This window comes from Dendrobates tinctorius, unplaced genomic scaffold, assembly GCF_039654945.1.
Source record: "Dendrobates tinctorius isolate UK_male_01 unplaced genomic scaffold, ASM3965494v1 ptg000060l, whole genome shotgun sequence".
Classification (NCBI taxonomy): Eukaryota; Metazoa; Chordata; class Amphibia; order Anura; family Dendrobatidae; genus Dendrobates; species Dendrobates tinctorius.
Genome location: NW_027361728.1, coordinates 15069351 through 15141439, shown reverse-complemented (window position 1 = coordinate 15141439; position 72089 = coordinate 15069351). Strand labels below are relative to the sequence as shown.

The following is a 72089-nucleotide window of genomic DNA, read 5'->3' as shown; positions in this document are numbered from 1 at the left end:
CTGCTGTGTGCTGGGAAAGCCTCAAACAAACAGTTTACCAGAGTTGCTTGTTTGTTTGCCAATATTATCTCTAGGTTCTCCTGTGGCATGATGTTGTGTAATTTGCCTTTTTAGCATGGATCGAGAATGCTGGCCAGCCAGTAGTCGTCATCCTTCATCATCTTGGCAATGTGGGGGTCCCTTTTTAGGATCCGCAAGGCATAATCGCACATGTTGGCCAATGTTCCAAGTGTCAATAATGCACTGTCACTGCTGAGTGGAGGAGCACTTTCTGGCAAATCCACATCCCTACAGTCACGCACAAACCCTGTACCTGACTTTGGAATGCCAACATATTCTCTTGCCCCCTGAGAAGCATCTGTAATGAATGGAAGCGAAGGCAGAGATGGTGAAGTTCACATTCATTTTTATTTTTTAAGTGGAACCTCGGGACCACGGTCCGGGGGGCTCCGAAGGGGGCGTGACTAGTGAGCCTCGGGTACCCGTAGTATAGCCCCTCAGGCAGGGCCAGAATGGAATACACGGAGGACACAGGTGCTACCTCCAGTTAGACCCTGAACACGTGCCAGTTGTCCCAGCGGGACCAAAAGGGATAACAAAAGTTACAGCAGAGTCCGTAATGCGCTGGGTCCTGGACCCGGTTAGTTGGTAAGGAGTCGGTTCCAGTGACCTTCACACAGTCCTTGGACTCGGAAGACTGTAGGCGGAACGGGATGGCTTAGGCCAAGATGGTTGCTGATATAACCAGGTAGCACAGGATACTGATATGCTGTGGAAACAGAGAGCATTAGACAATGAGAACCGGATGTAGCAATGATAGATACTCGTTGCTCCGGCGTTCTCCCTATGGAGGAGAGGCCAGAAATAACAGCCAGTGCGCTGTCATTGGTTGATTGCATTTTTTGAATAATGCATGCCGCCCCTTTAAGAAGGCAAGAGAGCGGGCGGGGGCGTGCCCTAATAGTCTTAGATACAGATCTCCTCACAGGAAGCCAGGAGGAGGAGGCAGGAGGGAGGACAGAACGCTGAGCAGCAGCATGAGAGGCTCGAGGTGAGTGCCCAGCACGAAGAGCAGCAGCAGGCCTGGATGTAGCACTAGGACAGGGGCCAGGTGTAACAGCGGCAGACCTGGGCGCAGCGCCAGGACGGGGACCGGGTGTAACAGTATCCCCCTCTTTATACCCCCTCTTCTTCAAGCCTCCGTAGAACCGTTTAAGGAGAAGAGCCTGGATGTTCTCCCTAGGCTCCCAAGATCTCTCCTCAGGACCAAAACCCTTCCAGTCCACCAGGTAGTAGGTCTTACCCCTTACTTTTTTTACGGCCAGGTTTTTTTTTTCCTCAAAAACATCATCCTCCGAGACAGGCTCAGGAGTGGTACCTGGATCCTTAAAGAAGGGACTCAAAACTACTGGTTTGAAGAGAGAAACATGAAAGGAGTTAGGCACATGAAGAGAATTGAGCAACTTCAGTTTGTACGAGACTGGATTGATTTGTCTCAAGATCTCAAACGGTCCGATGAATCGGGGACCCAATTTGTAGGATGGCATCTTTAGCCAGATGTACTTAGAAGAGAGCCATACCTTGTCTTCGTTGCGAAAGATAGGTGCATCCAAATGTCTCTTGTCCGCATGCCTTTTCATATGCTGGGAGGCTTTCTCCAGAGCAGTTTTGGTATCCCTCCAGACCTTAGAGAAATCTTCAGAGAAGAAACGCTGAAACGCCAGATGATCCAGAGATGGGAAGAGGTACTCCGGGTTGCAATCCGAAGACAATCTGAAAGGGAGACTTTTCAGAAGATTGTACAAAAAAAGAAAAGAGAAGCCAGCGTTGCCAAGGTCAGAACGCATAACATAAAGTGCATTTGCACATAACATCTAACTGTATTCAAAATGAGATATTTAGCAAAAAAATTGATCAATTCAATTGAGCCACCCCGCCGCGCCAAGGCAATCTCATATGGGGGGTCCTACTCTACGTTTTTAATAAACACTGTGCCATTACGGCCTCCTAGATACATTAAAAGCAAGACCACTTTAAATGCAATCTGTACCTGAGCATTTCTGGATCGCTGATCAATTTTTTTGCTAAATATCTCATTTTGAATACAATTAGATGTTATGTGCAAATGCACTTTATGTTATGCGTTCTGACCTTGGCAACGCTGGCTTCTCTTTTCTTTTTTTTGTACATTGGTATGTGGCTGACCACCACTGTTGCCGTGTGCGCTGGGTTGTGTTCGCCATTTTTTCTGTGTTCACTGTGATGGATCTAGGCTGCTGTGCACACATACACAGCAGCCCCACCCTGCCCCAAGCTTTATTTAATTGTGCACCTGTATCTGAACCTGCATTGCCCTTCATCTATGCTTGCTGGTCAGGCAAAGTGTGGAGGCTAAACCTGACACGTCTGCATTCAGACCTGGTTGGCCTTCATCCGCACTTGCCTTTTCTGGCATCATGGGAGCGATCCAGAAATGCTCAGGTACGGATTGCATTTAAAGTGGTCTTGCTTTTAATGTATCTAGGAGGCCGTAATGGCACAGTGTTTATTAAAAACGTAGAGTAGGACACCCCACATGAGATTGCCTTGGCGCGGCGGGGTGGCTCAATTGAATTGATCAATTTTTTTGCTAAATATCTCATTTTGAATACAGTTAGATGTTATGTGCAAATGCACTTTATGTTATGCGTTCTGACCTTGGCAACGCTGGCTTCTCTTTTGTTTTTTTTGTACATTGGTATGTGGCTGACCACCACTGTTGCCGTGCGCGCTGGGTTGTGTTCGCCATTTTTTCTGTGTTCACTGTGATGGATCTAGGCTGCTGTGCACACATACACAGCAGCCCCACCCTGCCCCAAGCTTTATTTAATTGTGCACCTGTATCTGAACCTGCATTGCCCTTCATCTATGCTTGCTGGTCAGGCAAAGTGTGGAGGCTAAACCTGACACGTCTGCATTCAGACCTGGTTGGCTTTCATCCGCACTTGCCTTTTCTGGCATCATGGGAGCGATCCAGAAATGCTCAGGTACGGATTGCATTTAAAGTGGTCTTGCTTTTAATGTATCTAGGAGGCTGTAATGGCACAGTGTTTATTAAAAACGTAGAGTAGGACCCCCCACTTGAGATTGCCTTGGCGCGGCGGGGTGGCTCAATTGAATTGATCAATTTTTTTGCTAAATATCTCATTTTGAATACAGTTAGATGTTATGTGCAAATGCACTTTATGTTATGCGTTCTGACCTTGGCAACGCTGGCTTCTCTTTTGTTTTTTTTGTACATTGGTATGTGGCTGACCACCACTGTTGCCGTGCGCGCTGGGTTGTGTTCGCCATTTTTTCTGTGTTCACTGTGATGGATCTAGGCTGCTGTGCACACATACACAGCAGCCCCACCCTGCCCCAAGCTTTATTTAATTGTGCACCTGTATCTGAACCTGCATTGCCCTTCATCTATGCTTGCTGGTCAGGCAAAGTGTGGAGGCTAAACCTGACACGTCTGCATTCAGACCTGGTTGGCCTTCATCCGCACTTGCCTTTTCTGGCATCATGGGAGCAATCCAGAAATGCTCAGGTACGGATTGCATTTAAAGTGGTCTTGCTTTTAATGTATCTAGGAGGCCGTAATGGCACAGTGTTTATTAAAAACGTAGAGTAGGACCCCCCACACGAGATTGCCTTGGCGCGGCGGGGTGGCTCAATTGAATTGATCAATTTTTTTGCTAAATATCTCATTTTGAATACAGTTAGATGTTATGTGCAAATGCACTTTATGTTATGCGTTCTGACCTTGGCAACGCTGGCTTCTCTTTTCTTTTTTTTGTACATTGGTATGTGACTGACCACCACTGTTGCCGTGCGCGCTGGGTTGTGTTCGCCATTTTTTCTGTGTTCACTGTGATGGATCTAGGCTGCTGTGCACACATACACAGCAGCCCCACCCTGCCCCAAGCTTTATTTAATTGTGCACCTGTATCTGAACCTGCATTGCCCTTCATCTATGCTTGCTGGTCAGGCAAAGTGTGGAGGCTAAACCTGACACGTCTGCATTCAGACCTGGTTGGCCTTCATCCGCACTTGCCTTTTCTGGCATCATGGGAGCGATCCAGAAATGCTCAGGTACGGATTGCATTTAAAGTGGTCTTGCTTTTAATGTATCTAGGAGGCCTTAATGGCACAGTGTTTATTAAAAACGTAGAGTAGGACCCCCCACATGAGATTGCCTTGGCGCGGCGGGGTGGCTCAATTGAATTGATCAATTTTTTTGCTAAATATCTCATTTTGAATACAGTTAGATGTTATGTGCAAATGCACTTTATGTTATGCGTTCTGACCTTGGCAACGCTGGCTTCTCTTTTCCTTTTTTGTACATTGGTATGTGGCTGACCACCACTGTTGCCGTGCGCGCTGGGTTGTGTTCGCCATTTTTTCTGTGTTCACTGTGATGGATCTAGGCTGCTGTGCACACATACACAGCAGCCCCACCCTGCCCCAAGATTTATTTAATTGTGCACCTGTATCTGAACCTGCATTGCCCTTCATCTATGCTTGCTGGTCAGGCAAAGTGTGGAGGCTAAACCTGACACGTCTGCATTCAGACCTGGTTGGCCTTCATCTGCACTTGCCTTTTCTGGCATCATGGGAGCGATCCAGAAATGCTCAGGTACGGATTGCATTTAAAGTGGTCTTGCTTTTAATGTATCTAGGAGGCCGTAATGGCACAGTGTTTATTAAAAACGTAGAGTAGGACCCCCCACATGAGATTGCCTTGGCGCGGCGGGGTGGCTCAATTGAATTGATCAATTTTTTTGCTAAATATCTCATTTTGAATACAGTTAGATGTTATGTGCAAATGCACTTTATGTTATGCGTTCTGACCTTGGCAACGCTGGCTTCTCTTTTGTTTTTTTTGTACATTGGTATGTGGCTGACCACCACTGTTGCCGTGCGCGCTGGGTTGTGTTCGCCATTTTTTCTGTGTTCACTGTGATGGATCTAGGCTGCTGTGCACACATACACAGCAGCCCCACCCTGCCCCAAGCTTTATTTAATTGTGCACCTGTATCTGAACCTGCATTGCCCTTCATCTATGCTTGCTGGTCAGGCAAAGTGTGGAGGCTAAACCTGACACGTCTGCATTCAGACCTGGTTGGCTTTCATCCGCACTTGCCTTTTCTGGCATCATGGGAGCGATCCAGAAATGCTCAGGTACGGATTGCATTTAAAGTGGTCTTGCTTTTAATGTATCTAGGAGGCTGTAATGGCACAGTGTTTATTAAAAACGTAGAGTAGGACCCCCCACTTGAGATTGCCTTGGCGCGGCGGGGTGGCTCAATTGAATTGATCAATTTTTTTGCTAAATATCTCATTTTGAATACAGTTAGATGTTATGTGCAAATGCACTTTATGTTATGCGTTCTGACCTTGGCAACGCTGGCTTCTCTTTTGTTTTTTTTGTACATTGGTATGTGGCTGACCACCACTGTTGCCGTGCGCGCTGGGTTGTGTTCGCCATTTTTTCTGTGTTCACTGTGATGGATCTAGGCTGCTGTGCACACATACACAGCAGCCCCACCCTGCCCCAAGCTTTATTTAATTGTGCACCTGTATCTGAACCTGCATTGCCCTTCATCTATGCTTGCTGGTCAGGCAAAGTGTGGAGGCTAAACCTGACACGTCTGCATTCAGACCTGGTTGGCCTTCATCCGCACTTGCCTTTTCTGGCATCATGGGAGCAATCCAGAAATGCTCAGGTACGGATTGCATTTAAAGTGGTCTTGCTTTTAATGTATCTAGGAGGCCGTAATGGCACAGTGTTTATTAAAAACGTAGAGTAGGACCCCCCACACGAGATTGCCTTGGCGCGGCGGGGTGGCTCAATTGAATTGATCAATTTTTTTGCTAAATATCTCATTTTGAATACAGTTAGATGTTATGTGCAAATGCACTTTATGTTATGCGTTCTGACCTTGGCAACGCTGGCTTCTCTTTTCTTTTTTTTGTACATTGGTATGTGACTGACCACCACTGTTGCCGTGCGCGCTGGGTTGTGTTCGCCATTTTTTCTGTGTTCACTGTGATGGATCTAGGCTGCTGTGCACACATACACAGCAGCCCCACCCTGCCCCAAGCTTTATTTAATTGTGCACCTGTATCTGAACCTGCATTGCCCTTCATCTATGCTTGCTGGTCAGGCAAAGTGTGGAGGCTAAACCTGACACGTCTGCATTCAGACCTGGTTGGCCTTCATCCGCACTTGCCTTTTCTGGCATCATGGGAGCGATCCAGAAATGCTCAGGTACGGATTGCATTTAAAGTGGTCTTGCTTTTAATGTATCTAGGAGGCCGTAATGGCACAGTGTTTATTAAAAACGTAGAGTAGGACCCCCCACATGAGATTGCCTTGGCGCGGCGGGGTGGCTCAATTGAATTGATCAATTTTTTTGCTAAATATCTCATTTTGAATACAGTTAGATGTTATGTGCAAATGCACTTTATGTTATGCGTTCTGACCTTGGCAACGCTGGCTTCTCTTTTTCTTTTTTTCAGAAGATTCACTTACTTGATTGTTGTAAGAAAATTCGGCCCAGGACAGTAAGTCTACCCAGTCGTCATGATGGGTGTTAACAAAGTGACGCAGGAATCCAGCCAGGATTTGATTTGTCCTCTCCACTTGTCCATTGGACTGGGGATGGTACGCTGAGGAAAAATCCAGTTCAATTCTTACCAGTTTACAAACTGCTCTCCAGAATCTTGAGGTGAACTGGACTCCTCTGTCGGACACGATGTGGAGAGGGAAACCATGGAGACGGAAGATGTGCCGAATGAACAGGTCCGCCAACTCAGGAGCAGTTGGAAGACCGGGTAGTGGAACGAAGTGAGCCATTTTAGAGAAGCGATCCACCAAAACCCACACCACAGAACAGCCAGATGAGATCGGGAGATCTGTGATGAAGTCCATCGCGATATGTTGCCAGGGAGCAGATGGAATTGGAAGAGGCTGAAGCCTACCTGCAGGTAGATGCTTGGCTGTCTTGTTACGAGCACAGGACGGACAGGCTGTGACGTACTCCAGAATGTCCTTAGCCATGGCAGGCCACCAGTAGTACCGGGAGATGAGTTGCAGAGTCGTTCTCTGGCCGGCGTGCCCAGCCAACTTGGATGAGTGACCCCACCGAAGAACACGAGTACGCTCAGAATCTGAAACAAAAGTCTTCCCGGGAGGCAGCCGGGCAAGATCAGTAGAAGCGACCGTGACTAACCTTGAGGGTTCAATGATGTGCTGCAGTTCTTCTTCTTGATCAGGAGGTAGAAAGGCTCTGGAAAGTGCGACTGCTTTGACATTTTTGTCAGCTGGGTGAAAATGAAGAACAAAGTTAAAACGAGCAAAAAACAAAGCCCAGCGGGCTTGACGAGGATTCAGCCTTTGTGCAGTTTGGAGGTAAGCAAGGTTCTTGTGATCGGTGTATACGACTACCTGATGAAGAGCTCCTTCTAGACGATGCCTCCACTCCTGCAGTGCCAATTTGATAGCCAACAATTCCCGATCCCCAACAGAATAATTCCTCTCTGCGGAAGAAAAAACCTTGGAAAAAAACCACAGGAATGCATTCGCCCAGAGGACGATTTCTGGGTTAGTACAGCTCCCGCACCTACTGAAGAGGCATCGACCTCAAGAAAAAAATGTTCATTGGAGTTAGGACGATGAAGAACAGGTGCGAATGCAAAGGCCTTTTTGAGAGAAACAAAGGCCTCCTCGGCCTTAGGAGGCCAATCCTTCGGATTTGTACCTTTCCGGGTTAGAGCTGAGATGCGCGCCACTCGGGTGGAGAAGATAGGAATGAATTGCCTGTAGTAGTTGGTGAAGCCCAGGAATCGCTGTATGGCCTTCAACCCAGACGGACGAGGCCACTTGAGTACAGCCGATAACTTCTCTGGATCCATTTTTAATCCTGTGGAGGAAACAATGTAACCGAGGAAAGGCAAAGAGGATTCTTCAAAGAGGCACTTTTAAAACTTGGCACAGTCTGTTCTCCCTGAGCCTCTGTAAGACCAGACGCACTTGTCTGCGATGCGAGACCAAGTCAGTCGAAAAAATCAGAATGTCGTCTAGGTAGACAACAACACAGGTGTAAAGCAGGTCCCTGAAAATGTCATTGACGAACTCTTGGAAAACAGCGGGTGCATTGCTTTGACCAAACAGCATTACCAGGTACTCGTAGTGGCCATCACGGGTGTTGAAGGCTGTTTTCCATTCGTCTCCATCTCTGATTCGGATCAAATTGTAAGCACCTCTGAGATCCAGCTTGGTGAAGATCCTGGCCCCTTGGAGACGGTCAGACAGTTCTGAAATTAGAGGCAAAGGGTACCTGTTTTTTACCGTGATCTGGTTCAGCCCTCGGTAGTCGATACAGGGCAGCAGGGATCCGCCCTTTTTCTTCACGAAGAAGAAGCCTGCTCCTGCCGGTGACGATGATTTTCAGATAAACCCTCTGGCCAAGTTCTCCTGGATATAGTCCGACATAGCCTGAGTCTCTGCCTGGGAAAGAGGGTAAACTCTCCCACGGGGAGGAGATGTTCCAGGAAGAAGGTCTATTGGACAGTCATACGACCTGTGGGGTAGTTTTTCAGCCTCCTTTTTCCCGAAGACATCCGAGAAGGACCAGTAAGCGGATGGTAATCCAGGCAGGGTAGCAGGTTGGACCGGAGGTGAGGCTGGTTCAATCCGGGTTAAACAACGGTCCGAGCAGGAATCTCCCCAACATAGAATTTCGCCTGTTCTCCATTAAGGACTGGTTCATGCTTCTGAAACCAAGGCAAACCTAGAAGCAAGGGGTGAGATAAACCAGGGTACACATAAAAATGGATTCTTTCAGAATGCATAAGACCTACCCGGAGTTCCACTGGCTCAGTCTCCAACTGGACGGGTTCGGTCAGAGGCTGGCCATCGACAGTGGTTACTCGCAACGGGTTGGGAAGAGCCTGAACTGGTAATTGGTAGCTATCCACATGCGTCTGCTGGATAAAGCTTCCAGCAGCTCTGGAGTCCAACAGACAGAGTCCAGAAAATTTTATTGCTCCACAGGTCACGGAGACTGAGTTCTGCAATGAAGGAGAGGAACGTTCTCTACCTAGGGTGGCCTCTCCTACCGAGCCTAGGCACAGGAGTTTTCCAACTTCTTTAGACAGGAGGGGATCAGGTGTTCGGAACTACCACAGTACAGACAGCTTCCGTCTTTGCAACGCGCCTCCTGGCGGCGGCTGGCCAGACTTACTTGATCTACCTCCATAGCCTCGGGAGAAGAGGATGAGGTAGACGTCCAGGTGGTAGTACCTCCTGTCACGCTTAATCTACATGGAACGCTCCTGAAAACGCAGGTCAATCCGGGTCGCCAAGTAAATCAGGTAATCCAAGAAGGTAGGCCTGTCCCGTCCCACCAGCTCATCCTTAATTTTTCCAGATTGGCCCTCCCAGAAGGTAGCCAGCAGGGCCTCATTGTTCCAGGATAGTTCAGACAAGAGGGTGTGGAACTGAACAGCATACTGAGCCACCGTGAGGGTTCCTTGGCGTAAGCGAAGCAGGGCAGAAGCGGTCGACGTGACCCGGCCGGGTTCATCAAAGGTCCTGCGAAAAGTCTCTAGGAAAGATTGAAGATCATTAACCAGCGGGTCTCCTCTTTCCCATAACGGATTCAACCAGGCGAGAGCCTCTCCTGCTAGAGGTGACATAATGAAGCCCACTTTGGCACGGTCAGAAGTAAACATATGCCCCAAGATTTCGAAGTGCAGGGTACACTGATTGAGAAAACCCCGACACTGAGTGGGATCACCATTGAAGCGGGTAGGAGCCGCCAGGCGGGGGCCCTTGCTTGTCATGACAGCAGATACCTGGGTGTTGCTAGATGAATCAGGAGCAGCCGGGTTCTGCAGGGAATCCATGCGGGTGGACAGGTTACGTAGATACATTGTGATCTTATCCTGTTGATCTCTTAAACGGGTCACCTCTTGGCACAACTCCAACGTCGGAGGCCTCTGGGGTCCAGCGAATTCCATGGCTGGAGCAAACTGTAACGAATGGAAGCGGAGGCAGAGATGGTGAAATTCACATTCGTTTTTATTTTTTAAGTGGAACCTCGGGACCACTGTCCGGGGGGCTCCGAAGGGGGCGTGACTAGTGAGCCCCCGGGTACCTGTTATGAATGAGTCACCAAGGAGAAAAAACAAAAAGCAAGCTAAGCCCTGAAAACTGGAGGGGTTGGTAACTAGCGGATTGCAGACCCCTGATCATATCCACAACAACTAGCAGTAGCCGTGGAGCGTGCCTACGATGGTCCTAGATGCCTCGTCATGGCCGGAAAACTAAATAAGCCTAAAGAAAGAAAGGGAAAATCTAAACTGCCCCAGAGCAGACCCCAAAGCAATAGACAGCCCCCAACATGTATTGTCGGTGAAACAAGATGAAAACACAGACACAGGTAGAAAGATAGGCTAAGCAAACGATGGGGCCCTCGCTAATTAGAAAGGACAGGAAAGAAAAGCTGCTGTCTGCAATCACGCAAAAAACCCTGCCAAAAAGAATGTCCAACACGTCTGATAGAAAAAGGCCCTGAAGTCGCTAGACTTCAATTCACTATATCAGCACTCAGGTATATTCTGAAGACAGAGCAAAAGAGATCAACTGATCAGAGACAAAAATGGGGATTCAGCCCAGTCCCAGCCAGGGCTGGCTGAACACATAAACTAAGTAAACCAGACAAAAACTCATATGAACAGTAGCAGAGAAAACTTAGCTTTAGGAAGGCAGGAACCAAACTGGAAACCAGGAGCCACAGTCAGGAAAAATCACCAGCAAGAAACTAGGGAGTCGGCTGCCTTAAATCCAATCAGAAACTCCTGATGTCCAATCGCAGTCCTCTTCCTCAGGTGGCCGGTCTCTGCCATTTAGATCAGCTTCATTACCTCCCTTCACCAACAGAGGGAGTCCAGATAGAGAACTCACTACTCCTCTGTCAGCACAGCCAGCTCCATAACCCTCACCAGAAGCCAGAGGCAAACCCGAAAATGAGCTCACAACAGTACCCCCCCTTGAGGAAGGGTCACCGAACCCTCATCCACGCCACCGGGCCGATCAGGATGGGTCCGATGAAAAGCACGAACCAATCTATCGGCATGAATTTCAGAGGCAGAGACCCAAGAATTGTCCTCCTGGCCATAACCCTTCCACTTGACCAAATACTGGAGTCTCCGTCTAGCCAGACGAGAATCCAGTATTTTCTCTACCTCATACTCCACTAGGGATGGGCGAATCTACTCGTTAGGACTCGTTTCTCTGCGAGTAGTAGGGGACTCGCAGGAGTCGGTACTCTGCGAGTTTCCAAGCGATTACTCGCACAGTAACGAGTCCAATACAAATCAATGGCAATCCTAGTTTTTTCAGAGTTTAATACAAGCAATCCTAGTTTCTTAGCGATTTTGTGTCCCCCTGCTGACACAAAATCGCTAAGAAACTAGAATTGCTTGTATTAAACTCTGAAAAAAAAAAAAATAGGAGTCTTAGCGATTTTGTGTCCCCCTGCTGACACAAAATCGCTAAGAAACTAGAATTGCTTGTATTAAACTCTGGAAAAAAAAAAAAGGTCTCTCTCTCTCTCTCTCTCTCTCTTTCTCCCTCTCTCCCCCTCTCCCCAGCACAGGAATCGCTGCAATACTCGCATCCCCATTCATTAACATTGGACTCGCTAGACTTGCAACGAATAGCGAGTTTCCGACTCGGACTCGTTACAGTCTAGCGATTCCGAGTATTTCAGGATTCGCCCATCCCTATACTCCACATTACATTACCTTCAACCAACACAGGGTCAGGAGGTGCAGCCATAGGAACTACTGGCTCAACATATCTCTTCAACAGCGACTTATGAAACATGTTATGGATCTTAAACGTAACAGGAAGAGCCAATCGAAAAGAAACCGGATTAAGAATCTCCAAAATCTTGTAAGGTCCAATAAATCTTGGCTTGAACCTTGGAGATGCCAACTTCATAGAGATATTCTTTGATGACAACCAAACCATATCACCCACTTTAAACTGGGGACCAATGGTCCTATGCCGGTTAGAAAACCGCTGGGCCTTTTCCTGGGAGAGAGACAACTTATCCACTACTTGGTCCCAAATCTGCTGCATTCTCTCTACCACATGTCAACACCTGGGCAGGCTGAAGATTCCACTTGCCCTGAAGAAAATCGATGATGAAACCCAAAGTTACAGAAAAAGGGCGACATCAAGGTGGCAGAACTAGCTCTATTATTTAAAGCGAATTCGGCCAAGGGCAAAAATAAAACCCAATCATCCTGATCAGCAGATATAAAACATCTCAAATAGGACTCCAAAGTCTGGTTTGTTCTCTCCGTCTGCCCATTGGTCTGAGGGTGAGACGCAGAGGAGAAGGACAACTGAATTCCCAGCTTGGAACAAAAGGCTTTCCAGAATCTGGAAACAAACTGAACTCCTCTGTCCGATACAATGTTCTCAGGAATCCCATGCAACCGAACCACCTGTTGTAAAAACAAGGGTACCAACTCTGAGGAAGATGGCAACTTTGGGAGTGGTACAAGATGGACCATCTTAGAGAATCTATCACAAATCACCCAGATAACAGTCATTCTCTGAGAGACAGGAAGATCAGAAATAAAATCCATTGAAATATGGGTCCATGGCCTCTTAGGCACCGGCAAGGGCATCAACAACCCACTAGAGCGAGAACAGGGTTTTGACTGGGAACAAGTCCCACAGGACTGCACAAAATTCCTGACATCACGAGATAAGGCGGGCCACCAAAAAGACCGACTCACCAAATCTCTGGTACCAAAAATACCTGGATGACCAGCCAATGCGGAGCAATGAACTTCAGACATCACTGTCTTCCTCCACTGGTCAGGAACATACAATTTTCCCATAGGACAACGCTCAGGTTTGTCCTCCTGGAATTATTCCAGAGCACGTCTCAAGTCGGGCGAGATGGCAGAAAGAACTACCCCCTCACCTAGGATGGTAGTAGGCTTGGTCACAATAGGAGAATCAGCAAAGAAACTCCTAGAAAGGGCGTCTGCCTTAACATTCTTAGTGCCTGGAAGAAAGGAGACCACAAAATCAAAACGTGTAAAAAACAAGGCTCACCTAGCCTGTATAGGATTCAAGCGTTTGGCCGACTCAAGGTAAATCAAATTCTTGTGGTCAGTGAGAACCACAACTTGATGTCTAGCTCCCTCCAACCAATGTCTCCACTCCTCAAATGCCCATTTCATGGCTAACAATTCCCAATTCCCCACATCATAGTTGCGTTCAGATGGGGAGAACTTTCGGGAAAAGAAGGCACAGGGATTAATTTTAGACGTCACCGGATCTTTTTGGGACAAAACAGCTCCTGCACCAATCTCTGAAGCGTCTACCTCCACCTGAAAAGGAAGTGAGACATCAGGTTGCCGCAAAACCGGAGCAGAAGTGAACCTCCGCTTCAGCTCCTGAAAGGCTGAAACAGCCTCTGAAGACCAATTCAGCACATCAGCACCCTTCTTAGTTAAATCAGTCAGTGGTTTAGCAATACCAGAAAAATTAGCTATAAATTTCCGATAAAAATTAGCAAAACCCAAAAACTTCTGGAGAGCCTTCAAAGAAGTGGGTTGAACCCAATCATAAATGGCCTGTACCTTGGCTGGGTCCATTTCAATAGTTGACGGAGACAAAATAAATCCCAAAAATGAAATCCTCTGTACACCAAAAAGGCACTTCGATCCCTTAACATACAAGGAATTCTCCCTCAAAATCCGGAACACAGTTCGAACATGTTCCACATGAGAATCCCAGTCCCTGGAAAAGATCAAAATATCATCCAGATAGATGATCAAAAACTTATCCACAAAGTCCCGGAAAATATCATTCATGAAGGATTGGAAGACAGAAGGGGCATTAGTGAGCCCAAAAGGCATCACCAGGTACTCAAAATGTCCCTCCGGAGTATTAAACGCTGTCTTCCATTCATCTCCATGCTTGATGCGAATAAGATTATACGCCCCCCTGAGGTCAAGCTTAGTAAACCAGCAAGCACCTTTAACTCTGGAGAATAAATCAGAAATGAGGGGTAACGGATACTGAAATTTAACTGTAATTTTGTTGAGGGAACGATAGTCAATACAAGGCCTTAATGAACCATCCTTCTTGGCCACGAAAAAAAAACCAGCACCTAAGGGCGAAAAGGATGGTCTAATATGACCCTTCTCCAACGACTCCTTAATATAAGATCGCATAGCCTCTTGTTCGGGTACAGATAAATTGAAAAGTCGACCCTTGGGAAATTTACACCCAGGTCTCAACTCAATTGCACAGTCATAACTCCTATGAGGAGGTAAAGACGCAGACTTGCTCTCACTAAATACATCATAAAAATCAGCCAAATAGGAACATCATGCGACTTGGGAGAGGTGGAGAAAACAGGAGTGTCACCAAGAGCACACCGACAACTCCAACTCACCACAGACACAGATTTCCAATCCAAAATCGGATTATGGATTTGCAACCAGGGAAAACCCAGAACAATGGTATCATGTAAATTATGCAACACCAAAAATCAGCAATTTTCTTGGTGGTCTGGGGCGACCCGCATTATCACCTGGGTCCAAAACTGAGGTTTATTCTTCGCCAAAGGAGTAGCATCAATACCCCTCAAAGGAATAGGCGTCCGCAGAGGTGTCATAGGAAAACCACAATGTTTAGCAAAATCCAAGTCCATTAGATTCAAGGCCACTCCTGAATCCACAAAAGCCTTCACGGAAAATGTGGATAAGGAGCAGATCAGAGTAATTGCCAAAAGTAACTTAGGTTGTACACCACCCACAGCAAATGTGTGTGCAAAACGTTTCTCTCGTTTAGGGCAGACAGAAATAACATGAGAGGCATCGCCACAGAAAAAACACAGCTTATTACGTCTTCTAAACTCCTGACGTTGCGCCCTAGACAAAACTCCATCACATTGCATAGGTTCAGACATTTGTTCAAAATGTGGCAGCGCCTTCCGTGTAGTCTTGCGTTCACGTAAACGCCGATCAGCTTGAATGGCTAATGACATAGAATCGTCAAGACCAGAGGGAACAGGAAATCCCACCATAGTATCTTTTAAAGTCTCAGACAAATCCTTCCGAAAGAGAGCTGCCAATGCACTATCATTCCATGTAGTAAGGACCGCCCACTTTCGGAATTTCTGACAGTATAACTCTGCAGGATCCTGACCCTGGTTCAATGCCAATAGGGCTCTCTCAGCTTGATCAATAGCATTAGGTTCATCATATAACAACCCCAAGGCTTGAAAAAATGCATCCACATTAGTCAAAACAGGATCTTCAGGTGACAAAGAAAACGCCCAATCTTGGGGATCGCCGTGCAGCAAGGAGATGACAATTTTAACCTGCTGCGCAGGACTCCCCGATGAGGTAGGCTTCAAGGCAAGAAATAATTTACAATTATTCTTAAAATTCAAAAATTTAGACCGATCCCCAGAAAACACATCAGGAGGTAGGATCCTTGGTTCAACAGCATGTGAATGAGTGAGATAGGCAGAAATTCCCCACACTTCAGCAGCGAGCTGCTCCACACTATTAGACAATTGCTTAATCTCCATCAAGGAAAAAAGAAAAAAAAAAAATCCTCCTACGGCCCCAGAGAAAAAGAGGAGAAAATATACATATAAAATAAATTCTGACACTTTTTTTTACAATTCTCTCCTGCTTTTGACTACCCTAGAATCTGCGGTATGGCTGGTGATTCTGTTATGAATGAGTCACCGAGGAGGAAAAAAACAAAAAGCAAGCTAAGCCCAGAAAACCGGAGAGGTTGGTAACTAGCGGATTGCAGACCCCTGATCCTATCCACAACAACTAGCAGTAGCCGTGGAGCATGCCTACGGTGGTCCTAGATGCCTCGTCATGGTCGGAGAACTAAATAAGCCTAAAGAAAGAAATGGAAAATCTAAACTGCCCCAGAGCAGACCCCAAAGCAATAGACTGCCCCAACACGTATTGTCGGTGAAACAAGATGAAAACACAGACACAGGTAGAAAGATAGGCTGAGCAAACGATGGGGCCCTCGCTAACTAGAAAGGACAGGAAAGAAAAGCTGCTGTCTGCAATCACGCAAAAAACCCTGCCAAAAAAGAATGTCCAACACGTCTGATAGAAAAAGGCCCTGAAGTCGCTAGACTTCAAATCACTATATCAGCACTCAGGTATATTCTGAAGACAGACCAAAAGAGATCAACTGATCACAGACAAAGATGGGGATTCAGCCCAGTCCCAGCCAGGGCTGGCTGAACACAAAAACTAAGTAAACCTGACAAAAACTCATATGAACAATAGCAGAGAAAAGCTTTAGGAAGGCAGGAACCAAACTGGAAACCAGGAGCCACAGTCAGGAAAAATTACCAGCAAGAAACTAGGGAGTCGACTGCCTTAAATCCAATCAGAAACTCCTGATGTCCAATCGCAGTCCTCTTCTTCAGGTGGCCGGTCTCTGCCATTTAGATCAGCTTGAATACCTCCCTTCACCAACAGAGGGAGTCCAGATAGAGAACTCACTGCTCCTCTGTCAGCACAGCCAGCTTCATAACCCTCACCAGAAGCCAGAGGCAAACCCGAAAATGAGCAAACAGGTACCCGTAGTAAAGCCCCTCAGGCAGTGCCAGAATGGAATACCCGGAGAAAACAGGTGCTACATCCAGTTAGACCCCGAACACGTGGCAGCTGTCCCAGCGGGACCAAAAGGGATAACAAAAGTTACAGCAGAGTCCGTAATGCGCTGGGTCCTGGATCCGGTTAGTTGGTAAGGAGTCGGTTCCATTGACCTTCACACAGTCCTTGGACTCGGATGGCTGTAGGCGGAACGGGATGGCTTAGGCCCAGATGGTTGCTGATATAACCAGGTAACACAGGATACTGATATGCTGTGGAAACAGAGAGCATTAGACAATACACAGAAACTGCAGATGAAGCGCAGACAGGTTAGCATGAGAACCGGATGTAGCAATGATAGATACTCGTTGCTCCGGCACTCTCCCTATGGAGGAGAGGCCAGAAAAAGCAGCCAGTGCGCTGCCATTGGTTGATTGCATTTTTTGAATAATGCACGCCACCCCTTTAAGAAGGCGAGAGCGGGCGGGCGTGCCCTAATAGTCTTAGCTACAGATCTCCTCACAGGACGCCAGGAGGAGGAGGCAGGAGGGAGGACAGAACGCTAAGCAGCAGCATGAGAGGCTCGAGGTGAGTGCCCAGCACGGAGAGCAGCGGCAGGCCTGGACGTAGTGCCAGGACAGGGGCCAGGTGTAACAGCGGCAGACCTGGGCACAGCGCCAGGACGGGGACCGGGTGTAACAGCATCCTCCTGCCCAAAATAATCATCCCCCTCATCCTCCACCTCTTCCTCTTCTTCCTCCACCTCGTCCAGGACAGTTCCCTGACCAGACAATGGCTGACTGTCAGCAAGGCTTTCCTCCTCCGCTGTAGATGCCAGATCCTTAATGTGCATCAAACTTTGCATGAGCAGACGCATAAGTGGGATGCTCATGCTTATGATGGCGCCGTCTGCGCTTACCAGCCATGTGCATTCCTGAAAACACCAAAGGACTTTACAGAGGTCTTTCAGCTTTGACCACTGCACACCCGACAATTCCATGCCTTCCCTCAAACTAGCTGCCCATGTATCCTCCCACAAATGCATTACAGCCTGCCTCTGTTCACACAGCCTCTCAACCATGTGCAGGGTGGAGTTCCACCTTGTTGCAATGTCTATGATTAGGCGGTGCTTGGGGAGGTAGAGCAACCACTGCAGCTTCTGCATACGACTGGAGTGTACGGGCGATCGACGGATGTGCGAGCACAGTCTTCGCACCTTATGGAGAAGGGATGTTAACTCCGAATAATTATTAAGGAAGCACTGCACCACCAGGTTTAAAGTGTGAGCCAGGCAAGGTATGTGTGTGAGTTTTGCAAGGGCTATGACTGCCACAAAATTACCACCGTTATCACTGACTACCTTGCCTGGCTCAAGATGTAGACTGCCCAGCCATGACTCAGTTTGTCGCTGCAAGTAGTCGGCCAGTGCCTCCAAGGTGTGTCTGTTGTCGCCCAAAGACATCATCTTTAACACAGCCTGCTAACGCTTACCACTAGCTGTTTGATAGTGGGACACCTCGTGTGCAACACTGCCAGCTGCGGATGGAGTGCTCATGCGACTGCGCTCTGTGGACGAGCTTTCGCTTATGGAGGAGGAGGAGGAGGGTCGAAAGCCTACAGCCAACTGTTTCCAATACCGTGGGCTAGGCAGCACTGTCCATCCGCCGCTGTCCGCTGTGGAGCCTGCATCCACCACATTAACCCAGTGCGCAGTGATGGACACGTAACAACCCTGGCCATGCCTACTGGACCATGCATCTGTTGTGAGGTGCACCTTTCCACTCACTGATTGCTTGAGTGCATGGACAATGCGGTCTTTCACATGCAGGTGGAGGGCTGGGATGGCTTTTCGAGAAAAGAAGTGCCGACTGGGTAGGTCATAGCGTGGGACTGCGTAGGCCATTAGCTCGTGGAAAGCTTTGCTTTCAACCAAATGGTAGGGCATCATCTCTAATGAGATTAGTTTGGCAATGTAGGCATTCAAACACAGTGTACGCGGATGAGAGGATGAGTACTTTCTTGTCTTACTCAGAGTGTCGGGTAGGGTGAGCTGGACTGGAGAGCTGCATATGGGGGAAGTAGCGGTGGACTGGACGGAGTGAGAGGGGGTTGGTGATGGTATTGGTGGTGATGGCCTAGATTCAGTGTTGTGTTGCAAAACCATGTGATTCCCTGAGTGCTTTGGCCTTGCGACGACATCTCAACATTTAATGCTGGTGGTGTGCTTAATGGTGGCGGTGGTCTTACAGTGGGGGAAGCAATGGAGCATTGCTGGCTACCTTCAGTCAGAGCAGGTGCACATGTGCTACCTGAGGTTTTGTAGTCCGTCCACACTTGCAAGTGCATGTTGATTAAATGTCTAAGCATGCAACTGGTATTCAACTTTCTGAGTTGTTTACCTCGGCTAAAGGTCCTTCCGCACTTCTTACAGGTAACCTTTGCCTCATCAGTAGGATTTTGGACAAAGAAGTGGCACACTGCACTCTTCCTACTATGGTATACATTTTCTGGCCTTGCACGCTGTGCTAAGTTGACCGTCTGGCCAAGCTGTCCTGCAACTCTTTTAGTTTTTGGTCCACATTTTTGGACAGCTACGGGTCTGCCAGATAACCACTGCTGCGATGTCAATGCCTGCTGCGGATCCTTCTGCTTATCTGAACTATTGCCAGCGCCACCCTCCTCCCCCAATGGATGCCAATCTGGGTCAAGAACTGGGTCATCCATCACCTCCTCTTCAAAGTCATCTGCACCTTCCTCTTTACCTTCCTCTGTGTCACCGTGTAAGGTGGTATAGTATGCGGGAAGGGGCACCAGAGTTTCATCAGGGTCAGATTCTGGCTCAGTAGACTGCAAGGGCAATGTAGTGCTCTGGGTCAATGTACCAGCAGAATCATCTACCAGTGGCTGTGCATCAGTGCACTCCATGTCAGATTCATCTTGGATTGGGGAATTCAGGATTTGACTGGATAACCCAGGCATGGTATGTGAAAAGAGCTCCATAGAGTAATCTGAAGTGTGGGCTGCCGAATCCTTAACTTTTAGTGGGGGTGAAGGACACAAGGAAAGGTGTTTTTCCTGACCAGAACCCTGCACCGACGACTCCGTGCTTGCAGGGTTCGAACGTTCAGAAGAGGAGGCAATAGAGCTGGTGGCTGTTTTGGCAATATACGCCAAAACCTGTTCCTGATGCTCCAGCTTTAAAAGCGGTTTTCCTACTCCAAGAAAAGGTAACCTTACAGGCCTTTTTGGGCCAGGTGATGACGTAGGCTCAACACCTCCTGCCTTAGCTGCTTTTGTGCTTTTGCCAGAACCAGCCGATGCACCACCACTATCAGTACCAGCCGCACCCCCCTGCCCACGTACGCATTTTGGGAAAATGTACCAAAAATACCAGCAGAGAGATGGTACTGTATGAGGAGCATCCAGCTGTGTAAGGTGTATTAAAAAAAATTAAATCTACGTATATATTTTGTTAGTCACAGACGCTCTCACAGTATGTATTTGACCGTAATCCAACAAACAGATATACAGTACTGTATCAGAAGTGTACAGCTGTATACGTTTTTTGTGTAACTAACAATCTCCGTATATGTATTTACGGAGTGTCACACACACACGCTGACTCTGTATAGATGTGACTGTAATGCGAACAGCAGATATACAATACTGTTTGAGAATCGGACAGCTCTATACGATGTCTGTATGGGAAATTGTAAATCTCTGTCTATTTTTATACGGAGTGACACACACCTACTCTGTATAGTTTTGACCATTATCAAACAGCAGATATACGAAACTGTTTGAAAAGCGGACAGTTCTATACAGTGTAGGTCTGGAAAAATGGAAAATCTCCTCGGTTTGTTTTTCCAGATTCACACAAAGATATCTTGAATTTGTCCGTGATACAAGTCGGTACACGGTAGTGTGTGAGGAGCGTACACCACTATACGGTGTGTGAAAAAAAGTACGCTTGGTAACTGACCAGAACAAAATAATAAAAGTTGGAGTGCTTTGAAAAAAGCAATTTGAACAGCAGTGTGCACACAGCAATGCAGCTATCAGGTAGCCTTAAAAGGCAGCCTAATCACCACCAGCGCTGCTGGACACAACAAAAATCCTCCCCTTTCACTGCACACTAACTGTACAGTGAAAAGCGCTATCAGCAGAAGCTATTTTTTTTTCTTCTTCCATGCCTAACGCTCTCCCTATTCAGAATCAGCAGCAGCACCTCTCCCTATTCTAAGATCGGCAGAAGTAAGATGGCAGTCGGCGGTCACGGCCTTTTATAGCCACTGAGACGCCACACAAAGCCAGCCAATCACTTCAATGCCCTTCTCTAAGATGGTGGTGGCCGCTGCTCATGTCATTGCGTTGCCCACAGTGTGCATCCTCCATCATTGGCTGAGAAAAGGCGCTGGAAGTATTATTTGAAATGCGACTTTGGCGCTCTGATCGGCGACCTAATGGCCAACCTCACGCTATGGTCGGGTTTCGATCGGCGAAACCCGACTTTAGCTAAAGTCGGCGACTTTTGAATTTTACCGACCTGTTTCGCTCAACTCTACTCATGCATCACATTGCTTGATAAGGGATCAAAGTGAAAAAAGTGAAAGTCCAATATTACCAATAAACAATAAGTGGAATACAATGTGATAAAAAAATGAATATAAATAAAAATAGTACCTCTGAAAATGTCATCTTGTCATGCAAAAAACAAGCCGCCTTACAGTTCCATCAGCGGAAAAATAAAAAAGTTATAGCTCTCAGAATAAAGCAATGCAAAAATAATTATATTTTCTATAAAATAGTTTTTGTGTAAAACCGCAAAAATTTTTTAAAAATGCTGTAATTGTGGTATCGCTGTAATCGTACTGACCCGAAGAATAATGCTGCCTTATCAATTTTAACACATGTGGAATGACATACATAAAACACACCAAAAAACAATTCATTATGCATCCCAAAAATGAGAATAGAAAGAGATAAAAAAATTATTTGCCCGAAAATAGTACAAATAAAAACATCAACTAGTCCTGCAAAAAACAAGAATTCACATGTCAGACCAAATATGGAAAAATTATAGCTATCAAAATATGAGGATGCAAAATCTTGTTTTACAATAAAAAGTGTCTTTTAGTGTGTGACAGCAGCCAAACATTAAAAAACTATATAAATCTGGTATCGCTATAATTGCACCGACCAGAAGAATAAAGCCATCTAATCACTTATGCCGCACAAGGAATGGCAGTAAAAACTAAATAAAACCAATTCTTCACCTGTTGTTGATTTGTTCATTCTACCTCCCAAAGATCACAGTAGACTCGGCTCACATTTATCCTGTGCTCCACGCTGAGCGCTTACACTGGGGTTTCCATGTAAATCTCTGAAATACGTCATTCACACTGAACCCTCTTTAATAGCGGGCACAGTAGTTGCAGCTGCCAGCTTCCTGCAGCTGTTAAGCGATCATGTGTGCCCGGCGCCCACTACTTAAGGGAATGAATATTCACTTCCCTCCACTGCCATGGGCATGAAAAACAGTGAATATTCATTCCCTTTAGTAGCAGGCACAAGTGAAAGCCTGGCCACTGCAGGAAGCCGATGACTGCTGCTACCGTGCCCGCCACTAAAGAGCAATGAATACTCACTGCTCTCCACTCACATAATCCCGGCGTGGACTATGTGCATGAGTATTTCGGCAGTTGGCCTCTGTTTGTAGGCAGCGCATAACGTCACTGCCATGTCTTTCCATGTTCTGGTCATTTCAGGAGTTAAATTTTCTCAGCCTCAGTCTGGTTTCAGGTTTGCTATTTAGCTCTGCTGCATCCTGCAGGCGGTGTCAGCTATAGTTCTGCCTTCGGCGTGTGTATCTGACTCTGGTATATCCTGATTTGTCTTGCTGTGCTCCCTGACTTGCCCCATGTTTGTTTATTCCCTCTCTCTGTCCTGACTCAGTGTTTCCCTGTATGTTTGTTGACTCCCTGGTTTTAACTTGGCTTGCGTTCGGACCTGCTTCTGTCTTTTGTCTTTGTCTTATCCGCTTCTGACTGTTGCTGATCCCCTGGCTTGTTTCTGACCACTTGTACTGCTGTGTCCTCTGGTACTTCTGCTCCTGACTGTTTCTGACTCGGCTCATCTGACCACTCTTTCACCATCTGACAGTGCTTGTGCTGCTGCTCAGTGTTGCTACAGTAGTCTGTGTGTGCAACCTCTCTTCCCTCACCAGCACCCCCTAGTAAAGGTTGCGCTATACTGCACTGCAGTAGCATGACATTATAGCTGACCTATACATTTAAAGGGGATTTTGGTTTTTTTTGTCTGATCATGGATATGCTTTGTAACTTGGTGGATCAGGTGTCCAATCTGAGCCAGATCATGCAGGATTTGTCAGTGGAACATAGGGCTCTTGCTTCCTTTCATAACCAACTCCAGCGGGAGCTTACTCAGAATGTTAAATTTTTTCAGGGATCCATGAGTAAATCAGCTGTTAGGCAATCTAACTCCACTGATGTGTCCTTACACTCTTTTGAACCTAAGGTTAGGCTCCCTGATACTTTCTTTGGAGAGAAGAGAAAGTTGTAAGCTATTTTTTTCCCTTAGACCCAGATCCTCTGGAGATGAGAGTGAACAGGTGGGGATAATCATTTCATTACTCCAGGAGGGGCCTCTAACCTGGGCTTTTTCTTTACTTGCTTCTGCTCCTGAACGTACGACTGTGGACAGGTTTTTTGAGGCTTTAGGACTGATTTATGATGAACCAGACCAGGTCAGAGTAGCAGAGGACATGATCATGGGTCTCTCCCAGAGTAAACTCATTGCTGAACGGTATTGTTCTGAGTTTAGACAGTGGTCTACTGAGGTGTCTTGGGATGACTCTGCTTTGGGATGCCAGTTCAGGAGAGGACTTTCTGATCATCACAGGGATGAGCTGGCCCTCCATCCGCCACCCAGTTCCCTGGAGGAGGCCATGACCTAGGCCATTCGTATGGACCGGAGGTTACGGGAGAGAGGAATAATCCAGCGTGAAATTCCTGTATTGCCTGCCAAGTCTAAGGTGATGCCATTCACGGAGACTATGGAGGTTGGTGCCACCAACTTCAAGGAGAAAGAGACGAAGCAACGACGTGATGGGAACTTATCTTTCTATTGTGGCGATCAGGGACATTGGAAGAATGACTGCCCCTCTTGTCCATTGAGTAACAAGCTGCCAAGTCTGGGTAATTGTCAAGGAGGTCACTCAGACTCTCAGGTACCATTTTCTTCATTTCAAAAAGATTTTTTCACAGGTGGAACTGTGTTATGGAGGTGGTTTTGCATCCACTTCAGTTTTTGTGGACTGTGGATCTTCGATGATCCTCATTGACTCTAGTCTGGTGTCCAAGTTAAAGTTAGGGACAGTTAGGCTAGAGACTCCCATCCATATCATTGCCATTAATAAGACCCTGTTGGCTCAAAATGAGTCCAGAGGGTATTCCAGATTACCTGAAGGACTTTGGGGATGTGTTCTCTGAAAAAGAGGCTAAGGTGTTGCCACCACATCATCCTTATGATTGTACCATTAATCTTATTCCTGGTTCTAAATTGCCCAAAGCCCATTGGTACAATCTTTATGGCCCGAAATGTACCGCTATAAAAAAGTATATCTCTGATAGTCTACGTAAAGGTCACATCCATCCCTCTGTCTCACCTGTAGCCGCTGGATTCTTTTTCGTCAAGAAAAAAGATGGTGGTTTACGCCCGTGCTCGATTTTCCGGGAACTAAATAAAAATACCTACCCTCTCACACTCAATCCTGATCTCTATAACCAATTGTCAGGGGCTAAGTGGTTTTCCAAATTTGATCTCAGAGGAGCATATAACCTTATCCACACTTGGGAAGGGGATGAGTGGAAAATGGCATTTCTCACCTCCGAGGGACTGTTTGAAAATTTGGTCATACCCTTCAGTCTCACGAATGCGCCTGCAGTGTTTGAGAACTTAATGAATCATGCTTTTTTCTGATTTTATTGGGTGCTTTATGGTTGTATACCCGGATGATATCCTTGTTTTCTCTCCTGACAAGGAATCCTACATTGGTCATTTACGTGCTGTTCTTCATAGGTTACGGGGAAATTCTCTGTTCGCTAAACCCAAGAAATGTTTGTTTTGTGTCCAGGAGCTTTCCAATGGGTTTCGGATGGATCCCGGAAAGGTACAGGCCATTGTTGATTGGGTGCAACCCAGAGACCTCAAGAGTCTGCAGCATTTTCTTGGTTTCGCCAATTATAATCGAAAATTCCTCAAGGGGTTTTCTCAAGTGGTCAAGCCACTCAACGATCTCATTTGCAAGGGGACTGATCTCAAAGTCTGGTCACTAGTGTTGAGCATTCCGATACCGCAAGTATCGGGTATCGGCCGATACTTGCTGTATCGGAATTCCGATACCGACTTCCGATATTTTTTCAATATCGGAATTCGGCATCGGAATCGGAAGTTCAAAGTTGATTGACAGCCTGACGTCATCATGATGCGCGGTGTGTGCGCATCATGATGCGCCGTCATTTCGGGCCTTCCGGGGGTCTCTGCCGGCCTGCCGGGGGCTGTGTGGACTGCCCGGGGTCTGTACCGGCCTGCCGGGGGGCTGTGCCGGCCTGCCGGTGGTCTGTGCACCCTGTGGGGGTCTGTACCGGCCTGCCGGGGGGCTGTGCCGGCCTGCCGGTGGTCTGTGCACCCTGTGGGGGTCTGTACCGGCCTGCCGGGGGGCTGTGCCGGCCTGCCGGGGGGCTGTGCTGATGTCCGGGGGTCTGTGCAAGCATCGTCCGATGGGACTACAAGTCCCATCTGGCGATGCCTGCTACCATGACAGTGATTGACACATTAGCCAATGATGGGACAGTAGTAGTCCCATCATCCGGCTAATGTGTTAAATGTTAAAAAAAAATACTACATACATACTACATACATACTACATGCATGCTACATACATACTACATGCTACATACATACTACATATATACTACATGCATGCTACATACATACTACATGCTACATACATACTACATATATACTACATGCATGCTACATACATACTACATGCTACATACATACTACATGCTACATACATACTACATGCTACATACATACTACATATATACTACATACATACTACATACATGCTACATACATGCTACATACTGCATGCTACATACATACTACATACATACTACATACATACTACATGCATGCTACATGCATGCTACATACATACTACATACATGCTACATACATACTACATGCTACATACATACTACATATATACTACATACATGCTACATGCTACATACATACTACATACAGTGGGGCAAAAAAGTATTTAGTCAGTCAGCAATAGTGCAAGTTCCACCACTTAAAAAGATGAGAGGCGTCTGTAATTTACATCATAGGTAGACCTCAACTATGGGAGACAAACTGAGAAAAAAAAATCCAGAAAATCACATTGTCTGTTTTTTTTTCATTTTATTTGCATATTATGGTGGAAAATAAGTATTTGGTCAGAAACAAGCAATCAAGATTTCTGGCTCTCACAGACCTGTAACTTCTTCTTTAAGAGTCTCCTCTTTCCTCCACTCATTACCTGTAGTAATGGCACCTGTTTAAACTTGTTATCAGTATAAAAAGACACCTGTGCACACCCTCAAACAGTCTGACTCCAAACTCCACTATGGTGAAGACCAAAGAGCTGTCAAAGGACACCAGAAACAAAATTGTAGCCCTGCACCAGGCTGGGAAGACTGAATCTGCAATAGCCAACCAGCTTGGAGTGAAGAAATCAACTGTGGGAGCAATAATTAGAAAATGGAAGACATACAAGACCACTGATAATCTCCCTCGATCTGGTGCTCCACGCAAAATCCCACCCCGTGGGGTCAGAATGATCACAAGAACGGTGAGCAAAAATCCCAGAACCACGCGGGGGGACCTAGTGAATGAACTGCAGAGAGCTGGGACCAATGTAACAAGGCCTACCATAAGTAACACACTACGCCACCATGGACTCAGATCCTGCAGTGCCAGACGTGTCCCACTGCTTAAGCCTGTACATGTCCGGGCCCGTCTGAAGTTTGCTAGAGAGCATTTGGATGATCCAGAGGAGTTTTGGGAGAATGTCCTATGGTCTGATGAAACCAAACTGGAACTGTTTGGTAGAAACACAACTTGTCGTGTTTGGAGGAAAAAGAATACTGAGTTGCATCCATCAAACACCATACCTACTGTAAAGCATGGTGGTGGAAACATCATGCTTTGGAGCTGTTTCTCTGCAAAGGGGCCAGGACGACTGATCCGGGTACATGAAAGAATGAATGGGGCCATGTATCGTGAGATTTTGAGTGCAAACCTCCTTCCATCAGCAAGGGCATTGAAGATGAAACGTGGCTGGGTCTTTCAACATGACAATGATCCAAAGCACACCGCCAGGGCAACGAAGGAGTGGCTTCGTAAGAAGCATTTCAAGGTCCTGGAGTGGCCTAGCCAGTCTCCAGATCTCAACCCTATAGAAAACCTTTGGAGGGAGTTGAAAGTCCGTGTTGCCAAGCGAAAAGCCAAAAACATCACTGCTCTAGAGGAGATCTGCATGGAGGAATGGGCCAACATACCAACAACAGTGTGTGGCAACCTTGTGAAGACTTACAGAAAACGTTTGACCTCTGTCATTGCCAACAAAGGATATATCACAAAGTATTGAGATGAAATTTTGTTTCTGACCAAATACTTATTTTCCACCATAATATGCAAATAAAATGAAAAAAAAACAGACAATGTGATTTTCTGGATTTTTTTTTCTCAGTTTGTCTCCCATAGTTGAGGTCTACCTATGATGTAAATTACAGACGCCTCTCATCTTTTTAAGTGGTGGAACTTGCACTATTGCTGACTGACTAAATACTTTTTTGCCCCACTGTATATACTACATGCATGCTACATACATACTACATATATACTACATGCATGCTACATACATACTGCATGCTACATGCATACTACATACATACTACATACATACTACATGCTACATACATACCACATATATACTACATACATGCTACATGCTACATACATACTACATACATACTACATACATGCTACATACATACTACATATATACTACATGCATGCTACATACATACTACATATATACTACATGCATGCTACATACATACTGCATGCTACATGCATGCTACATACATACTACATACATACTACATGCTACATACATACCACATATATACTACATACATACAATACATTCATACAATACATTCATACAATACATACATAGACATACAGTACATATAACATAGAGTAAATTCCCACACAGCAATGGCATAAAGTGAGACTAGGGACTTTTTTTTTTTTAAGTGGCGGAGGAATACAGTGCGGAAGGATACCTACCTTCCGTCATTGGATTCCTACAGCCCGTAGAGAACGGCAGCATCAGCTGATGCTGCAGTTCTCTACCCAAGATCGTCGTGGGACACACTCGTGGACTGCTTCGGATCATGGGTGAGTATTTTTGTGGTTTGTTATGTTAATATTTATTCCGGAAAAGACAATGGCTTCGGGGAACAATGTGACAAGTATTGGTAAGTATGTTACTCTATGTTATATGTACTGTATGTCTATGTATGTATTGTATGAATGTATTGTATGTATGTAGTATATATGTGGTATGTATGTATGTAGCATGTAGTATGTATGTAGTATGTATGTAGCATGCATGTAGCATGCAGTATGTATGTAGCATGCATGTAGTATATATGTAGTATGTATGTGGTATGTATGTAGCATGTAGTATGTATGTAGCATGCATGTAGTATGTATGTAGTATGTATGTAGCATGCATGTAGTATATATGTAGTATGTATGTAGCATGTAGTATGTAGCATGCATGTAGTATATATGTAGTATGTATGTAGCATGTAGTATGTATGTAGCATGCATGTAGTATATATGTAGTATGTATGTAGCATGTAGTATGTATGTAGCATGCATGTAGTATATATGTGGTATGTATGTAGCATGTAGTATGTATGTAGCATGCATGTAGTATGTATGTAGTATATATGTGGTATGTATGTAGCATGTAGTATGTATGTAGCATGCAGTATGTATGTAGCATGCATGTAGTATGTATGTAGTATATATGTAGTATGTATGTTGCATGTAGTATTTATGTAGTATGAATGTAGCATGTATGTAGTATGAATGTAGCATGTATGTAGTATGCATGTTGTATGTATGTAGCATGTATGTAGCATGTAATTTTTTTTTTTTTTTTTTTACATTCAACACATTAGCCGGATGATGGGACTACTACTGTCCCATCATTGGCTAATGTGTCAATCACTGTCATGGTAGCAGGCATCGCCCGATGGGACTTGTAGTCCCATCGGACGATGCCTGCACAGACCCCCGAAGCCTGCACAGACCACCGGCAGGCCGGCACAGCCCCCCGGCAGGCCGGCACAGCCCCCCGGAGCCTGCACAGACCACCGGCAGGCCGGCACAGCCCCCCGGCAGGCCGGCACAGCCCCCCGGAGCCTGCACAGCCCCCCGGCAGGCCGGCACAGCCCCCCGGCAGGCCGGCACAGCCCACCGGAGCCTGCACAGCCCCCCGGCAGGCCGGCACAGCCCCCCGGCAGGCCGGCACAGCCCACCGGAGCCTGCACAGACCACCGGCAGGCCGGCACAGCCCCCCGGCAGGCCGGCACAGACCACCGGAGCCTGCACAGACCCCCTGGCAGGCCGGCACAGCCCCCCGAAAGGCCCGTACAGACCCCAGAGAGGCTGTACAAGGCAAAAACAGGGTTTTTCTTATTCCGATACCGGAAGTCCCATAGACTTGAATGGGACTTCCGGTATCGGAATCGGCGATACCGATACTTTTTTTAAAGATCGGCCGATCCATTCCGATCCGATACTTTGAAGTATCGGACGGTATCGCTCAACTCTACTGGTCACCCTTGGTGGTTGAAGCATTTACTACATTACATTACTATTACTATTACATTACTATTTACATTAAAGAAGTGTTTTATGGCTGCTCCTGTATTGGTTCATCCTGATCCTTCAGAACCGTTCATCGTAGAGGTGGACGCAATGGAGGTGGGAGTTGGGGAGGTGTTATCTCAGGGACCCGTTTCTTTGACCAATTTAAGACCATGTGCCTTTTTCTCCAGGAAGTTTTCTGCTGCAGAGAGGAACTATGATGTTCGTAACCGGGAGTTATTGGCCATAAAATTGGCTTTTGAAGAATGGAGGCATTTTTTGGAGGGAGCGGTTCATTGGATCACGGTGATTACGGATCACAAGAACTTGCCTTACATTGAATCTGGCAAGCAGTTAACTCCTAGACAGGCTAGGTTATCACTTTTTTTTCTCATTTTCATTTTTCTATCACTTTTCGGCCTGGTTCCAAGAATATCAAGGCGGATGCCTTATCTCGCAGTTTTGATCCGATATCACCCCCAGAACCTCCTTCCTTCATTCTTCAGCATGGGGTGTGAAATTCGGGAGGCTCAGTCTCTTGCTCCTCCATCTTTGCATGATAATAACCTCTTTGTCCCAGTTCAGTACCTGATGAGGGTTCTCCAGGAGTTGCACGATTTTGCTCTCAGTGGGCACCTGGGGATTTCGGCCACGCGGAAAGCCATTGCTAGGCTGTTTGGGTGGTCCTCCATGACCTCTGATGTCACTAGGTTTGTGTCTGTTTGTGATACCTGTGCCAATGCTAAGAGCTCCCATAACTAGCCGACAGGGGAATTGGTGCCATTGCCAATTCCAGATAGACCTTGGACTTATTTGTCCATGGATCTTATCACTGATCTCCCTCCTTCCAATGGCAAAACTGTTATCTGGGTAGTGGTTGACAGATTCAGTAAACAGGCGCATTTTGTACCTTTGACAGGATTGCCTAATGCAGAAACACTATCAAAGTTGTTTGTTGAGCACGTTGTATGGCTGCATGGTGTGCCTTTGAGTGTGGTTTCTGATAGAGGGGTACAATTTGTGTCCAAATTTTGGAGGGTATTTTGTAAAAGATTGGGTATTTGCTTGACCTTCTCCTCTGTCTACCATCCCGAGACCAACGGTCAGATGGAGAGGACCAATCAGTCACTTGAACAGATTTTGCGGTGTCTTGCTACGTCTCAGCAGGATGATTGGTGTTCTTTGCTGCCCGTGGCTGAGTTTGCATTTAACAATCTGATTAACCAGTCCATTGGCATCTCTCCGCTCTTCTGAAACTATGGTTTTCACCCCCATTTTGGCAAATTTTCTAGGCTGGATTCGGGATGTCCAGGGGCTGATACGGAAGTTCAATGGTTGGGGATGGTGTGGAGAGAGGTCCAGAAGAACATTGGGGAAGCTCAGGGCAAAAATAAACATTTTACTGATAAGCGACAGTCTGTAGAACCTATGTACCTGGTGGGAGATAAAGTGTGGTTGTCTACCAAGAACATTCGTGTAAAAGTTCCTTACACTAAGCTAGGTACCAGGTTTATTGGTCCTTACAAGATCATTGAGGTTGTCAATCCAGTTGCCTTTCGCTTACGCCTTCCTCCGTCACTTCGGATCCCCAATGTGTTCAGTCATTTGTACCATCCTCTGCTGGGTCCCCATCCCCTCCGCTTCCTCTCTCTGTGGATGGTCAGACTGAGTATGAAGTGGAATGGATTGTGGATTCTCGCATGGTCCGCAGTTTACTTCAGCATTTGGTCCATTGGAGAGGTTACGGTCCTGAGGATTGATCTTGGGTCCCGGTGTGATCTGTCCATGCTGATCGATTGGTTCGGGCATTTCATACACATTATTCTTGGATGCCTGGGGGTCCGGTGGCCCCCTTGAGAGGAAGGTACTGTCATGATCCAGACCAGGTTTTGAGTCCTGACTTTCCATGTTCCCGGTCTGGTCATTTCAGGGGTTACCTTTTCTTAGCCTCAGTGTGGTTTCAGGTTTGCTATTTAGCTCCACTGCATGCTGCAGGTGGTGTCAGCTATAGTTCTGCCTTCGACGTGAGTATCTGACTCTGATATATCCTGATTTGTCCTTCTGTGATCCCTGACTTGCCACATGTTTGTTTGTTCCCTCTATATGTCTTGACTCAGTGTTTCCCTGTATGTTTGCTGACTCCTTGGTTTTGACATGGTTTGCATTCGGTCCTGCTTCTGTCTTATCCGCTTCTGACCATTGCTGATCCCCTAGCTTGTTTCTGACCAATTGTACTGCTGTGACCTCTGGTACTTCTGCTCCTGACTGTTTCTGACCCGACTCATCTGCCCACTCTTAAAGCCACCTGGTAGTGCTTGTGCTGCTGCTCAGCGTTGCTACGCTGTGTGTGCAACCTCTCTTCCCTCACCAGCACCCCCGGTGGAGGTTGCGCTATACTGCACTGCAGTAGCATGACAGGGATGAGGGGGCCATGTACACCAGGATAGGGATGAGGGGGCCATGCATACCAGGATATTGATGATGGGGCCATGCACACCAGTATAGTGATATAGAAGAGTTAATACTTCTTTATCTCATATGCAATGTTTTTAGGAGTCTGCAAAAACATGTTTTGGGTCCATGGTAAATAAAGTCATCATGTCCTGGGTAACGGGGGGGGGGGCTACATAAGTTACATTGCTGTAAATGGTAAAAAATACTGCATTCCTGTGTGAATAGATGGAAAAGTGACTTGCTCACAACAAGTATGCATGGTTTGCTCAGAGCGCTAGTTATTTGAGTGCCTATTCTCTTAATTGGGTCTCACTGGTGATCCAACATATATGACTTTGGGTCAGAACAAAAACAATAGGGATGAGGGGGCCATGCATATTAGGATAGAGATGACGGGGCCATATACGCTAGGATAGGGATGAGGGGGCCATGCATACCAGTATAGGGATGAGGGGGCCATGCACACTAGGATAGGGATGAGGGGGCCATGCATACCAGTATAGGGATGAGAGGGCCATGCACACTAGGATAGGGATGAGGGAGGCCATGCATACCAGGATAGATATAAGGTTGCCATGCAAACCAGGATAGGGTTGAGAGGGCCTTGCACACCAGGATAGGGATGAGGTGGCCTGCATACCAGGATAGAGATGAGGAGGCCATGCAAACTAGGATAGAGATGAAGAGGCCATGCAAACCGGGATAGGGATGAGGAGGCCATGCAAACCAGGATAGGGATGAGGGTCCATGCACACCATGATAGGGATGAGGGGGCCATGCATACTAGGATAGGGATGAGGGGGCCATGCAAACCAGGATAGGGTTTAGGGGGCTGTGCAAACCAGGATGAGGATGAGGGAGCCATGCATACCAGGACGGGGATGAGGAGGCCATGCATACCAGGATGGAAATGAGGGGACAATGTGTACCAGGCTTATACTCAAGTCAATAAGTCTTGCCATTTTTTTCGTGGTAAAATTAGGTGTCTTGGCCTATATTCGGGTCAGCTTATACTTGAGTATATATAGTATTTATATAATCGTCTTGATATGTAATGCACCACCCTGTATTCTTTATTTTCCCATTTCCTCAGTGCTTAATTCGATCCAATTAATTGTGCTGGTCTTTGATTGGAATACAATTTAAGTTCTACAAATCAGCATTGTTTGGAGATTTCATAGCAGAAAATAAAAACAAATACTGCACAAAAGAACTTTTTTAAACAAACTTTATTAGCAAAGAAAAAAGCACCATTTACTTGTCTATTATTAAATTTGACTTTATGTAGTAAAGCTTATACATGTCGTCACTAGTATTGAGTGCCATAAATGCATTTTTTGATAACTTCAGCAAGTTTTTTCAAGGTGACAGTAAAAGAAAAATACATTTTTATAGCACAAAAACTTGATCTCTTTGAAGGACTTATTCCCATTTAGTGGCCGTGACATAAATAACTCTGTTCTGACTCTGACCCCTGAAGGTGGAGCGACAGCTGACTGCAGTAGTGATAGGATAGTTTTAAAATTTCCTTTAATGTCTCTAGAAATTATGGAAACAGTACTGCTCAATTGCTCCTGGCTGTTTTGATCTCTCCATCTACAGTTGTGGGAGCTGGGATGGTATTATTCTAATATCAAGTTCATTTGGAAATAACCCATTTGAAATAGCAAAATTTAGTGTATCTTGCATTGAGCAGGAAGTTGGACATGATGACCCCGGAGGTCACATTGAACTCTAACATTCTATAATTCTATGATTTTATTATTTTTTAGGAGATCAAGTAGTTGAGTTATTAAAGTTTGAATGCCAATGACGTTTTTAACTTTACTTACTTTTGCCATTTTTTAAAACAAGTTTAATGACAGTAGTAAATGAATATCAGCACCATTACTCTAGCTGTGGATGCTAGAATTAATCAAGTAATAAACTACCATAAATTAACAGATTTGCCAAATGGTAGATCAATATTTTTTGCACACGTCAAGGAGGAAAAATCTCTATTTCTTCAGAATAAAATTGGTGGACTAACAGAAAGTCAAAAATTTCAGCTCTTGTTTATGAAGTGCGTTATTCTATGTGATTTTTTTTTGTTAAACCAAAAACCAAGGTTAGATTCCAGGAGAGAAATTGTATTTATGGAGACACATACTAATGGCCCAGACTCATCGAGATTGAGGTTATTCATACCAGTCTTGATGAGGGGGCATTGTGGGGTGATAAGCTCCTAATTCACTAAGAGGAGCACGCCTCGTAATGAATCATACGGCATCTTAAAAGTGACGCCTGAGACTGGAGTAAGATTCGTCATGAATTAGATGAGCAAGCATCGCCATGCCTCATCACATCACATCCTGCCCCAGCTTTGCCAATTGGTGTCAAACATGTTTGTGCAAAAAATTTGCAACTTTTCATAGTGTGTTACTCCAAATTTCAGGCATAAACACTTTGATTAATTGGGTCCTGTGTCTGAATTTGGCTGCATAGACTATGTAGTTTTAGTTCAGTTTTTGATATAGTTAAAGCCAGAAGTGGATAAAAAGAAAAGAAATTTGGACATCTCATTTTATTTGTATGTATTTATGAGTCTGGCTCCGAAAAACTTACCAAAAGTAACAAAAAAAATTGCACACAGATAGCACATGGATCCTAGGGCTGTATGTGATTTTCACGGATCCATTGACTTGTATTGGTCCTTTTCATCCGTGGTGCCGGAAAAAAAGGACATGTCTTTGTGTTTTTGCATAGACTCATGGTGCTCATGTGGACAGCAGCATAGGTTACAATGAGTATGTGTGGTATCCGCAAAGGAAACGGACACCACATGTATTTGTAAGACGAACATATGAAGGAGGCCTTAAGGAGAGTGCAAGAAGCCACTGCCAGACAACACTGTCCTCTCCAGACACCTCTGATGTCAGCTTATCTCTCTGAGAAGCAATATGATTGGGCAATGTAACTTAACATGGAGAGTTGGGAGGACCCCATACACATGAAAAGGGTTTTCAGTCCCACCAAAATGAACTGGATTGCTTGACTCCATTCAAATGATTATCGGGGCCTTTAGCATTTAAAAAATGTATTTCTTTTTTATCCATTTTGCACTTTGCAAAATATCAATTTGTGGGCCAGTATTTTTTCTTTGACAGGACAATTATTTGCCCTAAAAATCAAAACTTGATGTGATTTCATCTGATTCTGATGTAATGTGATACACGAGAAGAAATTAACAATGTTCTCTCCTAATTGTATTTCAGAAGTGTATTTTCCTGCCTGGACACAATGGAAGACTTGGCACAGGATTACCAGTGAGTGACCTCCTAACAGCATGACCTGCTGTGGAAGCTAGAAGTTGTTCAGCAGAGTTAGATTCAGAAGAATGAGGACCCATGCTGGGATCATGTAGGTTATGATGAAAACGTGACACAACATTAGTTTGCGGAGGTGCCAGGGGGACCTGTGGTGCTCCAGTTTTTCCAGGCTGAAAAAGAAAAAGTTATTGGCTCTGTAAGGTTCCTAATCACATATACAGTGTACTATAGTGGCATGTAAAAGTCTAGGCAACCCTGGTCAAAATTACTGTTATTGTGAACAGTTAAGCAAGTTGAAGATGAAGTTATGTCTAATGGGGCTAAAGTTAAATTTTACACATTTCCTTTATATTTTAGGCAATATATATATATTTTTCATCTTTTACATTTTATAAATTACAAAAAGGAAAATGGGCCAATGCAATAATTTAGGCATCCTTGGAGGTTTGTGTGCTTAGATAACTTTGACCAAGTTTTCAGACATTTATTAGCTTAATAAAAACAGCCTCCTCTAACCTTGTGCCACAAAACAGCAACCGTGGGTTTTTCCAATCACTGCCTAGCACTCTGAAAATGAAAATGGTGGATCCCACAAAGCAGGAGAAGCTTGTAAGAACATAGCAAAGAGCTTTCAAGTTGTCCTTTCCTCAGTTTGAAATGTAAGTAAGAAATGTCACTTAACAAGAAAAGTGGAGGTCAATATAAGGTCTTGAAGACCAAGCAAAATTTAAATGAGAGCTGCTCTTAGGTTTGCTAGAGAGGCAAATCAGAACCCCAGCTTCACTGCCAAAGGCCTTCAGAAAAATTTAGCAGACACTGGAGTGGTGGAACGATGTTCTATTGTTCAGAGATACTTGCACAAATATGTCCTTCATGGAAAAGTCATCAGAAGAAAACTTCTGATATATCACCATAAAATTCAGTGTCAGAAGTATGTGTCAGAAGTATGCATAAGAACATCTAACAAGCCTGATTCATTTTGTAAACAAGTCATGTGGCACAATGAAGTTAAAATCAAAAACTAAAAGGTATGTATGGAGAAAAAAAGGGCACAGAATTTCAGAAAAACAACATACTGCCAACCATTAAGCTTGGGGTGGACCAATCATGCTTTGGAGTTGCGTTGCAGCCAAAGGCATGGGGAACATTTCATGGGTAGAGGGAAGAATGGATTCAATGAAATTTCAACAAATTCTTGATGCAAACATAACACCATCTGTAAAAAAGCTGAGGTTGAAAAGAGGATGACTTCTACAAGTGAATAATGATCCCAAACACACATCAAAATCCACAATAGATTACCTCAAAAGGCGCAAGATGAAGGTTTACAATGGCCCTCTCAGTCCCATGATCTGTACATTATTGAAAACCTGTGGCTAGACCTCAAAATAGCAGTGGATGCAAGATGACCCAAGAATCTCACAGAACTGGAAGAATTTTCCAAGAAAGAATGACTGAAAATCCATCAAACAAGTATTGAAAGACTCTTGTCTGGCAACAAAATGTGTTTAAAAGCTGTGATACTTGCAAAAGGGGGTGCAATTAGGTACTAACCATGCAGAGTGCCCAAACTTTTGCATTCGCCTATTTTCGTTTTTGTAATTTTTAAAATGTAAAAGATAAAAACATATATTTTATTGTCTAAAATACAACAGAAATGTGTCATCTTTAAATTTGGCCTTTTTAAAGATCATTTCATCTTCAACTTGCTTAACTGTTCACAATAGGAATTTTTACCAGGGGTGCCCAGACTTTAATATGCCACTGTATGAATAAATATATATATATGTGTATTATACAGATAACAGAATATACAATATATATATATATACACTCACTGGCCACTTTATTAGGTACACCTGTCCAACTGTGTGTTAAGACTTAATTTCTAATCAGCCAATCACATGGCGGCAACTCAGTGCATTTAGGCATGTAGACATGGTCAAGACAATCTCCTGCAGTTCAAACCGAGCATCAGTATGGGGAAGAAAGGTGATTTGAGTGCCTTTGAACGTGGCATGATTGTTGGTGCCAGAAGGGCTGGTCTGAGAATTTCAGAAACTGCTGATCTACTGGGATTTTCACGCACAACCATCTCTAGGGTTTACAGAGAATGGTCCGAAAAAGAAAAAAAATCCAGTGAGCGGCAGTTCTGTGACCGGAAATGCCATGTTGATGCCAGAGGTCAGAGGAGAATGGGCAGACTGGTTCGAGCTGATAGAAAGGCAACAGTGACTCAAATTGCCACCCGTTACAACCAAGGTAGGCAGAAGAGCATCTCTGAACGCACAGTGCGTCGAACTTTGAGGCAGATGGGCTACAGCAGCAGAAGACCACACTGGGTACCACTCCTCTCAGCTAAGAACAGGAAACTGAGGCTACAATTTGCACAAGCTCATCGAAATTGGACAGTAGAAGATTGGAAAAACGTTGCCTGGTCTGATGAGTCTCGATTTCTGCTGCGACATTCGGATGGTAGGGTCAGAATTTGGCGTAAACAACATGAAAGCATGGATCCATCCTGCCTTGTATCAACGGTTCAGGCTGGTGGTGGTGGTGTCATGGTGTGGGGAATTTTTTCTGGGCACTCTTTGGGCCCCTTGGTACCAATTGAGCATCGTTGCAACGCCACAGCCTACCTGAGTATTGTTGCTGACCATGTCCATCCCTTTATGACCACAATGTACCCAACATCTGATGGCTACTTTCAGCAGGATAATGCGCCATGTCATAAAGCTCGAATCATCTCAGATTGGTTTCTTGAACATGACAATGAGTTTACTGTACTCAAATGGCCTCCTCAGTCACCAGATCTCAATCCAATAGAGCATCTTTGGGATGTGGTGGAACGGGAGATTCGCATCAGGGATGTGCAGCCGACAAATCTGCGCCAACTGTGTGATGCCATCATGTCAATATGGTCCAAAATCTCTGAGGAATGCTTCCAGCACCTTGTTGAATCTCTGCCACGAAGAATTGAGGCAGTTCTGAAGGCAAAAGGGGGTCCAACCCCTTACTAGCATGGTGTACCTAATAAAGTGGCCAGTGAGTGTATATATATACACACAGTTATGGCCAAAAGTATTGACACCCCTGCAATTCTGTCAGATAATACTCAGTTTGTTCCTGAAAATGATTGCAAACACCAATTCTTTGGTATTATTATCTTCATTGAATTTGTCTTAAATGAAAAAACACAAAAGAGAATGAAGCAAAAAGCAAAACATTGATCATTTCACACAAAACTCCAAAACTGGGCCAGACAAAAGTATTGGCACCCTCAGCCTAATACTTGGTTGCACAACCTTTAGCCAAAGTAACTGACCAACCGCTTCCGGTAACCATCAATGAGTTTCTTACAATGCTCTGCTGGAATTTTAGACCATTCTTCTTTGGCATACTGCTCCAGGTCCCTGATATTTGAAGGGTGCCTTCTCCAAACTGCCATTTTTAGATCTCTCAACAGGTGTTCTATGGGATTCGGGTCTGGACTCATTGCTGGCACACTTAGAAGTCTCCAGTGCTTGCTCTCAAACCATTTTCTAGTGCTTTTTGAAGTGTGTTTTGGGTTATTGTCCTGCAGGAAGACCCATGACCTCTGAGGGAGACCCAGCTTTCTCACACTGGGCCCTACATTATGCTGCAAAATTTGTTGGTAGTCTTCAGACTTCATAATGCCATGCACACGGTCAAGCAGTCCAGTGCCAGAGGCAGCAAAGCAACCCCAAAACATCAGGGAACCTCCGCCATGTTTGACTGTAGGGACTGTGTTCTTTTCTTTGAATGCCTCTTTTTTCTCCTGTAAACTCTATGTTGATGCCTTTGCCCAAAAAGCTCTACTTTTGTCTAATCTGACCAGAGAACATTCTTCCAAAACGTTTTAGGCTTTTTCAGGTAAGTTTTGGCAAACTCCAGCCTGGCTTTTTTATGTCTCGGGGTAAGAAGTGGGGTCTTCCTAGGTCTCCTACCATACAGTCCCTTTTCATTCAGATGCCGACGGATAGTACGGGTTGACACTGTTGTACCCTCGGACTGCAGGGCAGCTTGAACTTGTTTGGATGTTAGTCGAGGTTCTTTATCCAACATCCGCACAATCTTGCGTTGAAATATCTTGTCAATTTTTCTTTTCCGTCCACATCTAGGGAGGTTAGCCACAGTGCCATGGGCTTTAAACTTCATGATGACACTGCGCACGGTAGACACAGGAACATTCAGGTCTTTGGAGATGGACTTGTAGCCTTGAGATTGCTCATGCTTCCTCACAATTTGGTTTCTCAAGTCCTCAGACAGTTCTTTGGTCTTCTTTCTTTTCTCCATGCTCAATGTGGTACACACAAGGACACAGGACATAGGTTGAGTCTACTTTAATCCATGTCAACTGGCTGCAAGTGTGATTTAGTTATTGCCAACACCTGTTAGGTGCCACAGGTAAGTTACAGGTGCTGTTAATTACACAAATTAGAGAAGCATCACATGATTTTTCGAACAGTGCCAATACTTTGGTCCACCATCTTTTTTATGTTTGGTGTGGAATTATATCCAACTTGGCTTTAGGACAATTCTTTTTGTGTTTTTTAATTTAAGACAAATTAAATGAAGATAATAATACCACAGAATTTGTGTTTGCAATCATTTTCAGGAAGAAACTGAGTATTATCTGACAGAATTGCAGGGGTGTCAATACTTTTGGCCACAAATGTGTATATACATATATATATATATATATATATACACACAGTGGGTACAGAAAGTATTCAGACCACTTTAAATTTTTCATTGCAGCCATTTGGTAAATTCAAAAAAAGTTAGAAGTTCATTTTTTACTCATTAATCTGCACTCTGCACCCCATCTTGTCTGGGAAAAAAAACAGAAATGTAGAAATTTTTGCAAATTTATTAAAAAAGAAAAACTGAAATATCACATGGTCATAAGTATTCAGGCTCTTTGCTCAGACGCTCATATTTAAGTCTCATGCTGTCCATTTCCTTGTGATCCTCCTTGAGATGGTTCTACTTCTTCATTGGAGTCCAGCTATGTTTAATTAAACTGATAGGACTTTATCTGTAAAGGCACGCACCTGTCTATATAAGATCTTACAGCTCACAGTGCATGTCACACCAAATGAGAATCATGAGGTCAAAGGAACTGGCCAAGAAGCTCAGAGACAGAATTGTGGCAAGGCACACATCTGGCCAAGGTTACAAAAGAATTTCTGCAGTACTCAAGGTTCCTAAGAGCACAGCGGTCTTCATAATCCTTAAATGGAAAAAGTTTGGGACTACCAGAAGTTTTCCTATACCTGGCTGTCCAGCCAAACTGAGCAATCGTGGGAGAAGAGCCTTGGTGAGAGAGGTAAAAAAAAGAACCCCAAGATCACTGTGGTTGAGCTCCACAGATGCAGTAGGGAGATGGGAGAAAGTTCTACAAAGTCAACTATCACTTCCACCCTCCACCAGTCAGGCCTTTATGGCAGAGTGGCCCAAAGGAAGCCTCTCCTCAGTGCAAGACATATGAAAGCCCGCATACAGTTTGCTAAAAAACACATGAAGGACTCCCAGAGTATGAGAAATAAGATTCTCTGGTCTGATGAGATGAAGAGAGAACTTTTTGGTGATAATTCTAAGCAGCATGTGTGGAGAAAGCCAAGCACTACACATCACCTTCCCTATACAATCCCAACAGTGAAACATGGTGGTGGCAGCATCATGCTATGTGGGAGTTTTTCAGTTGCAGGGACAGGATGACTGGTTGCATTTGAAGAAAACATGAATGCGGCCAACTACAGAGATATCTTGGATGAAAACCTCTATCAGAATGCTCTGGACCTCAGACTTGACTGAAGGTTCACCTTCCAACAAGGCAATGACCCTAAGCACACAGCTAAAATTACAAAGGAGTGGCTTCAGAACAACTCTCTGACCATTCTTGACTGGCCCAGCCAGAGCCCTGACCTAAACCCAATTGAGCATCTCTGGGGAGACCTGAAAATGGCTGTCCACCAACAATCACCATCCAACATGACGGAACTAGGGAGGATCTGCGAGGAAGAATGGCAGAGGATCCCCAAATCCAGGTGTGAAAAACTTGTTGCATGATTCCCAAGAAGACTGGCTGTACTAGCTCAAAAGGGTGCTTCTACTCAATACTGAGCAAAGGGTCTGAATACTTATGACTATGTGATATTTCATTTTTTCTTTCTTAATAAATTTGCAAAAATGTCTACATTTCTGTTTTGTTTCAGTCTAGATGGGGTGCAGAGTGTACATTAATGAGAAAAAAAAACTTTTTTGAATTTACCAAATGGCTGCAATGAAACAAAGAGTGAAAAGTTTAAAGGGGTCTGAATACTTTCCGTACCCACTGTATATACACACATACTGATCAGTGAAAAATCTGACGAGTGAAAATTACAAACTGTTGGTTTCTTATAGTCATACCATTATTGTGATATTCTGAGACGTATTGATTAAAGATCTCACATTACATACATACTGTACATTCTATTATTATACTTAGTTATCAAATAAAACACTTAACATTACAGAACTAGCATGACTGGAATCACACAAATTCATTGGTCTCATAGAAAGGTCATAATTAGAAATGAGTGAATATTTCAATATTTGGTTCGGCTCATGATCTCCAAATTTGCAATATTCACCGATTTTAATTGCCGAATATAGCCGAACATACACAGCACAAAAGCCGCTTTTTCCCACGCTGTGTAACAGCGTGGGAAACACCGGCGTAGCGCTTCTGATCATTGGTGAAAGAAATCATCCCCGCCGGTCAGAGAGCTGCGATTTATGCGCTGTCAGAAGACAGCGTGAATGCTCAGCTGTGATCGGAGGTAAAAAGTTTACCTCCGGTCACTGGTGGCAGCAGATGGGACTACAGCTCCCATCATCTGACAGCTGCTGCCGCTAATTATAATGAGAGCAGGAGTGGCGGATGGCAGTATTCATCAGCCGCTCCTGCATTGTAAATAAATTAAAAAAACGGCGTGTGGTCGAGCAGAGCGGACCCAAACTCCATTCACTTGAATGGGGGGCCCGACAATACAGTGTTTGACATGCTGTGATATGTATGACAGCGTGGCAAACACCGCATCTGATTAGCAGTGAAATCATCCTCTCCGGTCAGAGAGCCGCAGTTTCAACGCTGTCAAAAGACAGCATGAGCACTCAGCTGTGATCGGAGGTGTACAGTTTACCTCCGGTCACTGGTGTCAGCTGATGGGACTACAGCTCCCATCAGCTGGCACTTGCTGCTGCTAATAACAGCGAGAACAGGAGCAGGGGATGGGAGTATTCATCAGCTGTTCCTGCGCTGTAACTAAATAATTAAAAAAAATCTGCATGAGTACCCCTGTATTTTTGAAATCCAGCCAGGCAAAACTCACAGCTGGGGGCTGCAACCCTCAGCTGTCAGCGTTAGCAAGGCTGGTTATCAAGAATAGAGGGATCCTCACGCTGTTTTTTTTTAAAAATTATTTAAATAAATAATTTTAAAAAATGCGTGGGGTCCCCCCATTTTTGACAACCAGCCTTGTTAAAGAAGACAGCTGGGGGCTGGTATTCTCAGGTTGATAAGGGGCCATGGATATTGCCCCCCCAGCCTAAAAATAGCAGCCTGCAACTGCCCCAAAAAGGCACATCTATTAGATGCACCAATTCTGGCACTTTGCCTGGATGTTCCCACTTAACCTGTAGCGGTTGGCAGGTGGGGTTCATATTTGTGGGGTTGATGTCACCTTTGTATTGTCAGGTGACATCAAGCCCACGGATTAGTAATGGAGAGGCGTCTATAAGACACTTATCCATTGCTAATCCTATAGTTGTATTATAAATAAAGACACAGCCAGAATAAAGTCCTTTATTAGAAATAAGGCTAAACACAGTTTTCCGTTTTATTTAAAAATAAACAGTTACCAAACGTCTAATTCCTCCGAAGCCCTCATTCTCCTGTAATAAAACTAAAATAAAAAAACAACAATATACCATACCTGTCTGTCAATCTGTCCCACGCCATAATCCAAGTCTGAGGGATTAATAGTTTTCAACCTTGACCGTGCCAAGATGCGACCGCCCAAGCTGAGAGCCACTGGGGAATTAACTACTGCAAGCGGAGCCTCTGACTAGCGGTGACATCGCTGAGGCTCTGTTCCCAGCTGGGCTGAACTGCTGTGACATCGGTGAGGTCCCCGCTGGCACCGAGGGAAAAATTCACTGAGTTCACCTCTGTTCAAGCACAGTGGCTTCATAGCAGATCACAGTGAGAATTTCTCACCGTGAACTGTGGTGAAGTCACTGAGCTTGAACTGCAGAGAAGTATTCACTGACTCTTTCCCACAGTGTCAAGGTCACGGCAGTTCACCCCTAGCGGGAACGCAGCCTCAGTGACCGGAGGTAACCTTGATGACGTCACCGCTAGTCACAGAGGCTGCACAGCTCATTCACCAGTGGTTCTCAGCCTGGATGGTCACATCTTGGCACCATCCAGGTTGAAAACTATTAATCCCCCAGACATAGATTCCAGCGTGGGACAGAAAGACAAACAGGTATGGTATATTGTTGTTTTTTTATTTTAGTTTTATTTCAAGAAATCAAGGTCTTCGGTGTAATTAGGCGTGGTCATAAGTATGGTTTAATTAAGATTATTAAAGAAGTCTGTGTCTTTCTTTCAATTAAGACTGTGAAAAATGAGGATGGATGAACTCATGGAGATCAACATCCAACACTGCGGAGACACCATCACGTGCCTCTCAACGCAGTGACTAGAGCACTGCCCCCTTCCCTTATGGGAAACATGCAAAACATGCAAAGCAGAAGCCGCGGAGACACCATCACATGTTTCTCAACGCAAGCAATGACCAGCCAGGTCTTTTCCCGGGAAGGAACAACTACGGGAAGGGCAGTCTCCAATGAAGGAAACCACCTATGCCAAAACATGGTATCCATCCACAGACAGCTGTTTCGGGGTATTGCCCCTCATCAGTGTGGAGTAGGAAACTGGCTGGTAGGAGCAATGCCTAGTAAAAGACTGTGAAAAATGAGGATGAATGAACTCATGGAGATCAACATCCAACACTGCGGAGACACCATCACGTGCCTCTCAACGCAGTGACTCTAGAGCACTGCCCCGATCCCTTATGGGAAACATGCAAAACAGAAGCCGCGGAGACACCATCACATGTTTCTCAACGCAAGCAATGACCAGCCAGGTCTTTCCCCGGGAAGGAACAACCACGGGAAGGGCAGTCTCTAATGAAGGAAACCACCTATGCCAAAACATGGTATCCATCCACAGACAGCTGTTTCGGGGTATTGCTCCTCATCAGTGTGGAGTAGGAAACTAGCTGGTAGGAGCAATGCCTAGTAAAAGACTGTGAAAAATGAGGATGAATGAACTCATGGAGATCAACATCCAACACTGCGGAGACACCATCACGTGCCTCTCAACGCAGTGACTCTAGAGCACTGCCCCCATCCCTTATGGGAAACATGCAAAACAGAAGCCGCGGAGACATGGGATGGGGGCAGTGCTCTAGAGTCACTGCGTTGAGAGGCACGTGATGGTGTCTCCGCAGTGTTGGATGTTGATCTCCATGCGTTCATTCATCCTCATTTTTCACAGTCTTTTACTAGGCATTGCTCCTACCAGCCAGTTTACTACTCCACACTGATGAGGGGCAATACCCCGAAACAGCTGTCTGTGGATGGATACCATGTTTTGGCATAGGTGGTTTCCTTCATTGGAGACTGCCCTTCCCGTGGTTGTTCCTTCCCGGGGAAAGACCTGGCTGGTCATTGCTTGCGTTGAGAAACATGTGATGGTGTCTCCGCGGCTTCTGTTTTGCATGTTTTGCATGTTTCCCATAAGGGATGGGGGCAGTGCTCTAGAGTCACTGTGTTGAGAGGCACGTGATGGTGTCTCCGCAGTGTTGGATGTTGATCTCCATGAGTTCATTCATCCTCATTTTTCACAGTCTTTTACTAGGCATTGCTCCTACCAGCCAGTTTCCTACTCCACACTGATGAGGGGCAATACCCCGAAACAGCTGTCTGTGGATGGATACCATGTTTTGACATAAGTGGTTTCCTTCATTGGAGACTGCCCTTCCCATGGTTGTTCCTTCCCGGGGAAAGACCTGGCTGGTCATTGCTTGCATTGAGAAACATGTGATGGTGTCTCCTCGGCTTCTGTTTTGCATTTCTTTCAATTAAAGGACTTTTTTCTGGGGGTCTGTGTTTTCTTACAATGTGATTATGGGGTTAGTAATGGGGGCATCTTATTGATATCTCTCCATTACTAACCTCGGGGCTTGATGTCACTTGACAATACAAAGGTGACATCAACCTTCCCAACTATCACTCCTCTTGCCACCGCTACAGGACAAGTGGGAAGAGGGAGGCTAAGTGCCAGAATTGGCACATCTTAGAGATGTGCTTTTTGGGGGGCTTTTTCTGGGGTGGCTGAGAGCTGATGTTTTTAGCCTGGGGGGGGGCCGTATCCATGGCCCCTTCTTTGGCTATTAATTTCATCCCACAGCTGTCTGCATAACCTTTGTGGGTTGTTAATTATAGGGGGACCCTACGTCTTTTTTAGGGTTCCCCATTTTAATAGCCAGTAAAGGCTAAGTATACAGCTGTGAGCTGATATTAATAGCCTGGGAAGCCCTATGGTTATTACCCCCTCACCAGGCTATAAACATCGACCACAAGCAGTAGACTTTCCCTCTGCTGGTTACGAAAATTACGCGGGAGCCCACACCATTTTTTTCAGAAAAACAAGCTTTTATTAATAAAATACATGTGCAGTAAGCTGCACACACACTGTACTAATTGTATATATCACAGACATCTGTATATCTACCTATTCTATATGTATTCTATATGTATTTACTGTATGTAATCCATATCTTCAATGCTGTCGGCTCCTGCTGAGATTTCACACTACTGAGGCTGCTGAACTACTGGCTTTTCTTCTATCTATGCTATATATACATATATATGTGTGTGTGTCACTGACATCTATATATCTATCTATTCTATATGTATATATCTATTCTATCTATTCTAACCTTTCACACTATGATTTTACTGAACGCGGCACATGAATTACCGGCTTTTATTCTATGTTTTACTGAATGCTACTGGCTTTTTCCGATTTTAAGAAAAATGCTCGTGTTACAGATCATGAATCCGAATGTACCATATTTCTGCCGAATTTATGTTTGGCGATCGTTTTCCGAAAATATTCACTCATCACTAGTAATAATCGCTCTGAATACAAATGTAGGGTGGAAAAATGGAGATTAGTGAATATGTTTTGGACAACACTATAAGAGATGGCACATGATGTTTAGCACCAATATACTGACTTTTGGGGCAATCTGTTTAGTCTGTGTACTTGCTGGTGTAAGAAAAAGATAATGGCAGAAGTGAGATCATGACCCTGACCCATAATTAAGGTGGTGGCAATAAAAGAGATACCTCCTTCCGTGGGATAGAAGTAAACTATAATGTATGTTATTATATCTATATTATCTTATGTGCATCTGTAAAAGAAAATACATAGACATGTGATTACCTGAGGTTCATAGACTGTGCATTGAACTATAACTTCCTCATCTACTGCTCCGGGATTTTTTACAACTGACCCAGAGCAAGCTCCGAAATGCTGTAATGACAAAGCAAAAATAAATTCTGATTACAGTTGATAAGAATATATTTGCATGTCCCATTTCATCAACAACAATGGTCTGCAATCGATGGATGTGAGAGGAAATATCTCCTCTTACCCAGTGGCATCCGCAGCTGTTATTTTGATTATTCATCCTGGCACAATATCACTTGTAATAATGAAATTGTACCAGGCCAACTAATCAAAATAATGGCTAGGAGCACCGCCAAGAAAGAGTCGGTACTCCCTCTCCTATCCAGCGGCCACAGATTACTGTCACCTCCAATAGAATGGAATAAATCGATTCACACCAACACTAATGCTGATTCATAAAACTATATCTCCAATTATCCAGATACAAATATCCAATTATTTGCTGCATATACCTATACACAGGTGCTAAAAAATGGCTAAATTAGCTAAGTGCCAGTGGAGATCCGCGAGAATCTGCATTGGACACATTCAGCACCTTTGCAGAAGTGGATACATAAAGGGAAAGTCGGGAAGCAGTCATGTGGGTAAATCAATTAACTTCTGCAATATTACATCCCATATTACATCCCATTGATGCAGACACTGTCTTTGACATGACCCTCCGATGGGCAGCAGAGGGTCTTCCCGTGAATAGGCACATTAACTCTTTAGTGTAACTAAATAATAACATTTTAGGACACTAAGTTAGAAAGTTATACTATAAAGTGGCTAATCTGTCTAAATATATATATATCTACTATATAATTGTCTAATTCTGTCTGTCTGTAATGGAATTCCCGCCTCGCTGATTGGTCGCGGCAGTTGCTTAGTCGTCGCGGCAACACGGCCGCATCGCTTATTGTACAGGCACATTACAGCTGTTAAAGGCATCACTGCTGCATCGCTCATTACACAGGCACAGTCCTGTACATATTCTGAAGTACAATACATTAAGTAACAGCAGAACAGTGACTGCAGCTCTGGGTGTAACTTGCGTACAATACATTAAGTAACAGCAGAACAGTGACTGCAGCTCTGGGTGTAACTGGAGTACAATACATTAGGTAAGAGCTGAACAGTGACAGCAGCTCTGGGTGTAACTGGACTACAATGCATTAGGTAAACGCAGAACAGTGACTGCAGCTCTGGGAGTAACTGGAGTACAATACATTAGATAACAGCAGAACAGTGAAAGCAGCTCTGGGTGTAACTGGAGTACAATAGATTAGGTAAAAGCAGAACAGTGACTGCAGCTCTGGGTGTAATAGGAGTACATTAGGTAAGAGCAGAACAGTGACTGCAGCTCTGGGTGTAACTTGAGTACAATACATTTGGTAAGATCTGAACAGTGACTGCAGCTCTCACTGTAACAGGAGTATAATACATTAGGTAAGAGCAGAACGGTGACTGCAGCTCTGGGTGTAACTGGACTACAATACATTAGGTAAAAGCAGAACGGTGATTGCAGCTCTGAGAGTAACTGGTGTACAATACATTAGGTAACAGCAGAACAGTGACTGCAGCTCCGGGTGTAACAGGAATATAATACACTAGATGGTGGCCCGATTCTATCCCATCAGGTATTCTAGAGTCTCTGTTAAAATAAAAAATAGTTATAAAAATAGTTATATACTCACCTTCCGATGGCCCCTGGACTCTGTCCCGCCTCTCACCATGCTCTTCCAGTCCCAGTAATGCTTAGCGAGAAGGGCTGGAGATGACGTCACTCTCGCGAGAGCACGACGTCATCAGCGGTGTTTTGCGCAAAGCATTACTGGGATCGGAAGATGCCAGGAGCGTGGTGAGAGGAGAGAAAGAGTCCTGGGGCCGTTGGGAGGTGAGTATATCACTATTCTTTATTTTAACAGAGACTCTAGAATACCCGATGCGATAGAATCGGGCCACCATCTATTGTGTATATATATATATATATATATATGTGTGTGTGTGTGTGTGTGTGTGTGTGTGTGTGTGTGTATGTATATATATATATATATATATATATATATATACACACACACATACACAGTATATATACTGTATATATACACTCATGGTGGGGGAAATACTGTAAGTATTTGATCCCTTGCAGATTTTGTAGGTTTGCCCATGGACAAAGACATGAACAGTCTTTAATTTTAAGGGTAGGTTAATTTTAACATTGAGAGATAGAATATCAAAAATAAAATCAAGAAAATCACATTGTAAATATTATATACATTTATTTGCATTTTGCAGTGAGGAATAAGTATTTGATCCTTCTGGCAAACAAGACTTAATACTTGGTGGCAAAACTCTTGTTGGCAAGCACAGCAGTCAGATGATTTTTGTAGTTGATGATGAGGTTTGCGCACATGTCAGGAGGAAGTTTGGTCCACTCCTCTTTGCAGATCATCTTTTAATCATTAAGTTTTTGAGGCTGACACTTGGCAACTCGGAGCTTCAATTCCCTGACTAAGTTTTCTATGAGATTAAGGTCTGGAGACTGGCTAGGCCACTCCATGACCTTAATGTGCTTCATTTTAAAGGGAATCTGTCATCTTTTTTTCGAATACGAGCTGCCGGCACCACCATCAGGGTCTTATCTACAGCATTCTGTAATACTGTAGATAAGCCCCCGATGTAACCTGAAAGAGAAGAAAAAGAAGTTAGATTATACTCACCGGGGGGGCGGTCCAGGTCCAGTTCGGGTCTGGAGGGAGTCGCTGTCCGGTCCGGCGCCTCCCATCTTGCAGCGATGACGTTCTTTTCATTCCTGCCTGTCGCGGCTCTGGTGCAGGCGCACTGCTCTGCCCTGTTGAGGGCAGAGCAGAATACTGCAGGGCGTAGGCGCCAGACCTCTTTTAATCTTTTAATCTTCTAATCTAACTCTTTTTTCTTATCTTTCAGGATACATCGGGGGCTTATCTACAGCATTACAGAATGCTGTAGATAAACCCCTGATGTCAGTGCCGGCAGCTCATATTCGAAAAAAGGGGTGACAGATTCCCTTTAAGCAACTCCTTTGTTGCCTTGGCTGTATGTTTTGGGTCATTGTCTTGCTGAAAGACCCAGCCATGACTCATTTTTAATGTCCTGGCGGAGGGAAGGAGGTTGTCACTCAGGATTTTAAGGTATATGACTCCATCCATTCTCCCACTGATGCGGTGTAGTCCTGTGCCCTTAGCAAAGAAACACCCCCAAAAACATAATGTTTCCACCTCCATGTTTGACAGTGGGGATGGTGTTCTTTGGGTCATAGGCAGCATTTCTCTTCCTCCAAACATGACACATTGAGTTAATGCCAACAAGCTCATTTTTTTGTCTCATCTGACCACAGCACCTTCTACCAATCACTCACAGAATCATCCAGGTGTTCATTGGCAAACTTCAGATGGGCCTGCTCGTGCCTTCTTAAGCAGGGGAACCTTGCGGGCACTGCAGCATTTTAAACCTTTACGGCATAATGTGTTACCAAAGGTTTTCTTGGTGACTGTGGTCCCAGCTGCCTTGAGATCATTAACAAGTTCGCCCACATAGTTTTAGGCTGATCTTTTACATGGTGCCCCAGACTGATGTCGATTGACAGTCATTTTGCATTTCTTCCATTTTCTTACTATTGCACCAACACTTGTCTCCTTCTCACTCAGCATCTTACTCATGGATTTGTAGCCCATTCTAGCTTTGTGCAGGTCTGTGATCTTGTCCCTGACATCCTTAGAAAGCTCTTTGATCTTGCCCATGTTGTAGAGGTTAGAGTCTGACTGATTAATTGAGTCTATGGACAGGAGTCTTTTATAAAGGTGACTATGTAAGCCAACTGTCTTTAATGCAGGTAACAAGTTGATTAGCAGTGTCTAACTGGTCTGTAGGAGCCAGAACTCTTAATGGTTGGTAGGGGATCAAATACTTATTTCTCACTGCAGAATGCAAATAAATTGATATAATTTATACAATGTGATTTTCTGGATTTTATTTCTGATATTCTATCTCTCAATGTTAAAATTAACCTACCCTTAAAATTATAGACTGTTCATGTCTTTGTCAGTGGGCAAACTTACATAATCAGCAAGGGATCAAATACTTCTTTCCCCCACTATATACACACTATGTGTCAATGATTTGTTAGCCATTTAAAATAGACAAGTCAGCTGTGGGTAAGGCTAGTTTCACACTTGCATGGAGGAGGGCTGCGGATGGCAGCCTACATCCTCCTTTGTTCCTCTGTGAAGCTCCGCCTATGCTCCGAAAATTTCTTTATGCATTCTTCGTTTCCCTGCGTACCTATCTTTAACATTGGGTACGCAGGGACATGCATTGCATGCGGGTGCGTTCGCATGCGGCGATATGACATGTGCGGCGACCGCGCGGAAACGCAAAATGTGTTTCCGTGCGGTCGCCGCACTCAATCGCCGCATGCGGATGCATCCACATACAACGCATGTCCCTGCGTACTCAATGTTAAAGATAGGTATGCAGGGAAACGCAGAACACATACAGAAGTAGGCGGAGCTTCACGGAGGAAGAAAGGAGGAAGTAGGCTGCCATCTGCAGCCCTCCTCAACGTAAGTGTGAAACCAGCCTAAATGCAGGGTTTTACTGCATATGCTAAAAAATTCTTACATTACAATACCCTAATAAGAACAGCTTCAGGCAGCCTTGTTATAACTTCAACAACTAAAGAATCTTATACTACAGATCCTAACATGAAATTATGGCTGTTTGAAATTGACCTGATAATAAAATGAAGATGAACACGAAGACCTGAAAATAAAAACTTTTGTAAAGCTCAACATCCTACGTCATGAAACAAATACTTACAGCGCCATCTCCAGTTTGCTCCACGCATACAGCAGTTCCGGAATTGGCTTCCTCTACAGTACAGTTACTTGCTGCAATAACAAACTCAACATGTACTGAATTGCTTATGCCAGACTACAAAAAAAAAATGTGAAAATTGAATTGGTAATTCTTTGGAAATATAAGTTTAATGCAACAATGTATGTAATACTACAGTCTAGCATAGATTGGTAAGTGAAAGTCAGTGTAGACAGGAGGCAGAACTGATTACCGGCAATATCATTATGTGAGCGCGGTTGCAGAGTTCAGGATATGGCAGTGCTTAGTATGCGTAATGAGCTCTTGGCCATGCCAAAGGTGCACCAAAGCCCCATCATTTGCATTCGAAAAAATAGTTTTTTGTATGCCAACTAAATTGCTAAAATCTATACTACAAGTATGTTTCTTTTGTGTTAAGTCCACTATATATCTGTATAAGTGGATCAGCCAACATTTTCGGGGTGACAAATTCCAATTAAGGGTTTTCTTATAGCCCCCTAACTACCTGTATAAGTGGATCAGTCAGTATTTTTAATGGGTTTTTCCTATCTCTGACACTTATAGCATTTCCATAGGTATGGCAGGGGTGGACATATCATTGGTGCAACCTTTACAGCCGCATTTAAGGGGGTCCACTTCCAGCACCAACGCAGGTGGAATTGTCCACTATGATGAGTTATTAGACTGAAAATGGCCCATGTACTGTTCTTGCACAGGGACCCTTGTGTTTGTGTCCACCAGTTGGTTATAGCATTGTTTGCTGGGATAAAGGGACCTTCACATATCTTGAGAACAGGGTCCCTTCTCAATCTGCTATTAGTCATGACCGCATATGGCGAATCCAGTTTTTCTCTCTTCTCCCAAAACCTCTTCCCCGACTCCTAGTATCCCCTATTCTTAAAATAACACAGACTACCTTTTTTTTCTTTGGATAATTATGGCCACAGCGGCCGATTTATTAACAAACAATAAAACATTAACAATAAACATCCAAATATTAAATGCAAATAATATGAGGGGAGGGTTCTTGGAGCTAAAAGATCTGGCTATAAAACCTTTTTGGCCCAAGACCAAAAACTAAACCACCATGTTACCCTCAGCCGTCCAACCCAGCTCAAGGGCACCGTAACTCCCGTTCCGGGAGACTCACCACCAGAGCTCCCGAGGTAAAAACCCCGTCCAGAGCCCATAACCAAAAAGCCAGATCCCCCATACCATTTTTAAAACTGTCGGGAATATTACTTCCAACTCCTTCCCCAACCAATCACCGTCAACTCCAAGAACCCCACCCCCCGCCCCTTAGCCACTGTGACGACAGCAACAAGCAGCGCCTCGTATAGATTCCCACCAAAATCCCTCTGCTACGTTCTCTCTGTTTTTTTTTTTTTTTTTTTTTTTATTTTATCAATTACATAAATCCCCTAACACCTTTAATTTCTTCCTGCTGCCTAAAACAGGGAGGGTGGGTGGGTCTTCTCTCCTTCAGATACGTTGATGAAGTGTGGCTTTTCCCGCACTTTTCCCCTGACCAAGCTGCCCCCACCACCCCAAACCCCTCCCCTGGCCCATCCCAGCCAACCACTATTACCCGGCCATAACAAATTCAAAAACCTACCCGCCCATTGCAGTCATGGGGGGCTTCCTTTAGGCTGTGCCCCCTCCAGCCTCCTTCTTGACCGCATATGGCGAATCCAGTTTTTCTCTCTTCTCCCAAAACCTCTTCCCCGACTCCTAGTATCCCCTATTCTTAAAATAACACAGACTACCATTTTTTTCTTTGGATAATTATGGCCACAGCGGCCGATTTATTAACAAACAATAAAACATTAACAATAAACATCCAAATATTAAATGCAAATAATATGAGGAGAGGGTTCTTGGAGCTAAAAGATCTGGCTATAAAACCTTTTTGGCCCAAGACCAAAAACTAAACCACCATGTTACCCTCAGCCGTCCAACCCAGCTCAAGGGCACCGTAACTCCCGTTCCGGGAGACTCACCACCAGAGCTCCCGAGGTAAAAACCCCGTCCAGAGCCCATAACCAAAAAGCCAGATCCCCCATACCATTTTTAAAACTGTCGGGAATATTACTTCCAACTCCTTCCCCGACCAATCACCGTCAACTCCAAGAACCCCACCCCCCGCCAACCACGAACAGCCCTGACCCCTCAGGCTCGTGAGTGCCCCAAAACCACCAAGGCCCTCTCGATCCCCTCTTGTATTGCCAATGCCCACAGGTCAATGCCGATAGAATTTAAATGAACCCCATCACCCAACCAAAAATTACCAACACCTGCCTGCAACTCAAAGTGCCTGACACTAATGCCCCCATTCCTAGACACAAATCCCGACACTGCCCGATTCAATTTGACCCTTGCCCTGTTAATGCCCTTTAAAGACCTCGCCTGCCTCCACTTTTTCCTCGGAACAACGTCCGACCATACAGTCAACACTTCCGGGAAAGATGCCCACAATCTTAAAAAATCGGAACGTATGTCCCTAATTAAGTCCCTCACCGGCCTGACCCCCAAATCGTTACCTCCAGCATGTATGACGATAACGTCGGGGGCTTGGTCCAGGCAGACGGACTTGGCAAATTCTGGGAACACCCTACTCCACACCATACCACGAAAACCCAACCACCGAACCAGAACCTGTCCCCTCCTAAAACCCAACTGCCTACCATCTGGCCTCGCATCAGCTCGCAGCGCACCCCAATACACATACGAATGTCCAAATATCCAGGCAAGCAAGGGGTCGCCACCTGAAAAAACATAACAGATTATGGAAAAACAAATTACTGGACAAAGCCACAACCGCTATTAACGTCGAACATACAGTAAGTAGCGATCCGACTGCCACCCGCCAATTTCTTTGATTGCCTCCGCCCCCAGACCAAGACTGTCCGCTTCAGTTGCCGCCCCAATCCTAAAAGAATGGGACCCATACCTGTCCTGGGGAAGGCCCAACTCCAACAATCCCCTCTTCAAGACTGCAATGAACTGGAAGCGAGACAAATAGGTGCCATCCGCATGGCACAAAAGAGGCCCCGTCCTACCTGCCCACACATTCCAATATGATTCCAAACAACTACTTGGGCACATTAGTGCCCCACCAATGCGCCCCAAAACTACCCTACTGCCCCTACCCAGTTGATCAGTTTTTGAACGCCGGATCCAAAAAACGATGCCCCCTGACCAAAATTCCACATCTTCTGCCTGCACCCCACCAGGTGAAACCTTGCTGCATGACACCACCTCACCAATCCGCATTGCTCCAAAAAAGGCCAAAGAAAAAAAAGGCCAACCTAAACAGCACCAACTCGAATCCTGAAGTACAAATACCCTCCAGGACTCTGCCTAAGCTTTCCAACGTATTAAACGAAATAGGTCTTCGTTTATCACAAACTTTATTACTGCTACGAAAGCCTTTTAACGCCTGTCTTACCAAAAAATTCTTTGTCACGTCCGCCATCCCCTGTAACTTGAAACCGAAAGCCAAGCCCGACACAAATTTGTTTACCTTAGCGGCGGACCAACCGCTGTCAGCTGCCCTCCCGACCAAAAACAATACCGCCAACATCCTATCCTCCTCACTATCAACCCCATCCCATTCTGCCATCCAGCGCTGCCATACTCGCCACGAGGATTCGTACGCCGACCAGGTCTGCTGTGACAACGATTCCCGGATTAGTCTTCCCGCTCTTCCAAAATCACCTTCCACAGCTGAGAAGGGCATTCCACGCCCGCGGCGTCCGCTCCTGGTGCCAACTCTCGAAAACGCCCCCACTGAAAACGAGACAAAGAGTCTGCTATTGAGTTCGTAACACCGGGCACATGCACTGCTGAAATCCCTGCATTCAACTCCAAACAGCGAAGAACCAAAACTCTAACCAATCTGATCACTGGGGGAGAAGAGGCCGACAAGCTATTAATCACCGCCACTACACTGGCGTTGTCGCAATGAAAACGCACTTTTTGGTTCGCAAACATAGGACCCCCACACGAACACCGCCACCACAATAGGAAACAGCTCCAACAATGCCAAGTTTTTTGTATGGCCCAGCAACTTCCATGCCTGAGGCCAACGCCCCACGCTCCACTTTCCTTTGCAGTAGGCGCCGTAACCAGAACCACCCGCTGCATCCGTATAAATCTCAAAATCAAAATTGCTCAACGCCTCCTCCTGCATCAGTGACCGACCATTGTAATTCTGCAAAAAACGCTGCCAAACCAACAAGTCCGCCCTATGCTCTTTATTCAAACGAACAAAATGGTGCGGAGCCTTTACTCCTGCCGTCGCACCTGCCAAGCGACGAGAAAAAATGCGGCCCATAGGCATAATCCTACAGGCAAAATTCAAACGCCCCAACACTGATTGCAACTCCTTCAGGGTCACTTTACGCAACTTCACAATCCTATCCACCTCCTGCTTCAACAATGACAACTTGTCCTCCGGCAAACGACACTCCATCCTTTCCGAATCGATGAGTATGCCAAAAAATATAATGGTTTTTGGCCCTTCCGTCTTCTCTGATGCAAGCGGGACCCCAAAGTGCTCTGCCATCCAAACCATGGCTGCCAACGCATTCCTACACAACGGTGAATCCGGGGGACCAATAAAAAGAAAAGTCATCCAGATAGTGAATGATCGATTCCACACCCGCAACATCCCTTACCACCCACTCCAAAAAGTACTAAACATCTCGAACAACGAACACGAAATTGCACGACCCATCGGCAAACACCTATCAAGGTAAAAATTCCCGTCCCAAAAACAACCCAACAGCGGAATACTTTCTGCATGAACCGGCAATAACCGAAACGCAGACTCGATGTCCGTCTTTGCCAACAAAGCCCCTGACCCATAACGTCGCACCCAATGCACCGCCGTATCAAAGGAGGTATACTCCACTGAGCACAACTCTCGGTCAATACCGTCATTAACTGACAAGCCCTTTGGGTATGACAAATGTTGAATCAAACGAAACTTGTTCTGCTCCTTCTTTGGCACTACCCCCAATGGGGAAACAACCAAACCTGCCACTGGAGCCGCGGGGAACGGTCCCGCCATCCTGCCCAATTCCACTTCCTTATTTAATTTCGCATCAACCACCTCCGCATGCATTACTGCCGACCGCAAATTTTTAAACGAAAGCGGAACCACATGGCCGGGAGCCGGAATCCTGAAACCCTCAACAAAACCGTGCCAAAGAACACTAGCCTCTGCCCTAGATGGGTATCTATTTAGAAAGGGGGCCATCTTTTGAACTCTCACCGGGCTCTCCCCCTTGACCGGCACCCACGTTTGGCTTACCCTTCCCCTTCTTAAAACATTTTGAAGCCCCGTGTGAGCCACCGTTACAGTGGGAGCACGCATGCCTGAACTTGCAGTTGGTCCCATACTTGCACTGCCCATCATTAAATTGCCAGCACGTCCCTGACTTTTCTCTTCCTCCCTGGGTTGCCTGACCAACGCTTCCGTGACCTGCCGGCTGACTACTACCGCCCCCGCTCCCGTGAAAGGACTGCCCATACCTCACTGGAGCCATCACCTTCAACCACAGCCTGATATCTTTCTGGTCCCACTTTATCTCTGGCCTTACTGCCTTCCTCTGTCTAAACTGCTCGTCATATCGCAGCCACGCCTGCCCCCCGTATATACGATGCGCCTCCCCAATAGCATCCAAATAACAGAACAAGCCAGAACAATTATCCGGAGACTTTTCACCTATGACACTCGCCAAAATAGCGAATGCATGCATCCAATTCACAAAAGTCTGTGGAATCAGACGCCACCTCCTCTTTTCCTCCTCCTCTTTCTTACTATCATCTTTTTCCCCTTATCCAGATTAAATTTTTCTAACGGAAGCAGGGAAAATATCTCAACATACTCGTCACGCCAAATCTTTTCTTTCACCTCTTTTTTCAAATGGGCACCCAGAGGCCCCTCAAAACACACATAAACCTCCCCCTTTGCCCTATCGTCCAGTTTTATCTTATCCCCCTTATCCGTTTCCGTCTGCACCGAGACAGATACCCCCGCCGATGCTCCCTCGTCACCTTCCACAGAGCGATCCGCCTCACCTACTGACTGAGTGATGGAACCACGCCCCGCTAACCATGCCCCCGCCGGGGATGGAGCTGCCTCCCCAATTACCCCCCCTTCCATTCTCCTCAATATTTTTGACATAGTATCTAAAATATCCCTCAGTCCGGGCACCTCAGCCCCGGTAGGACCCCTACGCCCCCCCTGCTCCATAACATCTCCCATCCTATCTCCAATCTCCTGTAATACAGCCCCTGCGGGCAACAAACAAGACATAGAACCATACTCACCAAGCTGTGCGGGTGCTGTGTCCCCGCCAGCCGGATATCCAGAATCCTGACGCCTTCCGTCATCCTGAAGCACGCTCGGCTGCTCAAGGCCCGCGCCCCTGGCCTCCTCGTCACCAGGGGGGACCCGAGCACGTGAATCCAGATGCTCCCTTGAACTCCCGCCTGAACGGGATCTGCGACGTTCTCTAGACCCGGACCAGCCTGACCGGTCCGTATGACACTCCAGCCGACTGCCGGGCATCCGGTCGGGGGTGCTCATCTCTCTCTCTACCCTCCTTTCTGTGTTGGGGCCAGGTCGGGCGGTCTCCAACTGCCTCCTCCCGCCCGCCGCTCTCTCCGTCATCCGCGCTGTGCTAGGGCCAGGTGGGGTGTCGTCCCGCTGCCCCCTCCCGCCCGCTGCTCCCTCTGCTCTCCCTGCCGTGGTGGGGCCAAGCAGGGCGTCCCTTCGCTGCCCCCGCCCGCCCATCGCGCCACTCCATCTGGCGCCCCGACTGCCAGGCACCCCGGAGCAGTCCTCATCCCTGGGGGTACCTGCCGCCACTCCACCAGCCGCCGTCCGTCCTGTCGCTGCCCGCTGCCGTCCCCCCCGTGTGGAAGCAGACCTGCCGCGGCCTGCTCCATCTCCCTGGGGCCGGCTGGACGCTGCTGGGCCCCGCGATGAGTCGTCTCCAGCCCGCGACGTCACATCCGGTCTCACTTCCTGCTCCTGGGCGCCCTCCGTTCTCCGGCTATAAGCGCCCACAGGCCGGCTGAGCGGATTCCTGCCGGGACGGGCGCTAGGAGGGGAAGCGACCCCAGTGCCTGCGCCGCCCGCAGGGTCCCTGGAGGGGCTCCGCAGCCGTCGCCTGCTGCGCCGCGTCACCTCCGGTGACAGCCTTTCGGGTGGTCTGGTCCTTCTTCCTCGCCGGCTGGTCCCTGGAAGGTCTGTTGCTCTGAGGATGGTGGAAAGCTGGGTTTGAAGCCATCCTCCCCTCCTGGACCAGGCGGCCTCCTGAAGTCTGGCCATCAGCTGCTCCACGGTCTCCATCTGGTTGCTGTCCTTAAGGTAGGGTCTTCTCTCCTTCAGATACGTTGATGAAGTGTGGCTTTTCCCGCACTTTTCCCCTGACCAAGCTGCCCCCCCCCACCCCAAACCCCTCCCCTGGCCCATCCCAGCCAACCACTATTACCCGGCCATAACAAATTCAAAAACCTACCCGCCCATTGCAGTCATGGGGGGCTTCCTTTAGGCTGTGCCCCCTCCAGCCCCCTTCTAGAGATGGCAGCACCCAATGACAGCTCTTTCCAAATACCTTTCCAGGAATTCTGGAATTTGCTAAGCATATTTGCAATGGATATGTAATGTATGTAATTTCTCCTAAACTAGCTATAGTACAAGATACATTATAAAACATGTATTATCTTAGTTAAAGTGGAGCTGACAAGTTACAGATGTACAGTGCCAGAATATACCCTGCAGAATATGAAGTTAATATTTCATAGACCATGTATCCTCAATTCTGGGTCTCTAAACATAAAACTCTACTGATCACATCATTGGCAAGAACATGCCTCTGACTTGCCATATAATTTGACTATATATCCTCTACAACCAGCAGATAACTCAATGGCTAGGGCATACACAAACAGTAGATTTGTAGATAGAATCTATTCCTATCTATCCAATAACTCATCATAGAGTACCTCCCTCATTTCTCTCACAATGCACCAGAAATGGTGACCAGCTGGCTGCTTTATAGAGTTCCAAACTTCCATTACCAGCACCACTTGTATACATATTTTATTTTCCCTTGCCCAATGGTAATCTTCATACCTCTGCTTTAAAAAATATCATATATAACTCATTTAGATGATTTTAGTCTGCACTTAATATTTATTTTAAAAAAAAGTCTTATAAATATATTTTGTGAATTAATCAATAGCATACTAGTGTAATTATTATACTTTATGCCATTCAGAGGTGTAACATCCCTGGTCGCAGGGGTCGCAGCTGCAAAGGGTCCCCTGAGCATTAATGCCCTGACTGGCATTTGGAACCCAATGAGCAGAGGGGGCCCGCATCGGGCCCCAGCGGCGGGGCAGTCTGGGCGGGAGGGGGGTCAGAAAGGCACCATGTCAGTGCCGACTCCCCCCGCCGCCGCATTGAACTATACCGCTGTCTATGCCGGATGGAGGAGAGAGCGTCAGCTGACGCTCCCTCTCCCATCATTCCCCTCTCTGCCTCTGACACACAGCAGGTGCGCAATGTGTCATTGCGCACTCACTGTGTATCAGGCAGAGCAGGAGACAGGAGCAGCCAGCAGCGCGGGCATGAGGAGAAGGTGAGGAGAGCTTTTTTTTTCTGCAACAGTGAGTACAGCCTGAACTGTGGTGCCATTCTCGGGGGGGGCTGTATACCATGGTGCTGTATACTATGGGGGTGCTGTGCTGTATACCATACGGTGCTGTATATCATGGGGGGTGCTGTGCTGTATACCATGGGGGGTGCTGTGCTGTATACCATGTGGTGCTGTATACCATGGGGGGTGCTGTGCTGTATTCCATGCAGTCCTGTACACCATGGGGGGTGCTGTGCTGTATACCATGGGGGGCTGTATACCATGGGGAGGTGCTGTGCTGTATGCCATGCGGTGCTGTATACCATGGGAGGCTGTATACCATGCGGTGCTGTATGCCATGGGGGTGCTGTGCTGTATACCATGGGGGGTGCTGTGCTGTATACCATGGGGGGTCTGTATACCATGCGGGGCTGTGTTGTATACCTGTTACACGGGGCTTAGGTCAAAGAAGGCTGAAATACCCGGGGCCCCTGCGGAGTCCCTCCAACTAGGGAAAACCCTGTCTGACCCTCAACCCAGGGTTTTTGCTAATGGTGCAAATGCCTGAGCCTCCAACCTTTCCTTATCTCCTGCTCAGCCCTAAGCTGAACCCTCCACCCTCCACCCAGTGAGTGGTCAAACCACCAAAGCCCACACAGTAATGACAGACAGGGAGAACTTAAACCGCACCGCGCTGCATACACACAGGACAATACCGTAATGTGAACAGGGCAAAACAAAACACAAATATAGAAAGGCAAAAAGGTAACAACGGATCATATGCCACCAGCTACGAATTTCTCTCTCCAACACCTCCTCTCCAGACCGGAACCACTTGGCATAAAACACAAGCTATAATCGGCGACGCCCATAAGCCAGCACGACTATTTAAAGACCATGGGCGTGACCAAACATCCCACCTGATTTCCAGCTAGATTAACCCCCAATAACCTGAGTACAATCAAGCCGGCGCCACTGAGGCTATAGTGGACGGAGATGGAACTACCGCTGCCTGCTGGACGCTGTGGTGTGAATAGCGTCCGACATGACAATACCATGTGGTGCTGTGCTATATACTAGGCAGCTGTGTTAAATACCATGGGGGGTACATTATATTCTATGGGGGAGGCTGTGTTATATAATATGGGGAGGCGACATTATATTCTATAGTGTAGCAAGTCCAACACCTGCCCTCCACTCCTTTCATTCTCTATGTGGAGGTGGAGTTATGGGAGCAGTGGGGTTGTGGACAGTTCGAGGGATGGAGCCTGGGCTGGTCTCAAGGGGGCCCTAAAAATTTTGCCAGTATGGGGCCCCGAAATTCCTAGTGGCAGCCCGGGGTGGGGAGGGCCCCATTTGAAAGTTCGCAGCGGGGCCCATAACTTTGTAGTTATGCCACTGATGCCATTAATTTCCAATTTCTAATCTTGCAATGTCAATATACCCCTGAATGATCCTTTGATTTGCCTATAATATGCATACAATACATGACAACATTATCGCAAAATTGTAAGATTTTTACCTGAATTTTTGCCCGGCCAATCTCATGGAGTAAGTAAAATGCTGTGTTGTTTCCTCCATTAAATTTGTTTAGGGACACATCAACTGCATGCACAACCTGGGTATTGTTAAGAAGTGCCAGCAGTGTGCACTGAGGACAGATTCTGATTACATTTTCTGCTGAATCTAAAGGGAGACAGAAAAAAATTGTACATAAGATTTGGAAATGGAACACTTTGGGTTTGCACTGAAAAATGAAAAAAAAAAACAAAAAAAACAACTGTGTTAATTGGATTTATACTATCTACAAATGTATGAAATTCTGTTTTATTTATTTTACATTAAGATATAATTTTGCCAAAATTAGCTTAATTTTGCCTCCAGCCCGTACTCCTAGATCAGTAAACATATCCTCCCATAGATTCTGTGAAAGTTCAATATATAGCATGACAAGAATCTTTAACGGTGATTAACTTGGTAACCATGTCATAGTATAGAAATCAAGCGTGTTAATTCATAAAACTGGCTTAAAACAGTTAGGAAAGTCACTATTTTTTTGCGCGACGTAGAGTTGTGCAAAAATGTTTGCGACTATTGGCGCTTTCACACCAGTGAACTCTGCTGATATGGGTGGGGCTTGGAGAAGCCAGGCAGATGGGGTGTGGCTATGAACGGCCATCAAATTAATTGAAAGTGGCAAAATACCTTATGCCAGAAATGTTACTCCAGTTCCTGACTGGAATAACATTACTGATGATGGGCATGTAGGTGCATGCCACTAATGAAATGTGCTGAATTCAGTAATAGTGTATCTTATTCTATTAGTAATGCTTCTATAACTTTGGTCTGGAACAACTCCATGTGAAATGGCTTTCAGTACCACTTATGCACTGGTGTCTTTTAGTTCTACCTCTCTAGCACAGATGTTACCTCTCTGCTGTCTAGAATCCAGAGTATCTATCATCCATATCATCCTTCTTCTCCTCTCGCTTCCTATAACTTAACGTGGACAAAACCAACTAATCATCTTTCCTCCATCTCACCTAAATCCCCTAGCCAATCTATCACAATTAATGATATCACACTTTCCCTTTTACCCAAAGTTTGCTGCCTCGGTGTAACCGTCAACTCTGCCTTGTCTTTCAAACCACACATCCAAGGTCTTACCACCTACTGCCGCGTCCAAAAAAAAAATATTTCCAGAATTATTCCTTCCTCAACACACTCTACTCAAATGTTAGTATATGCCCTCATCATCTCCTGCCTTAATTACTACAATATCCCTCCCAACTAACACTCTCGCAACTCTCCCGTTCATCCTTAACTTTGCTGTCCAATTAATCCTTCTAACCCCTGGCTACTCCTATGCCTCTCTGCTCTCCAAAACTCTTCATTGGCTACCAATTTTCCAATGGATACAGTTTAAACTACTAGCATTAACCTACAAAGTTGTCCGTAATCTGTCTTCTCCTTATATCTTTGAAGTAATCTCCTGATATGTTCCCAGACGTAATCTCCAGCCCTCACAAGACCTTCATCTCTTCTCCACTCTTGTACACTCCTCATGCAATTGCCTTCAAGACTTCTCCCAAGCATACCCCATGAACAGAAATTCCAGGTCCCAACATGTCTGATTGTTTCCATTATTCAGAACCTTCAGACAGAATTTGAAAACTCATCTCTTCGAGAAAACTTACAGCTTTCTCTGGCCCCGCTGTTACCTCACCACTATAACTGCAGCTGCAGTAACCCCTACTGACTCCTTCTCCATCACCCTGTAGACTGTAAGTACGTAAGTGCAGAACACGCTCACCATCTTTACCAATCTGTCAATGTTATTTTGTTGATTGTAATTTTATATTTGTACTAGCTGAAGAGCCCGACATTGCCTGGGCATAGTAACCAACTGTGGTTAGTTATAGCAAATTATAATGATTATATTGCACATAAAAACATTTCACATCATATATTCAACACTACAGATTTGCAACACAAATTAACTAAACGATTACCCAAGAATTGATAGTATTTTATTTTCAACTCATTCAAGATTTTTGGTTTTTCCTTTCGGTGCAAAGATGAACAGATTTTTGGCAGTTCCGACTCTTGAACAGACCACGTAAAGTTGACCATGAGAAAAGCAAGGAGATTGCAAATCGATCCCTACTACTTTCAAGGACTGTCCCTGAGCATTGGTAATGGACATTGCAAATAGCAGTTGAACTGGAAACTGGAGGCGTTTAAAATCAAAAAACAAATCAGATGGAATGAGTGGAATTCTTGGAATGAAAATGTCCTCTCCTTTGGCACATCCTGTTTCTGAGCTGTGCATCTAACCCTATCCTGTGTGATAATGTCTGCTGAGCTGTGTACCTAATCCTCTCCTGTGTGATACTTTCTGCTGAGCTGTGTATCTAATCCTATCATGTGTTACTGACTGCTCAGCCGTGTATCTAATCCTTTCCTGTGTGATACTGACTGCTAAGCAGTGTATCTAATCCTATCCTGTGTGATACCGTCTGCTGAGCCGTGTATCTAACCCTATCCTGTGTGATACTGACTGCTGAGCCGTGTACCTAATCCTATCATGTGTGTTACTGACTGCTGAGCCGTGTACCTAATCCTATCATGTGTGTTACTGACTGCTCAGCCGTGTATCTAATCCTATCCTGTGTGATACTGACTGCTGAGCCGTATATCTAATCCTATCCTGTGTGATACTGACTGCTGAGCAGTGTATCTAATCCTATCCTGTGTGATACTGACTGCTGAGTCGTGTACCTAATCCTATCATGTGTGTTACTGACTGCTCAGCCGTGTACCTAATCCTATCATGTGTGTTACTGACTGCTCAGCCGTGTATCTAATCCTATCCTGTGTGATACTGACTGCTGAGCCGTATATCTAATCCTATCCTGTGTGATACTGACTGCTGAGCAGTGTATCTATTCCTATCCTGTGTGATACTGACTGCTCATCCGTGTATCTAATCCTATCCTGTGTGATACTGACTGCTGAGTCGTGTATCTGTCACGTGGACCCATCCTGTGTGACACGACCCGCAGGCCGGTAATTAAGACTACAAGACATGGGGAAGGGAAAACAGTTACAACGGTGGGCCCTACGATAGGGAACGGGGACGTGGAGACCTCCTGCACTCCCCTGAGTCAGTGTCCCTCACACTCCTAACGTTCCCTATACAGGCTCCTCACCTGTCGCCGAGCCAGAACTGGTCACCATAGCACACCCTACACCTATCCCTTGCTAGGGAGCTAGGTGGTGCAGGCACTGGCCCTACCACTGTACTAATATACACCAAGGAAAAATACAAACAGGGAAACGCCACTTAGCTTTGCTCTGTTTCTCTTGCTCCCAGCAACAGAGTCCACCACCAGAATGCAGCTTTCCTCCTGAATAGCTGCCACCAAGCTCTGTCAGAGCTGCAAGGAAATCCTCTCTGACTCCTTCCACACCAGGACTCTGACTGAGCTGCCAGGAACTCTCTCTCTCCTTCCTTCACCAGTATTGGTTGGAAAATATCACCAACAGTGATTGCAACACCTGACACTCTTTTATAGCAGAGCCAGAGCAATCACACCTGCTTCATAATCACATGCACTAAGCTAAAGAAACCAGAGTGCAATGATCCTAACGGACACCGGGGGAAAACTATCTTTAAGCACCACAGCTTAAGGAAAAAAAAAGGTTACTAGTGCATTTTATCTGTCATGATCCAGCATGGATCATGACAGTATCTAATCCTATCCTGTGTGACACTGACTGCAGCGCTGTGTATCTAATCCTATTCTGTGTGATACTGTCTGCTGAGCCTTGTATCTAATACTATTCTGTGTGATACTGTGTGCTGAGCTGTGTATCTAATCCTCTCCTGTGTGATACTGTCTGCTGAGCCATGTATCTATTCCTATCCTGTGTGATACAGACTGCTGAGCTGTGTATCTAATCCTATCCTGTGTGATACTGACTGCTGAGCTGTGTATCTAATCCTATCCTGTGTGATACTGACTGCTGAGCTGTGTATCTAATCCTATCCTGTGTGATACCGACTGCTGAGCCATGTACAGTATCTAACCCTATCCTGTGTGATACTGACTGATGAGCCGTGTACCTAATCCTATAATGTGTGATACTGACTGCTGAGCCGTGTATCTAATCCTATTCTGTGTGATACTGTCTGCTGAGCCATGTATCTAATACTATTCTGAGTAATACTGTGTGCTGAGCTGTGTATCTAATCCTATCCTGTGTGATACTGTCTGCTGAGCCATGTATCTAACGCTATCCTGTGTGATACTGACTGCTGAGCTGTGTATCTAATCCTATCCTGTGTGATACTGACTGGTGAGCTGTGTATCTAATCCTATCCTGTGTGATACTGACTGCTGAGCCGTGTATCTAGTCCTATCCTGTGTGATACTGGGCTTCCCCTGCAGTCTGTGTCAGAGGGTGATCTGTGTTGGCACGGTAATAAATTGTGTTATTTCCAGCTTTATAGAAGGATGATAACACCATAGAAATGATAAGAATAATAGGCAAAATTGTTTTGTGAATTGGAACGCGTGGGTTAAAATTTTGCCTCACAACATAGCCTATGCCGCTCTCGGGGTCCAGACGTGTGACTGTGCAAAATTTTGTGGCTGTAGCTGCGACGTTGAAGATGCCAATCCCAGACATACACACATACACTTTTTCCCCATTATGTACCTAGGGGCAAAATTGTTTGGTGAATTGGAACACGCGGGGTTAAAATTTCACCTCACAACATAGCCTAAGACGCTCTCGGGGTCCAGACATGTGACTGTGAAAAATGTTGTGGCTGTAGCTGCAACGGTGCAGATGCCAATCCCGGACATACACACATACATACATACAAACATACACACACACACACACACTCAATTTTATAAGGGGAACTGCTACCTTGGATCTAATCCTTATAAACAGGGAGGAAATGGTTGAGGAGGTAAAAGTGGCTGGGACCCTAGGAGGTAGCGACCATGCTATTTTAGAATTTTGGATAACTAGAGGCGGAAGACCTGTGAAGACTCAGACGTCAAGGTTAGATTTCAGAAAGGCAGATTTTAAGGGATTCAGAAAGAGAATTGGAGGGATCCAATGGCTGGATATCCTTAAAGACAAAAATATCCAGGAAGGATGGGAAATCTTGAAAAATGAAATTCTCAAAGCACAGTTGTTAACAATTCCGAAAAGAGGGAAGAATAGGAAGCATTTAAGGAAACCAGGATGGATGAACACAGAACTTAAGCACATGCTAAAAAGGAAGAAAAAAATGTTTATAAAATGGAAAGAGGGAGGCATATCTAAAGAAGAATATAATGCTGTCTGCAGAACCTGCAGGGCACAAATCAGATTAGCTAAAGCTGAAAATGAATTGAGGCTTGCAAGAGATGTCAAAAGCAATAATAAAGGATTTTGGGGATATGTCAAAAGTAAAAGAAAAGTCAAAGATGCTATAGGATTTTTACAGGATGAAAATGATGAAATGGTAAGACAGGATGTTGAGAAGGCTGAACTTTTAAATTCCTATTTTGCATCTGTTTTCTCTCAGAAAGGAAATGTAACATCATCTGTTATTCACTGTCCTATTAAGGGAATAGAAGAATCCAGGATATCTATAAACAGAAAGCTAGTGAGGAAACACTTAGCTAACCTAAATGAATTCAAGTCTCCAGGTCCAGATGAATTACACCCCAGAGTACTGAAGGAGATAGCAGAAGAAATTTTTGAACCCCTCTCCATAATCTTTGAAAATTCTTGGAGAACAGGAGAAGTGCCAGAAGACTGGAGAAGAGCAAATGTTGTTCCTATCTTCAAAAAGGGGAAGAAGGTGGACCCAGGCAACTATAGGCCGGTGAGTCTGACTTCTATACCAGGAAAGATCTTTGAACAAATTATTAAACAACATGTATGTCAATACCTGGATAAGAATGAAGTGATTAAACAGAGTCAGCATGGGTTTGTAACTAATAAGTCATGTCAGACTAACTTAATTTCCTTCTATGACGGTATCACTGATTAGGTGGATCAAGGAAATGCTGTAGATATAGTATATCTTGACTTCAGCAAAGCATTTGTCAAAGTCTCTCATACAATCCTTATTGAAAAAATGACTAAGTATGGAATGGACAAGGCAACTGTTAGGTGGATTCATAACTGGCTTAGTGATCGGACCCAAAGAGTGGTCGTAAATGGCTGCACATCCAGTTGGAAGAATGTCTCAAGTGGGGTACCACAGGGCTCTGTCCTGGGCCCTGTATTTTTCAACATCTTTATCAACGATTTAGATGAAGGAATTGAGGGTAAACTGATTAAATTTGCTGATGACACAAAGCTAGGAGGGATAGCTAATACTAGAGAAGAGAGAGAGAGGATTCAAAAAGATTTAAATAAACTGGAGAAGTGGGCAGCAACTAACAGAATGGTTTTTAACAGGGAGAAATGCAAAGTACTACATCTGGGCAATAAAAATGAAAAAAGCATATATAGAATGGGAGGAATAGGGCTAAGTGACAGCACATGTGAAAAAGACTTGGGTATACTAATAGATCACAGACTGAATATGAGTCAACAGTGTGATGCAGCAGCAAAAAAGGCAAATGCAATTCTAGGATGTATTAACAGAAGCATACAGTCTAGATCACGTGAAGTCATTATTTCCCTCTACTCCTCCTTGGTCAGACCTCATCTGGAATATTGTGTCCAGTTTTGGGCACCACATTTTAAAAAAGACATCAACTAACTGGAGCAAGTTCAGAAAAGAGCGACCAGAATGGTGACCGGTCTGCAAACCCTGTCTTATGAGGAAAGGTTGCAGGATTTGGGAATGTTTAGTTTGCAAAAGAGAAGACTGAGAGGAGACTTAATAGCTGTCTACAAATATCTAAAGGGCTGTCACATTGTAGAAGGATCATCTTTATTCTCATTTGCACAAGGAAAGACTAGAAGCAATGGGATGAAACTGAATGGGAGGAGACACAGATTAGATATTAGAAAAAACTTTTTGACAGTTAGAGTGATCAATGAGTGGAACAGGCTGCCACGAGAAGTGGTGAGTTCTCCTTCAATGGAAGTCTTCAAACAAAGGCTGGACAGACATCTGACTGGGATGATTTAGTGAATCCTGCTTTGAGCAGGGGGTTGGACCAGATGGCCCAGGAGGTCCCTTCCAACTCTACGATTCTATGTTGTATGTAACCCATTCATTACATTTATGGCACCATGGAATCAATGGTGCTCTAAAAATAAAGTATGATAAGATAAGAGTGGTGCATGAAACACTGGTCTTAATGAATGAGGACCTTTGCTCCTATATATTAATAAGGTAATCATTATATTATTAAATGCCAATCATTTCTCTAATTTTACTATAGATATTTTAACTAATTTCAGAAAATTACCTGGTTCAGATGTACACCTGGTGCTAATGACTTTAAAGGTGCCATTTTGATTCTGAAGTTTTGCATCACAGTCGCCTTCCACTGCCTGCCAATAAAAAGACACAGACAGTAAAATAAATCATGTGATGCTTGTAGCAGTACTCCGGAGACAGAGAGCGACATCAGCAAAGTATGATAGTGCCTGTCTACAATCTTTCGGGAGAATACAAACTCCCTTGTAGGTTACCAGAACACTTTAAGCGGTGCTGTGCTGGTACTAGGACTATAGTGTAGGATCACCATATATGCTTTATTTATTTTGCTATGATCTTTACTTTTTATCTGTCTTCTGCATTACATGAAAGCAATAAGTAAAGTACTAAGATACACATAGTTAATCTGATTGATTCACTTAGCACAAACTATACAGACATACCTGCTCAATAACTGGCCTCACGTCACAATCCGATACTGGTATTGGACTCTTGGATGGACACTTTGTCTCCAGGAGATCTAACTCCAGGAAAAAAATGTCTCCTAATCCCTTAAATACAAAATCAAACATAATTCAATTAGATTGTATGTATTATGTCTTTGCGAAAGCAATATACTGTATATAAGTCATATAATTATATTTTTGATTCACCCAAATCTCTCAAAGAACAAACCAATAATTTGGATATTGACTGAGCAATACCTGCCAATTGTTTTTTTTACAAATTGTTTTACAGACTGACAAATCAATCTTTTCTTTATCTTCAGAAGATAAATAAAACATAATAAAATGGCACTATATACACTATATATATATAGCTAGCTAGATATAGAAATATACATGTGTATAAGACTTATATAACACTATATAAGTAAAAAAAAACTTAGCTATTGATTTTCTAGTGCATGGTTGTGTCTTGTATATCTTGTACGTCTAAGGGAAGAGTCAGATGGCCGTATAACTCAGACAAGGATCACAATGCAATGCACGGACTGACTCGCGGCTCTCCTGACCTGAGCGAAAACGCTTGTATTTCTAAGCAGCTGTCACGCTCTGGTCAGGAAAGGTGATGGCTAGTCCAAGCATTGTGTTGCGATCCTCATCTGAGCTATATATCCGTCTGACTTTTCCCTAATAGTGACCAATGTTACTATGTCTACTATTACTAAATTACCTGGACTGTTTAAAATGTAAAAATCGAAATACTTAAATTGTCTTTGATTAGATATGTTCATGACTTAACAAGCACAAGAAATGTAGTAGCCACAGAAATATCTCAGCAGTTTTACATTTTTAGCTTACCGAAGGGCGCAGATAGACTTTCTCAACTCGGTTGAGGGTGAACTTATATCCAGTGTTGTGATGGCTATTAATGTGCTGAACGGCTACGTTAGCTGCTTCATGCACGTCGGCATCATCACAGTTTACAACACGACCAGGCTGCGGTAAAGGCCGTACGACAGAGCAACAAAGGAGTAATGAGGTCAACACTATCAGTGGCTTCATGATGTTTCAGTCTACCTGGGTTACCTCTGGACGCTGTATGCGAGAAAGGAATAGTGCTGCACATGGCCACCTCCTTATATAAAGCACATGAATCATGGTCTTGCCATGGAAAATATTTGCTCTGGCATATCAGACTTGTGCACATGAAAAGAAGAATAAACATTTGAGAAATCAATTTGTCTAGCTAGACTTCGGAAATGTAAATGTACGAATATTCTGTGTGCTGTCTGGTCTCATCTATATTGACCTGAAGCCTATGAAATAGAAGAATTTTTTGAGAATCTTACATTTATAACTCCTTATTGCACTGGAGGATGGCAGTGCAAAAGGTTTGGGATGGTCTTGTAACTAAAATGAGTCAATCACTTTCTATCAAGATATAGATAGAGGAGGCAAAATAATGGATTGCTTGGAAAAAAATTCCAAAAAGTGCCAGTTACCTGAAATAAATTACAGATTTGGTTGGATACATGTTAGCTATCTGGTCATAGCAATATTCTGTTAGTCAACTGACCCATGCAAAAGTTAAATTAAGGTGTGTTTTTTACAAGCAGTATCTAAGTTTTAAAGCAGAGCATCAAGCTAGTTCAGATCAACAGTCCTGGCTAAAGTGCTAGGCGCCAACCCCACAATAAGACCATTGCAAGTAAGAGCCAAACAATGGACAGCAGAGGAAGGCTAAAAACCTAATATTATGGAAATTAATGCTGGGGTGAGGTATCCAAAGCCAAGGAGGATAAAGTGGATATGGGTGTGCCAACTCTATGGTACAATGAGGATGATAGATCAATTAGCCTAAACAGTCAAGCTTTTCTGTATTAACATGCTGGAAGTGTCACTGCAAATGTTGCTGCCAAGTAGTGATGAGTGAACGTGCTCTGATAACGTCTTATCCAAGCTTGTTCAATAGTTATCCGATCATCTGCAAGTGGTGATATATTATGTTTGAGTCCCTGCAGCCGCATAATTTGCGGCTGTTAGACATCCAGAACACATGTAGGGATTGCCTGTTTGTTAGCCACAAACCATGCAGCCACA

At 45.0% G+C, this 72089-nt stretch overlaps 1 protein-coding gene across 1 annotated transcript; it reads right to left on the bottom strand.

The window, feature by feature from the left end:
- Positions 1-33401: 33401 nt before the first annotated feature.
- Positions 33402-71105, bottom strand: AHSG (alpha 2-HS glycoprotein). Its single transcript, XM_073578738.1, has 7 exons — positions 70848-71105; positions 69987-70094; positions 69572-69656; positions 62155-62318; positions 51958-52071; positions 47092-47181; positions 33402-35668 (listed from the first exon to the last, which is right to left on the bottom strand). The coding sequence occupies exons 1-7, from the start codon at positions 71049-71051 to the stop codon at positions 35441-35443; spliced, it is 993 nt and encodes a 330-aa protein (XP_073434839.1). The 5' UTR covers positions 71052-71105; the 3' UTR covers positions 33402-35440.
- Between the last annotated feature and the right edge of the window lie 984 nt (positions 71106-72089).

What these genes read in the sequence shown, in the direction of transcription:
- AHSG (XM_073578738.1), bottom strand. Translation starts at nt 71,051, where the DNA reads ATGAAGCCACTGATAGTGTTGACCTCATTACTCCTTTGTTGCTCTGTC. An exon ending in AAGTCTATCTGCGCCCTTCG is followed by an intron (nt 70,095 to 70,847) that starts GTAAGCTAAAAA and finishes TTTGTATTTAAG; the next exon opens with GGATTAGGAGACATTTTTTT. An exon ending in TTGGCCGGGCAAAAATTCAG is followed by an intron (nt 52,072 to 62,154) that starts GTAAAAATCTTA and finishes TTTTTTTTGTAG; the next exon opens with TCTGGCATAAGCAATTCAGT.